This window comes from Barbus barbus, assembly GCF_936440315.1.
Source record: "Barbus barbus genome assembly, chromosome: 9".
Classification (NCBI taxonomy): domain Eukaryota; kingdom Metazoa; phylum Chordata; class Actinopteri; order Cypriniformes; family Cyprinidae; genus Barbus; species Barbus barbus.
The window spans coordinates 18,509,169-18,581,257 of NC_136737.1; the positions used below are offsets into that span (position 1 = coordinate 18,509,169).

At 41.0% G+C, this 72,089-nt stretch overlaps 1 protein-coding gene across 1 annotated transcript; it reads right to left on the bottom strand.

The window, feature by feature from the left end:
• Positions 1–3,127: 3,127 nt before the first annotated feature.
• sh3bp4a (SH3-domain binding protein 4a) lies at positions 3,128–51,802 on the bottom strand. The gene is made up of 5 exons (XM_079425144.1): positions 51,701–51,802; positions 26,641–26,838; positions 24,177–26,539; positions 4,626–4,814; positions 3,128–4,526 (listed from the first exon to the last, which is right to left on the bottom strand). The coding sequence occupies exons 2-5, from the start codon at positions 26,759–26,761 to the stop codon at positions 4,302–4,304; spliced, it is 2,898 nt and encodes a 965-aa protein (XP_079281270.1). The 5' UTR covers positions 26,762–26,838; positions 51,701–51,802; the 3' UTR covers positions 3,128–4,301.
• Positions 51,803–72,089: the final 20,287 nt, after the last annotated feature.

Sequence of the window (72,089 nt, forward strand, 5' to 3'; positions counted from 1 at the left end):
TTGAAGTCATATGACCAATCAATTTTGACTAGCGGGGGTTGCTACAAAACTGATCTCTGCATTGTATTTTACACCATTTAAACCACAAATCTAATCAAGTCCACATTATTTTGAGACCTTCATTGTGTATTAGTTTTTTTGTTCAGCTTCTTTAGAAAGCCATGGCCTCTTTAGCCAATCAGCCTCAAGCATCCACCTGTGTCCTGGCAACCATGTGGAATGTTTCCCTGCATCCCGCTGTGTGGCCTTGCTACATCGCCGTGGATACGCACAAGCTCTCAGTGTCAGCTGCCCATTGTGATGCATAATGCATTGCCGGAACGCTTAATTAACCTAATTTTTCAATGGATGCCTGTGACAGAAAATTATGTCATCAGAATGATGTATGCGTTTGATCATTAGCGGGAATGTGAGCTTATTAAAAGGAAGAGAGTTGCATGACAGGAATATATTTCAGAGAGAGCAAATTAAAACATCATGATGGGTTCTTTTGTGTGAAAGAAAACAAGAATTTGGGGTGTTTATTTGGATGGTTGGTTGATCCATTCCCACTGAACCAACAGTTTATAATTTCTGCAACTTGTTTTGCATCTGCGCTTGAATTTCAGCCACGATCTGAGGTCTATGAGAAGCGAAGGGTGTGAAATAAACAGAAAAGTGAAGAAGAGCTTTGGAAACTCATCCTCGAGAAGTTTTACTCCTCAGAGAGTCCTCGCGCTTTGAAGCCACCAACATGAAAAGACTCCATTAGATGATGAAGACAACGGATCAAACGCATTTTGCTAAACTTAAACCCTAATATTTCAATAGAAGACACCTTTAAATCACTCCTCAGTTCATTTATTCATTAAAGAAGAGCCATTTCATTCCTTCTCATAGAAGTTTGGCTTTGAGTTAAAGGAACACTCCACTTTTTTTTTGGAAATAGGCTAATTTTACAACTCCCCAAGAGTTAAACAGTGGAGTTTTACCGTTTTTGAATCCATTCATCCGATCTCCGGATCTGGCAGTAGCACTTTTAGCTTAGCTTAGCATAGTTCATTGAATTGGAAATGTTACCAGCTCTCAGGGGAATATTTGTCAATTTGATCTGTTTCTAGCCATAACAAATCTAGTCACTGACACTTGACATGATAACTGTAGACATCGCAAACAATGAAATCAAGCACATCAGAGCCCTCGACACCTGTGAAAGACCTAAATATTTACTACAGGGACTCCAGCTGTTCAGGCTGCGGTTGTTCCCTTAATTTGTTTTCATTTTAGTCATTTAAAACACTTCACTATCGTATACTGCATTCAACAGTCTTCTAAATGATTTTTAAGTATGCAACACTAATTGCCTGTGAGTACTTATTATTTATATCCTAACTAAAACTATCCTAAAAAAGGTATTAAGGGCACAAATGTTCATTAAAATATTAAGTATACTAAGTGTCAGCGACAAAATATTGCACCTGACATTTAAATAAAGCTTAAAGCTATTCCCCCCCCCCCCCCCCCCCCCCCCCCCAAAAAAAAATAAAATAAATTACTCACATATTTGACATTCCAGTTCTTCCATGGAACACAATGGATGCTTTTTTCTACTTTTATAAAATGTACACTGAGTACTTCAAGCTTCAAAAGTGCACAAAAGCACCATAAAAGTATCATACAATTACTCCATGTGACCCGTACATTATTTATAAATATCTTCTGAAGCCATAATGATAGCTTTGTGTGAGGAAGACTGAAATTTGCCTCATTGCACTTATAGACATTATTGTGAACAGGTATTTTGCATGGCATGCATCATAGCTGTTATTATATTGTGCAATTTAGCACAGCTGGAACGCTGTATCGACCAATCAGCATCCAGGAGACTGGACCTACCATTTATTCATAAAGGATACAGCATTTGCTGCTGTGGTTTGATGTGTTTGCTCTGCGTTTATGTCTTCATTGACTCTAGTCATCAAGCTTTTCTTCTTTAATTATCATTGTAATAAAACGGTCTTGATTTTATAGTGCCCATTCGACTTTCTGCAAGCTTGTAATTAATTTAGCAATTTAAATATAGTGTCAATTGATTTTCACAGTCAGCGCTATTGAAGTGCTTGGGGATGCAGAAAGCTGCTCGCAGTCTTGGCGGAGGTCAGAAACAAAGACTGCAACACTCACACTGAAGGTCAGACTCTTTAAATGCATAAAACTCAAACAATACGAGTTACACACTAAGGTGGTCATAATATCGTAGGGGTGGGTGATATAAGCAAATATTTATGTCATGATTTACAAGTGCTATTATGAAAGCTTGCACAGTAACTAGAGGATTAGCAATTCTGCCTCAAGATTTAAAAAAAAACACAGTTGAGAAATGAGAAAAACTTTAAAATAAAAAAGTTACATTGTGATGTCACAATTGTGAGAAATTAAGTTGCATTTATGAACAATAGTTACAGTAACAAGAAATAAAGTCCCAATTGTGAGACAGTTGCAAGAACAAAAATCGATGTTGCAATTGTGAAATAGATGCTATAATATTACTCGCAATAAGTAGTCACAGTTGTGAGATTTAAATTCACAATTATGAGAAATATTCAAAATAACAGCAAATGAAGTAACAATTGTGAGAAATAGTTGCATTTTAGAACAGCTGCAGTAATGAGACATAAAGTCCTAATTGTGAGATAGCACAATAGCAAGAACACAAAATGATCTTGCTATTGTGAGAAATAGTTGAAAGAACAGGAAACGAAGCCACAACTTGAGAAATTGTTGGAATAACTGGAAAATAATGTCCCATTTGTGTGATAGTTGCAATAATGCAACTGACGCTGCAACTTCGAGATATACTGTCACAATTACGAGAAATAGTCGCAATGACAGCAAATGAAGTTGCAAGTGTGAGACATTTTTGCATTCATAAACAACAGTTGCAGTAATGACAAAGTGTGAATTGTGAGGCAGATGCAATAACACCAAAATGGCACTGCAATTGTGACATCGCAATCATAGTTTCAATAACAAGAAATAGTCACAATTGTCAGATATAAAGTTGCAATAATTAGAAATAATTCATAGTTGCAATAAGAATAGAGTGATAACTTACAAATAGTCGAAAATAGTCAAAATAAAGACAAATGACAAATTTACAGCTGCTTTATTGAATCCATGGGAACAACATGGGACAGCATGTTTAATTTGTTTTCTTGCTAAACATTTGGCTGCAACTAAGACAATGTGTGAATTATAACTTTTCAAACAGTTATACATCTTAAAGAGCTAACACAAAAACAATTTATGAATGTGACAGAGCTCTATATCACAGAATATATATTTTAAATACATACATTCACTTTTTCCCTACATGCTGTTCCAAAAAGCAGCACAAAATCTCCTTGACATGTACAGGACGTAAAACAAATGATTATTAGGAAAAACCAAAAAAAAAAAAAATAAAACTTTAAAAGAACAAAAGTCTAAAAGTGGAAAAACTGTAGGTACAAAAAACATCATAGACAAATAAAATCATGCTATGATCTGTTCTTTTATTCATCTGACTGCATTTGTTTTTACTTGACAAAAACACTGAATGAATGACTCACAATTGAAACTAAAGGACACTGCAATTTAATATCTAGTACAAGGTGCGATATCTGGTCACACAAATGCAAACTTCGCAAAATTTAGCAAAAGCTTGAAGGGATAAAACACATGGGCCACAGTCTGAACTTACCATCTCATTAACAAACCATATGCTCCTTCCTCTCATGTAACCAGTTTGTAGTGTTTCGTGTTTCTAGTAATCCGTCTTCTTGTGCAACGCAACTGAAGCAGATCAGTGGAATAAAATCACAAATGTGGAAGGCTTGAGTGTTTGGCAACGAAATACAGAACATCCAGACCAAGACGAACGTAGGTAAATGTGACGTCACAAAATGGACCTTCGTTTTCAGTAACGAACAAAGATGTAATCTGCTTTTTTCTGAAAAAAACTGTTCTTGAAAAACGCCAAAGTGATCGTAAAAATTTCCTTTGTGCCATCCGGTATAAAAAATATAGATATCGCAATGAAGAAAACTGATAAAAATGCCTTCGGAAATCTCGAAAAATAGCTACACTTAAAACACTCTGTGTTTTGGCTTTATTGGCTTTCCGCATGCCCTTATATGGACGTGGGTGGGTACAGGAAGTCCTCACGGCTATTGGATTGAGGTAAACTCACAGCTGATGGTGATGTAGAAAAGTGTACATCCATTAAAAGTTCAGTACAGTCTTCTGAGGTGATGTTGAAACTGAATTGTGAGGAGGTGGGGCTAAATGGCGAAGTCATCCTGAGAGGTGGGGCTAAAGGCGGAGCTTCGAAGCAAGTCGAGGCAATTGACAAGGATAAGCGTGCCGGTGAGGTGTTTCCAGCGTTTGGTGATTGGATTCTTCATCCGGTCCAGGCCCATGTGCAGTTCGTGGATGACGTCGCGGTAACTGTCGCCGATCTGAGCGGCCCACGTCAACAGGAAGTCGTAGGCTGGTTTCCACATGGCCTAAAATGGAGATCAGATAAATGGACATTATATCATCTCGTCGAATTCACTAATATGAGCTGTACTCTTCTATACTGAAAGGAGGTTTTGCGTCCTCACCTCACTGTCCACCATCCCGGTTTTGTCTTTGTGTGGAGCCTCATAGGCCTCCATTTGTTGCTTGGATACGTGGGCGAGTTTTTCGGCGAGTTCCCTCCAGCGAGGCGCCACTTCCACTGCCGTCGTCAGCAAAACAAAATCCATTATGAGTCGGGCCACCAATCCCTGACAATCGATCTTCAAAAGAGCCTGAGTAAGAGACAGAAAGAGGAACATTTTTAAAGCATATATTGAGGTCTTCAAAACATGACTGGAGAACTTTCTAGCACCATAATACACAATAACGTATTAACACAAATAGGCTTGATGGGTTATTTAACATGTAACTGAATTTCTATATAACGTGAAGCTGTTTTTACAAAAATGCCAGACTTGCCATTCATAGTATTTTTTTCATATGATAAACGCATACAATACTTTTCTAAAGATTAAGATCAGTGAGATTTCTCTTATGTTCACAAGGGCTGCATTTATTTGATCAAACATTCAATAAAATCAGTAATACTGTAAAATAGTATTACAGATTAAAATAACTGTTTTCTATTTTATTATATTTTAAAGTGTAATTTATTCCTGTGATGGTAAAGCTGAATTTTCAGCATCATTACTCAAGTCTGCAGCGTCACATGATCCTTTAGAAATCATTCTAATCTGCTGATTTGCTGCTCAAGAAACATTCTGATTATTATCAATTTTGAAAACAGTTACGCTGTTTAAAATATTTGTGAAAAAAAAATTTCCCCCCAGGATTTTGAGATAAAAAGTTCAAAATAAATATTTTCTAACATTCATTTATTTTGATCTGTCGCTTTTGATCAATTGAATGTATCCTTGCAAAAAAAAAAGCATTCATTTCTTTATACTTTTATTTTTTTTTTTTGTAAGTGACTGAACCCTTCAAAGGACTAGACCAACCCGGTTTCATGCCACACACACAAACACAGCCATGTTTGGAATGAGAAGGGACCCCTGGGGTCCAGCAGAATGGAGCGGTAATCCCCGTTCTCCTTCATGCTTGATGCTGAAGAAAGGAAGTGAGGAAAGAAAAGCACAACTAGAGCCGCGGGAGAACTTCAGCGAGATGATAAGATGTATACAATCACGAGAACAGCCTCCCTGTTGGGTAAATAAAGTTGTTGACTTCCTTTTCATTGGATTGTGAGATACTGTACACATATAAGTGAGATGAGGGAGGTGGAAACTTTTGGAAGAAGGGAGTATGGCTTCAAAAGCACAATAAAACTGTGAGGCGACTTCAGATTAATTCCCCTGCAGCACTGAGGAATCTTTTGTTTAAGGAATGCATAAATATCTTTACCGCAACTTCAGAAAGATTCTGTAAATCTAAACGTAAAAGACAGGTACTTTAGTCTGAGGAAAAAAAGCCAAGAAAATGCCCACAGAAGTAAAAAACAGGTTTTTCGTAATATTAACTACCGCCTGTTCTTTGACTTTGATTCTGGATTATCCCTGTTTTTACCCTGTTCGCTTACTATTGTAAATAATTGTATATAATAATATTTTGGCGAAATAGGGAGACCATCGCCATTTTTGTTAGAACCTTTTATTGATTGTTTTTGGACAGGGAGTTTGGGAAGTAGGGAATTTAGAGGTTCGAAAATTAGTTGCTGTTTGTTTATTTTGGCCTTGTTGGTTCCCGAAGATAAAATACCCGCAATTGTACTGTGTAAACCATTGTTTTCATTAAAACACTATTTGTTCACTTTTTCAAAACAAACTCTTTAAAACTCAAACTCATTAAAACTCTCTTTTATGTTGTGCATTCACCCTAGGAGCGGCGTAACATGAAACTGGGGGCTGGTCTGGGATTTGAACCCGGGAGCTCTTGAGCTAGATGGGGTGTAACAATATGAAATGAAAACAATTAATTAAAATGTAATACATTTACACACATTAATATCTATTTGAATTTTAATTAAAAAAATAAATAAAATCATTATTTAAATAAAATTTAAATTCATGTAATTATTTATTATTAAAATAAATGTGTGTGTGTGTGTGTGTATATGTGGGTATATAGTATTTATAGAGTTGTAACTTTTAGTTTTAGTTACTTTTTCTTATTTGTAAGTCGCTTTGGACAAAAGCGTCTGCTAAATTACAAAAGTAAGTAAGTAAGTATGTATACACAAACACACACACACACACACACACACATTTACAAACAACAATATATATTTTTTTATTGTAATAAAAAAAATTTGAATAAAAATGTCTTTGATTTTATAAAGGTATAGGCACCCATATAAAATATAGATGCCTATATAAATAATTAAAATAACTAATTAAAATGCAATACACACGTATACATATGTAATTACATATATTTATTCTCTTGCGATGGCAACCGCATATCTGCTGTGACAGTATCTGACACCACAGGATGCAAATAGTCGTTTGTGTGAATGCCGTAATGCTTTTCTGGAAAAGCAATTTCCATCTATTCCTTATTTCTCTGAGCTTTTCTCAATCTTTTTTTCTCTATCTTTCTTTCAGCACGCTTTAATTTGATTGTGGGCCAATCCACGCCTGATCTTCCAGGAAAATGCCCTCGCTGCGTTCTCGGCCAAGTTGAAAGCGCCCAAGAGGTCTGCTGAATCCTGACATTTGGGATGAGATAGCAAAATGTCACAGTCATTAGAGGAAAAAATACGCTCAGTCGAACAGCCTCGGGTAATTTTCTTTCTTGCCAAATGGCTTTGTAATTTATTGCTGGAAGCCTCATCTCGCATAAATGTTTGCAAGAAATGTACAGCATTGCATTACTTCTCCTAACAACATCCCAGCTAACCTTTAATCAATGACAGATGAGTCTTTCAGATAATTACGATTCAAATATGCAATTGTATTTATGTAACCACTGCACCATATTGTAAACCTTTCTAAAAAGATTCCTTCGAATTTACAGACTACATTTTTTTGATTTTGCATGAAGAACAGCATCATTAACTGGGAATCAGAGTACATAGGCGACACAGTACTTTGTTTTGATTCACTAAAAATAACCGGCTCATGAGAGTCTTTTATTCAGGAATCCGACTAGACCAGTCGTTTTGTATATTTTTGATTTTCTCAAATAAGGCCTGGTTCATAAGAGTAATTTGGTAGGGAATTTAACTACACTGGTCACAATTTATGTTTTATATTCACTAAAAAGAATCGCCTCAAAAGAGACATTCCTTGAGGAATTGCAGTAGACCAGTTGCGCGTATGAGGACAACATCGTTTACGCTAGACTGTATGTTTTGGTTCAAGATCTGGTTCAAAAGAATCATTAGTTTGGGAATAGATGTGGTGTTTCCGATTCATTTAAAATAAAACAATCGGCTCATAGGACTAAATTGTATGTTTTTGATTTGATAAAAGAACTGGGCCCGTATTCATGAAAAAATCTTAGTGCTAAGAGTTGCTCCAAGTAACAAAATTCTAAGAAAATTCTTAGAAATGTGGGTGTTTCCACTTAAAACTAAAGAAAAGATCCTAGTAAAGAAAAAAGTAATTCAGAAAGCATCTTAACCCTTAAAAGAGGTCTTAAGGTCCAAAATTGTTAGGAGTATGGACGAGGACTTTTAAGAGATTCTTAAGAGGACTTAAGAGTTTCTTTAGCAGCGGAGAAAATGGACGAAACATGAAGAGGGAGAAGAAATGTGTTGCATACAATGCATGACAGTGAGTTAATAAGACGCTACACATTAGATCGTGCAGGGATCATGTTTGTGACCGATATTATTAGAGACACGCTAACATCTCCGACAACGCGCTGAAATGCCATAGCGCCAGAAATGGACGCAATCACTACATTAACATATTTGGCAGCTGGAAACTATGCAGCAGTGAAGATTTGGGTCTGTTACAGCACTTATTAGGCGATGTCTCTGTTCATTTCCTATAAAACACGGTATGACAGCATGGTAAATAAAAAATAAAGAATATATATACATATATAATGTGTGTGTGTGTGTGTGTGTGTGTGATTGTGTGTGTGAGAATGAGAGAGAGAGCGAGTACGGTAAAACAGGAACAATTACGCCTGTAATTTCAAAGTGAAGGCTTAAAATAAACCCTACTCTTAAAAGCGCTCTTTTATTTCCTTCTTGGACAACCAACCAATCATAGTCTTCAAAAGACTGTGTCATAGCTAGCAACGGGGTCAGTCTCGCCTCCTCACTAAGATAAAAGTTTTTGTCTTTTCCTCGCTCAGAGTTGCTCTCAGATTGGTCCTGAATCACCATTAAGCTAAGACTCCTAGTAAGAAATTTTAAGCTAAATTAGGAGCTCTCTAAAAGGATTCTTAGAATCTTTAGGAATACGGGCCCTGGTTCGTAAGAATCATTTATTTAGGAATCAGACTACACAGGTCATGCTTTATGTTTTTGATTCACTAAAAAAACAACAACTGGTTCATAAGAGTCACTCCTTAAGGAATTTATTTTCATTGGTCACTTTATGTCTTTGATTCTATAAAAATTATCACCTCTTTAAAATCATTCCTTCCAGAATCAGACTATATCAGTTGTGCTTTTTGTTTTGAATCACTAAAATCAACCGGTTCAAAAGAGTCATTAGTTCGGGAAGTAAACCACAGTGGTGAACTTTATGTTTAGTTTGATTGGCCAAAAATAATTGGTTCATAAGAATCATTTGTTCAAAAATCAAACTACACTGGTTACGGTGGTTATGATTTTGATTCACTGCTTGGAAATCTGACTACATTGTTTGTTACATGCTTTAACTCACTAAAAAGATCTGGATCAAAAGAGGTGGATCCTGGTACAACAGTTGAAAAATAAGAACTTTTACTACATCATTTGCAATGTACTGTATATATTTGATTTGCTAAAAAGACTCATTTCATAAGTAATTTCTTCAGACTACGCCGGTTGTGTGGTTTGTTTTTAGTCAAAAATAACAACCAGTTATAAGGCGTCGTTCGCTACATTGTATGCTTTGATTAACTAAAAAGATCCGGATCAAAAGAGTCATTAGTTTGGGATTCAAACTACAGTACATGGCATGTTTTCGATTCGCTAAAAAAAGACAATTTTCTCAAGAATCAGAACACATCAGTCACACTGTATTTCTTTGATTCGCTAAAAAGAATCGCCTCAAGAGTCATTCCTTCAAGAATTGTACAGCAATGGTTGCACTGCTTGTTTTAATTCACAAACTGGTTCGTAGTAATCATTTGGGTTACACTTTATTTCGATAGTCCACTTTAGACATTCTACTAACTGTAAGTAACTTTGTAACTACATGTCAACTAATTCTCATTAATTTGCAACTACATGTCTACTAACTCTAATTAGGGTAGGTTTAGGGTTAGTAGAATAAGTTGACATACTTGCAAAGTTTCTCATACACATATGTTGTGAACCCATCAAAAAAAAAGTGTTAGAAGATATTAAGCAGACAGTCTACTAATACTCTAATGACTGCTAGTTGACATGTAATTGCAAAGTTACTTACTGTTAGTAGAATGTCTAAAGTGGTCTATCAAAATAAAGTGTTACCATCATTTGTTCAGTAATACTACCACAACCATTCTATAAAGAGCTGGACCACACAGGACAGGATTTGAACAGTAATGTGAAGAACTGTAGGCACTATTTATTACTTTCCCCTTCTCAAAGAACAATTGATAGCAATTCCCTCTACAAATGAGTTCCCAATGGTATTTTACTCCAAGTTAGAAAGAACTGGCTCTTAAATGGATGGTTTATTTACTGTTTGAATGCGTCTAGTCAGCCCAGGGTCATGAGGGTCTATTTCCAGAGATGGTTTGGTGAAATGGTGCTCTCGGAATAGACTTATATTTATGTATTCACTTCCTGAGTTTTTTTTTCATCTTTCAGCCTTTTCAAAAACTCTAAAACAATGGGAACAACGTTTCCCTGTCTGTCGGTCACTACGAGTTATGTCGTGACGACATTAGGGGATTTACTTGAGAGCCCCGACTGCCTCTGATAAGAGAAAACGCCAATGAAATTTGGCTAGTGGATTTTGCATACCTGAGCCACTCCCCGTGCATACGGGTATAAAAGGGCGACAGGTGCATCCACTCATCAGATTTTTGCTTCGGAGCCGAGTGGATGAGAAATCTTCAAAACAGATCAGATCTCCACAAAGCCGTCTGCCTCGAAGTTTGTTCCTGGGTGGCGTTACGGTGCAGACAGCGGTGTCCCTGCAGCAGCGATTCCCCTGGGCACTTCACCTGAAAGAGCAAATTTCTAAAACACTGGGCGGTTCGCGTCTTTTTAAAGATGCCGTTCCGTCCGTGTTCTCTTGGTTGCGGTCGCTTCCTGTCCTCGGATGACGGTCACGAGCGTTGTCTTCAGTGTCTGGGCATCCAGCACGCTGAAGATGCGTTTGTGGATGAGTCATGCGCCTGTTGTGGGCGTATGAACATGGCAACGCTGCGTTCTCGCCTTTCCTTTCTGAAAGGATTGGCACCCTCTGCCGCCACCCGTCCCGGTCTCTCTGGCTCGAGCAGAGGACCGCCGGCTGGCGCTCTGGGAGATCTGAGGGTGACGGTAAGAGCTTCTCCGCCGGGCACGTCCCCGCGGACCTCTTACTCCTCCCGCAGCGCTTGTTCCGTCCGGTTCCCGAGTGATTTCGCTGGTTCGCCTCACGGGGCCGCCAGCATTTCATTCGGTGCGCCGCCCGAGGATCAGATGTCGATCGCGGCATCGGGGGATGGGCTTTCGTCCTCTGAGGATGAACGATCGGCGGGGCTGCCCCCCTCGGGTGTTGTCGCCACTGCCGATCCGGACCCAGAGCTGACGGCCATGCTTGCCCGGGCAGCCGTGAGTATCGGGCTGGAGGTCAACAGACCGCCCAGTCCCGAGCCCTCGCGGCTGGATGATTGGTTCATCGGCGCAAAACGCGACCAGCGGCCGCACTTTGCCCCGGTGCCTTTCTTCCCGGAGGTGCATGAGGAGCTGACGAAGTCGTGGACGGCCCCTTTCTCGGCCAGAAGCCGCTCGTCTCCCTCCTCCGTCCTCACTACCCTCGATGGCGGGGCGGCCAGGGGGTACGTGGATATTCCCCAGGTGGAGAGAGCGGTTGCGGTGCACCTGTGCCCGCAAAACGCCGCCACCTGGAGGAATCGTCCGCGTCTCCCGTCCAAAGCCTGTAAGCTGACGGCCGCACTCGCCGCCAAGGCCTACAGCGCTGCGGGCCAGGCCGCCTCTGCCCTGCATGCCATGGCCATCCTGCAAGTTCACCAGGCCAAGGCACTAAAACAAATGCACGAGGGTAGTCCCGACCCGGGGTTGATGCAGGAGCTGCGCACGGCGACTGACTTCGCTCTCCGGGCGACGAAAGTCACGGCGCGGTCCCTCGGGAAGGCGATGTCCACGTTAGTGGTCCAAGAGCGCCATCTCTGGCTCAATCTGGCCGAGATGAAGGACGTCGACAAAGTACGCTTTCTCGACGCCTCCATCTCCCAGACGGGGCTATTTGGCGACACTGTCGAGGGTTTTGCCCAGCAATTCTTGGCAGTACAAAAGCAGACGGAGGCAATTCAGCACATCCTCCCTAAACGGCGGGATGCTCCAGCTGCCACCGCTGGCCCAAGGGCCAGGCCCCAGTCTGCTGGTCGCCGTGGGCGCCCTCCTGCGTCCTCCAGAGCTGCTCCGCCCCGTGCTGAGTCGTCACCTAGGCCGGAGCGTCGAGCCTCTCGCAGGAGTGCGGCGCCCCCTGCGCCTCAGCCGGCCGCCAAGTCCTCCAGGAAGACGACAAAGCGGCCCTGACGCGCACAACCCGGAGATGGAGGAATTTGCTCTTTCCCAGGAGACGACGAGGCTAGCGTCGCTCCTTCCCCCGGAGGAGGGCCGGGTGGAGAATCCTGTGTTTTCTTTTCTTTCTGTTCCGCCACTGGCTGAAGGGCCAGTGGTACCCACATTGTCAAAGAAAGAGCAATTTCCCTTGCCTCCGGGTTCCCAGGTCTGCGGGCTGACAGTGTGCGACGCAATGCCTCCTCACTCTCACCCGAGACCCATATTGCCAGTGGCCAAGAGAGTGCGGTCTGGGGACGCGATGCCTCCCCGCGCACCTCTAGCCAGTCCCCCCGGGGACTTAGGGAGTTTTGTGGGGATGAGTCAGAACGCACTGCCTTCTGTTCCATCCAACCTTACTCCCCCTCGCTGCACCACTGCGGGCACGTCGATTGGGCCTTTGGTGCCGCTTGCACGGTATCTGGGGGCGTGGCTTGCGCTACCCAGCCCGTCTCGCTGGCTCATTCGCACAGTTCGACTCGGCTATGCGATTCAGTTCGCCAGGCGGCCGCCCAGGTTCAGCGGCATCCTCGAGACTTCGGTGGCAGTCCGAGATGCACCTGTCCTGCGCGAGGAGATTGCTGTCCTTCTGGCAAAGGGTGCAATCGAGCCGGTCCCTCCAGCCGAGATGAGGCAGGGGTTTTACAGCCCCTACTTCATCGTGCCCAAGAAAGGCGGTGGCCTTCGGCCAATCCTGGACCTGCGAGTCTTGAATCGGGCCCTACACAAGCTCCCGTTCAAGATGTTGACGCAGATGAGTTCACTCCGTGGATTGGTTTGCAGCGATCGACCTGAAGGACGCTTACTCTCATGTCTCGATTCGCCCTCGACACAGGCCGTTCCTACGGTTTGCGTTCGAGGGGCGGGCATGGCAGTACAGGGTCCTCCCCTTCGGGCTCTCCCTGTCTCCCCGTGCCTTCACGAAGGTGGCGGAGGGCGCCCTTGCCCCGTTACGGGAAGTGGGCGTCAGGATCCTCAACTATCTCGATGATTGGCTCATCCTGGCCCGATCGCGAGAACAGTTGGGTGGTCACAGGGACCTGGTGCTCCGGCACCTCAGCCAGTTGGGGCTTCGGGTCAACTGGGAAAAGAGCAAGCTCTCCCCCGTGCAGAGAATCTCTTTTCTCGGTGTGGAGTTAGACTCTGTGAGTATGATGGCACGTCTCTCGGACGAGCGTGCCCAATCAGTGCGGAACTGCCTGAGTTCCTTCAGAGGCAGGACAGTGGTTCCGCTGAAACAGTTTCAGCAGCTCCTGGGGCATATGGCATCCGTAGCCGCAGTCACGCCGCTCGGGTTGCTTCATATGAGACCACTTCAGCACTGGTTACACTCACGGGTCCCGAGATGGGCATGGCGCCGCGGGACACGTCGTGTCACCATCACGCTATCGTGTCGCCGCTCTTTCAGCCCCTGGTCGGACCTTGCCTTCCTACGGGCCGGGGTGCCCTTAGGACAAGTGTCCCGGCATGTTGTTGTCACAACAGATGCCTCCAGCATGGGCTGGGGCGCTATATGCAACGGGCAGGCAGCCTCGGGGCTCTGGATGGGGCCTCGACTGCTTTGGCACTTCAACTGCCTAGAGCTGTTGGCAGTGCATCTGGCCTTAAAGCAGTTCCGGCCACTGCTCCTAGGCCAGCACGTGTTGGTCCGCACGGACAACACTGCGGCTGTTTCGTACATCAACCGGCAGGGAGGTCTACGATCACGCCGCATGTCACAGCTCGCCCGCCATCTCCTCCTCTGGAGTCAGTCACAGCTCAAATCGCTGCGCGCCGTCCACATTCCGGGGGAGCTCAATCGTGCAGCCGACGCGCTCTCACGACAGCTCACTTCCCCGGAGAATGGCGACTCCATCCCGAGACGATCCGGCTGATTTGGAGTCGATTCGGGGAAGCTCAGGTAGACCTGTTTGCTTCCCGCAAGTCCTCCCACTGCCAGCTGTATTCCCCCTGGCCGAGGCCCCCCCCCGGCACGGACGCACTGGCACACAGCTGGCCTCGGGCTCTGCGCAAGTATGCGTTTCCCCCAGTGAGCCTGATCGCACAGACACTGTGCAAGGTCAGGGAGGACGAGGAGCAGGTCTTGTTGGTTGCGCCATATTGGCCCACCCGGACCTGATTTCCGGAACTCACCCTCCTCGCGACAGCCCCTCCCTGGCGCATCCCTCTGAGGAAGGACCTTCTTTCTCAGGGGCTCGGCACCATACGGCACCCGCGTCCGGCTCTGTGGAACCGCCATGTGCGGCTCCTGGATGGGACGCGGCAGACTTGAGTGGCCTGCCACAGGCTGAAGTGGAGTCTGTTCGCGGACTGGTGTTCTTCTCGGCGGGAGGACCCCCGAAGATGCACGATTGGAGTGGTGCTTTCTTTCCTGCAAGAGAGGTTGGAGCGCGGGCTGTCGCCCTCCACCTTGAAAGTGTACGTGGCTGCTATTGCGGCCCATCACGATGCAGTGGACGGCCGGTCCCTGGGGAAGCACGATCTCATCGTGAGGTTCCTGAGGGGTGCCAGAAGGTTAAATCCTCCTAGGCCACCCCTGATGCCCTCCCGGGATCTCTCTATTGTCCTGGCTGGACTTCAGAGAGGTCCCTTTGAGCCGCTGGACTCAGTCGAGCTGAAATTCCTGTCGGCCAAGACAGCGCTCCTGACCGCGCTCACTTCCATCAAGAGGGTCGGGGACCTTCAAGCATTTTCGGTAAGCGAAGAGTGCCTTGTGTTTGGGCCGGCCTACTCTCACGTTGTCCTGAGACCCCGGCCTGGATACGTGCCTAAGGTTCCCACCACGCCTTTCCGCGATCAGGTGGTGAACCTGCAAGCACTGCCCTCGGAGGAGGCAGACCCAGCCTTGGCGTTGCTGTGTCCCGTAAGAGCGCTGCGCATATACGTGGACCGCACCCGGAGCTTCAGAAGCTCTGAGCAGCTCTTTGTCTGCCACGGAGGTCAGCAGAAAGGGAAGGCTGTCTCCAAGCAGAGGTTGGCCCACTGGATAGTGGATGCCATCGCCTTGGCGTACCAATCCCAAGGCGAGCCGTGCCCCCTCGGGGTGAGGGCTCACTCCACACGGAGTGTTGCCTCCTCCTATGCGCTGGCGCACGGCGCCTCTTTGGCAGACATCTGTAGAGCTGCGGGCTGGGCGACACCGAACACCTTCGCGAGATTTTACAGTCTCCGCGTTGAGCCAGTCTCTTCCCGTGTGTTGGGTAACAGGTAAGTGGCGGGAAGAGTTGGCCGGTGTCACGCTTGCTGCGCCATTCCCCCTTACCCGGGGATACGAGCGCCTATTCTCTCCTCCAGTTAGTTCCCCGAACGGCGAACCCTGGCGGAGTTCCTCCAGCACCCCCGGCAGTCAGGCTGGGCGGAGCAGTCTGACGCCAGGCCCAGTACCGGTGTTAGCTTGCCCGGGTCTCCGGTCAGCCCCTGTACTCGGCTAGGTGCCCGTGCGGCCTGATTCCCTTCGGGTGATCCCACACGTGTATTCATCCACGGTACGGTTTCCCTCATGGTAAACCCGTGTCTTCCCTTTGACAGAGCTCTGTCAGGCCCTGCTGGCAGCCTTCCTCCCTTCTCCTAGGTAGGATCTGCCCCAGGGTCCAGGCGTATGTAGCACTGCCCCAGGCTTGGGCCAGTCCATACCAGTGTCTCCACACGTTACCTCCCTTCGGGCAGGGTGTGGCCTCCGTAGCGCCCTTCTCCGGAAGGCTCGCTTCCCCGTCGTTACTGCCGGGCTGTAACAACAAACAGGAAAGACTTGAAGCAATCTTTCATAGAAGGTCGAAATCCCTTCCGATTTCTGGGGAAAGGAACAGCGGCTTGGCTATCTCCAGCAGCAATGTACTCAGTGGTCCCTGCGGGCACCAAGGTTAGCGAATTTGCGCTGGGGCGACGGGAAGGTTGCGACCTTCGCATCGCATTTGTCTGTCACGCGCTAGCTTGTCAACATCTGCATGCCACAAGGTCGTGACGGGGTTCAGGTTGTGGCGCTTTCCATAGACCCCTAATGTCGTCACGACATAACTCGTAGTGACCGACAGACAGGGAACGTCTCGGTTACGTACGTAACCCTCGTTCCCTGATGGAGGGAACGGAGACGTTATGTCCCCATGCCACAATCTTGAACCATCGCTGGTTGCCAGGGACACGTTCTCGGCTCCTCAGCGGAAAACCTGATGAGTGGATGCACCTGTCGCCCTTTTATACCCGTATGCACGGGGAGTGGCTCAGGTATGCAAAATCCACTAGCCAAATTTCATTGGCGTTTTCTCTTATCAGAGGCAGTCGGGGCTCTCAAGTAAATCCCCTAATGTCGTCACGACATAACGTCTCCGTTCCCTCCATCAGGGAACGAGGGTTACGTACGTAACCGAGACGTTCAGTCTACAATGTTTGTTTAACTGGCAAGACCATGAAGAGTATCCACTAATAGAGTAGTCAGAGCCAAAAGTCGTCACATGAAAGCATAATTGATTGGAAGTTTTGGTATGAAGACTTGGGAAAAATTAACATGAAAATTTAATTAGACGTCTGATAAAGCATGAACGGCTTCCTATCCATCTTTTTGATTAAAATCTGACTTGAAAAATGCAGAACATCGCCTCACCAGAATACCTATCCAGATTCCAGACTCACAGGAATGTAAAATCCCAACCAGAGCACGACTGGAATGTAACAAGAGCGTTTCGGCTGTATCCAATCGGACCAGAATACCTCCTGAATTACCTGGTTAATAAAAAAAAATGATGAATCGTGAAGGAATGGAACCTCAGGCATGATCAGAATTATTGTGCCCATCCATCACAAAAGAATGTTCCGGAATTAGAATACGGAACATTCCGGAGGCCAGGGGGCCACCTGTTCGGAATGCAACTGCTTTAATTAGGCTAGAACGAACGATACTGTTTGGAATAGAGCAAATCTCGGAGCTCTATGTAAACTTAGCCATCTGTGCAGGGCAACATCTGAATAAACTGCAAAGCAGCCACTACCAGAGTGTTATCAAAGGCAAACAGTTCTCATAACAACAGACTTCAGATGCCAACTCATCAAGATGCTTCAATATACAAACGGGAAGATGATTGGATTTGGGATGGTGTCGTTATGTAGGTAAATATCTGAGGTGAAATTCAAAGGTTCATAAATATAAAGAAATGAGAGCAAGAAAAAAAGAAAATCTGTATATACTTACAAAATAAATGATAACATTATATTATACAAAATAAACTAGTATATGTATAATTTACATATTTTAAAATTCATACATAATAGTATGGGTATTGTATACACACAGAAAACTCAAATACTGTGAACAAAGGGTGGGCGATATACTGGTAGAGATTTTCGACTATCGTCTCTATTGTGTTTACAAGCTTACGTGATGAAAACGTATCATTTGCACATGTTTTTAAGCATTGCGGTTTATAAACAAGTGATTTTAAGCTGATGAAATGCAATCAGCAGAGAAAGAAAACTCATTTTGCGATATGCATGTGCTGTCAGAGAGGTGTGCACACGTGAAGAATATTGAACCGTTATTTTTGCCGCTTTAAAGGACTTGAATGGTAAAATGCACACACTTGTACGATTCAAATGCACATATTTGCAATTGTCCTTGTAAACACAGTAATTTAGGTCAGTAATTTAAGTGAAAGGAAACAGCTGAGAAAGAAAACACATATGTAATAGTATATTTGATCCAGGCAGCTCTTAAAGTGACAGCAGTCTATTCCTATATTGTATTATAGGAATATCTATATTCCTGCTGTCTGTTATTTATGTTAATCAAACAACAAAAGAGAGAAAATCTATCACTGCGACTGACTAAATCACTTTTGTAACTTTAATAAGAATGAATATATATTTAATTTACACAGTGAAGAATATGCAGAAGGACCTGCATTTGATTTTTGACATTTATACAATGTATGTAGCATTTCTCATTTATTTGTTCTATTGTAGTTTTTTCCTATTGCTTGTAATTAAGTTTAAAAAGTTTCTTGTTCTTATTTAATCACTGACTCATTATTTAGTGAGTTTTTTTTAATAGTACAAGTTTGTTGTGATATTTAAACTTGTGACAAGAATTATGAAATTTCTATGGTACCAACATTTTTTATTTGATAAAGACCTTATTAAAACCAAAAGTAACTAGGCATATATATTGTGATGCATGTTGTAAATATGGAATAAATTACTCATATCATTATCAATTCATATAATTATCAATTACTCATATCAAGATTTTGGTCATATCAGCCACCCCTGCTATGCACTTACTACACAAACAAACGATTAACCATAATGCACTGATATGCTAAAATCAATGTATATCACTGGATATGGAATAGCATACAACTATTATTTATTTCATATAAAAATCTGTATGCACTGACATTCTGCACACACTGGAATGCTAAAATGCTCTACACTGCATGCAAAGTATGCTAGCATGCTAATCCAAACATATTTAGCCATGTTTGCTAACTCTAACTCGCTTTAAAAGCCTCAAGGACTTGGCTGGACTTCTCACAGACTTGTTCTGTCAGATTTAATCAAAAACTACAACTGATAAGAACCTCCAGTTTAGTTTCATGAATGAAAACACCACGGCAAAGACTGAAGTAGCCTTTAAGTTCTGTGTGAAACTTACTATAACGCAACAAACTGGTCCTTAGGGTTTCAGACCTGAAAGTGGCATTGAAACCAATTTCAGGTTTTACAGGAAAGTTCCAATCACTAAGAAAAACCCATTAAGGGTGTCGGAATAGCGGAATAGCGGCTGAATGGTTGAGTATAAGAGACATGCTCTCAAATGGGATTGTCGCGCCGCTTGCCCTCGGTACAATATCGTCCACTTTCCCCAGAGACAACCTGACGGGAATGATGGACAGGTGAAATTGACCTGTGAGCTTAGGAACGGTGGCATCTTGTTTTCTACAGTTAAGATGCCTGCTGTGGCTTCCTGCGTTTCGGAAGTTTAGCGAGAGATGGGAAGCAAAAAAGATAAACAGTAGGGGGGAAGGCAAACTGATGAGTGGGAGGAAGACGAAAACATTTCTTTCTTAGATGTAAAACTGCATAAAATGAACCCACCAAGGATTTTCTATCTCTCTAGTGACAAGAATAATGAGCTGAGTTTTTATTTTCTAGTTGAAAGGCTTTTTTCTTGTGTGGGAGAATGTGTAATATCAGATTTGTTCTGCATTCTGGCCAACATATTACAGGAATAGTTCATCCAAAAAACTTACTCACCCTTAATGTATTTCTGTATGACTTACTTTCTTTTGTGGAGTACAAAAGGAGATATTTTTTCTGCATAATAAAAGTAAATGGTGACCACAGCAAGATTTTTAAGGCAAGAACAGAAAAGGTATGAGATCATGTTTTAAATCTGTTTCAAAATCTAATTCAAATAAGAAAAAGGTTTGGGATTTTTGGGGGGAATTTTGCGCATTTTTAACAATGATCCCTGACTTTTGGATTGTATTTTCTAGAGAAAGTGAGTAACAGTTTACAATAAGGTAACATACAGCAATTAACAATAATTAAGCATTTATTAATCTTAGTTAATGTTGATTTCATCATTTACTAATACATTTATAAAAAGTTGTATCTGTTAAACATTAGTTAACAGACCAACATTACCTAACAATTAAAAGTTATAATTTTATTAACTAACATTAACAAAGATTAATAAATAATGTAACAAAACAAGTTGCATTCACTAAAATGTATTACCAATGAGCATTAACTAACTAAATAATGGCATAATTAAATAATGGACCTTATTGTAAATAGTTGTTGAAATCTTTATTACTTTAACATTTTTAATAACTTTTCATGTCTGGAAAAACAATTTAAAAGTCCCTGATATTTTCATGATAACACAAAAATATTTATACTGCAACTCAATCATTTCAAAATGTAATCTACCCATATTTGCAACCGACTCCCTCCCATTAACTTTCATTTCAGGGAGTGATGGGATGATATCTCAAATGCTCAATTACCAAGTGATCCATCACATAATCTATCATGCCGTGGAAAACGAATAATAGCTGCTGGATTTATACTGGCTTCCCTTTGCATCCTCCCATCACCTGGTTTCCCCCATCATCAGATAGATTAGACCTGCCAAGATCCACCGCTGGCACCGCAAGACACCAGACCAGACAGCCCTGATTGAGAGCTGTGAGGTAAACGTAGCTTGTTGTCTGGAGGGTTAAGGAAATAAATTGATGGCAAATGTATGCTGTCAGAGCTCACTGTGCAGAGGGAGAAAGTAACTATAGGAAATGAATGACCTCTGTCAACAAAACCGGCTTGATCTCAGCTGCGAGATGTTATTTATTACAGAAGGTCTTCATAACACTCTGATGAATTTTAGCAATAATTCCAATTTAATTCGATTCATTCATGCTGTGGTGCGGTTAGCATAAGCCAAAGTCTTGAAATACGATTCTGAAAAGGTTACTGTGATGAATGCTAATTGGCCATGCTAACACATGCAACACATTTGAGCTATGAGACTTACAAAGTGCATACGTATTTGATGTAACTCAAGCTAGTATGCTAGTATTTTGACATACATTTCAATTTTCTACATGCTAACACTCAGAACAGATCTGAACATTAGTACCTAGCTAAAAAAAAGCCAATGGCCTTCAAAATATAATTTAGACAAGTACACATTTCTAGCATGCATCTAGCTAAAATCTAACAAAACTTCTAACATAACTAAATTCCATAACTACATTTTCATTATTTCTTAAAAGTTTCTTAAAAGAAATACATATAATTAGATGCTAATCAAATCCTGCTAGAGATGTGTGTATACATGTATGAAATCTAACACAGCTTCAGTGTTAATATTTAAACATTCTATCATATAGCTTTAATTGAATCTATCTTTAATATTCAATATTTCTTAACTTTGAAGTTCATACATTAGTCACAAGCTCTTTCTTCTTTTAGAAAAAAAAAGCATCCAAAGATGTATGGGCTCACACGGGCTCCTTGCTGATATAATTTTAACATACTATCGTTTAGAATCCACAAATTCTAAACCTGCATACTATTTAGAACAGATAGTATGTAAATTAGAATGCAAGCCTAGGTGAGAGAGAGAGAGGGAGAAGTCTCAGATTTTCCCTTTGAAACTCAATAGAGCTTAACGATACTACTGGTAGCAGTCACATAAAGTGTCAATATACTACTTCCACTTACAATAATGACTGTAAAATGAGTCAAAAGTGTTGCGGTTATGATCGAAGAGTCACAGAAAAATAATCTAATTTTAGCTATGCTACCAGAGGGCAGGGAGAGGTGAAGGTCATGTTTCACATTGATTTTTAAAGAAGCATGTAAAATGTGTCCCACCACACCATGGCTATTTGAGAAAAATGTCAGGGCTCAGACAGTCCTAAGGCAAAATCTGTTGGAAATCTCTTATAAATTAATTATTTAACCCTTAAGGGCAGAGACGGCCAGTTTAAACCAGACGGAGAGACAAAACTGCCAGCTTTCTGTCAGCGAATTGAGCTAAAATACCTAATCGATTTTAGAAATATCTACAGATTACAGAGCTCCTCTGTAATTTTAGTACAAACAAATATAAATAAGTTATCTTACAATAAAACGCATTGGCTATGCGACTATAGTGACATTTACACAAAAGAAGCTGCACCAAACCCCAAAAAGGTGTCTCACTGTTAGCTGGAGATAACCCCAGTTCTGCCCACTGCAAATATTTAAACCAAGCACATTAAAATAGCTCAGTTTAGCTTGTTTTCTTTACTAGCCCAATGGCCTTGGAGTGCCCCCATGCTGTTTGGTTTTATTTTAGAAGTGTTTAGATATGGCTGAGGCAGTTGCCAAGCTCTTCAGTCTTTGGAAGCTTCCAGAATGCCTAGTCAACCACCTAGCTTTGAAAATGCACCACTTGCTGAGTAAAGGTGGCAAGCTGCCATTTATGACTTGATAAAACTTGGCTTAATAGGAAAAGTCATATATTTATGGATTTAGGCTAAGCACATTTGCGTGTGTGGAATGCTAACTGTAAATGAGGATACTGAGGCAGCATACAGAATTGTTAAATCACAATACAGACGGGTATTAGCTTTAAAGACCTATAAATTGCTATGCTAAGCTTAATAGCTGGCCTGTCAGACTTAATGCTGAGCAAAATTTCTTCCATCTCATTGTCTGCACAACTCAAAATGTCACCAGGCTCAGAAGCATGGGGCGTAATTACCAAACTCAAAAAGACAAATTGCTAAATAATAGCAAGAGTGAGGCAAGGAAAGGCTGTGTCCATCAGGGACTACAGGCTGCAATTTCAAAATCGATTCACTCCCACAAAAAAGTCAAGCGGCTATCCTATGACATCAGGCCTTGGGAATAATAACCACATCTCTACTTGATGAATGTGTCAGCACTTGAAGCACGGCGGGGAAACAATGATGAAGCTCCCTCTCAGCTAGGAGAAATATACAGAAACACTGTGAAAGAGATGAGAACGATTGCTAAGGTGTTACGCCCTGTAACAGACGCTTACCACCCACTCAAGTCTTGAATAATTTAAATTGAAAAAAAACTCTACCTGTTGTGAAAGGAAAGATAAAACGACTATTCCAGTCAGGGATATATCACTTTAACACTGAGGTCAGGGAATGGTCAGAATCCCCATTTGGACCTTTAAAAATACCCAGCAATGTAGCAAAAATGGCATTTGTATTGTTTATCCAAGATAAGATGCTAAAGCTAACGTTTTGCTAAAGATAAGACTGGAATTACTACATCTTTCCTCTCTCTCACCATCCAGCCTGAACAAGTGATAACACATATCTTTCTAAATGCACCGTCTCCTCAGATCTGCAAGCCCTGAGCTGACAGATGTGGGGCGCTAACCTGTTTACTTATAAATGGGATATCGGTCAATACTAGTAGAAAGAGTATGTAAGGTAGAAATAGCTACACTCTCAATATTCTCTGCTCTGCTTTTCCTCCGTTCCATGTTCTTTCCCAATACTGTGCTTCTGTCAACAAAAGTGTGGCAAAGGAGTAGTTAACCCAAAAATCACCCATTCATGTCGTTCCAATCAAGTGTAACTTATTTTATTTTCAATATAATAAAAGTGAAGGGCTGAGGTCTTTCATGTGATAAAAGATTTCCATATGCAGTCTTCTAAAACCATACAATACCTTTGTGTGAGGGCCAGAGTAAAATTTAAGTTCACATTTAAGAAAGCCATGAAGTTTGGAACAACATAAACAAAAGGGGTGAGTAAAAGATGACAGAATTTTCATTTTTAGATCAGCTAATCCTTTAAGGATTCCAAAGAGTTTATATTGCTGAACATTGTGAAGATTAAACAGAGGCAGCTTGTACATTACCAGCCCTGGACATCCTGTGCCCAGTGATAAAAAACTAATACAAGCAAAATCTTTCTTTCGGTCAGAATTTGAGCGACCCAAGCAGGGTTCTGGCTGTTGTACTTGCAGGTTTCCACAGCTGTACCGATAAGAAAGGCAGCAGAGAGCAGCTAAGTGCACTCTCATCAGAATTACCCCCAAGGATTAATAAGAGAAAACGCAGATAAGCAGGACTGCATAAAAACGGGTTTAAATCAAATACTTTGTGGACAAATTTCTAATAGTTATCCATTTAGGACAGGGGCATCTACTGCATTCAAAAGCAAACACAACCACAATAGTTTTCAAACTGTGCAGTTCAGACAAACCAACACACACAGAAGCTTACCATCATAAGTTCCTTCTGAAAAGATTTTTTCTCCTTAGTCTCCATGTTGAGGCAATCTTCCTTTAGTTTCTCCAGCACTGAGGCAACCATCTCTGGCTCACTATCCAGCTCTGCTCTGCAAAAATACGTCAAAGGAAGATTCACATAGCCCAGAGCATCAGCAAATGCTCGCCAGTTTCCCAGATTTTCCATAAGTATTGTCCTCACAGAGGCATAAATGTAAGTGAGAAACTTGCAGGGCTTCAGGATTTGTTCCATCAGCATTGTGGTTGTAAGATCTGGCCCACAAAAGTAAATAGGCTTGACCTTTCCCAATACAAGCACATTTTTTACATGTGCAAGCCCAATCTTTCCCTGATAGTATCCAATGTACCACTCTTTGGTCCATAGTTGTCCTTTGAGTTTGATCTTCTCCTCACTGAGTAGGGCAATGATATCCCCTTTTTTGTATTCCAGCAAGTACTGATTCTTAGTCTGTCTGATAACTGTTTTGATCAGTTTGCCAAATTTCAAGTTGGTAATGCAGCGCTCTTGAAACTGTGGGTATTTGGTGGTGATGGCCAGAGGAGACAAAATTATTTTATCAACTTCCTTTTTCTTTAGGAATCGCCTCTGGCCGTTGTTCCGTATCCCGGTTTTAGGTGGCGGCTGTGGTGTCTGAACACAAAATTGTGCAAGGATGCAATCCTGATCATCTTTTACCTGGACGCGTAACGTGAAGTCAGAAATCTCATCTGCATTCCGAGATGTAATCATGTAGATGAGCCGACTCACCTTGCCTAGTTTGATCTGAAATCCACGAACAACCCTAGCCTGATCATTTGCCTTGACCTCATAATTTGACATGTTGGAGTACATCCCTATCTGCAAGTCCTGTGGTCTGCCAAGGATAAATTGGTGCTTCCCCCACAGTTGTAGGGCAACAGGAGGGGCAGACTTCGCTTGTTTCCCAACTTCACTAACTAGAAGAGTCTTGGGGGCACAGTCATGGCCAAAAATTGCCACCACAGTCTTAAAAGATGGATGAATGTGTTTGGGCCCATAGAGACCCAGGGTAACTTTCTTCATCATATGATCCCAAACAGTTGAATTGAAGGAAATATGTTGGGTCTGGACAATAACTGCTACATACATGCAGGGCTCCAAGTTGTCCAACTGAACCTGAATTGTATCTCCATAAATGTAAGCTTGTGGAACAGGAGAGTAAGGACCCTCTTTGCAATCACTTCTAACACACAAAACCTCCGCCATTTGACTTTCTGTTCTAATTGCAACGGACACCTTCATCTCTAAGGTAATGAATGACTTTATCTCCATGTTGCTCAGTTTGATTTCAACCACTGGACTGACAGTCGAGCATCTGTCATTGTTTAGCTCCAAGGGAGGATCTAGTAGAGCCTTCATAGAGATTTGCTGAGTGTCTCCCACTGCAACATGGCCTTCAGGAACATGAATACTGATATTCGTATCTGGTAGCTGGACTGCCCCTCCACAGCTGTCCAATTTGCAAACAATGTTGGTCTCTACTGGTTGTGTTTGACCCCAGCCTGGGTTCTGCCCAAGGGACTCAAGGTCATGGCAAGATCGTGCCAACTTTCGGTGGTTTAGCCATGCTGTCCTAAAGTCCTCTCTGTTCTGAAATTGCTCCGGTGAGGGAGCTTTAAGCCCTGTAAAAAACCCTGATGAAGGCAATGGAGGATTTGATTGCGATTGTAAAATAGATAACTCTGATAAACTGTAAGATCTCTTGCTTCGAAAAAAGGGATTGTCCTTGCGAAGCATCTGGAAGGCTTCAAAATCAGCGCTGGTGGATGTTCCATCAAATACACTATTGCTGTAGCCTTTTGTGTTGCTGGTGGTGGAGATGGGGGCTGAAGGCAAGTCAAAGAAAAGTAAATCCATGCTGTTACATTGGTTCACCTTCTCATTGCTGTTCTGATCAAGAACATCATCCATTGACCCATTAAGGAATGGGTTGGTTGAGGAGAGCATGGAGAAGGGGTTGTTGTTGTCATAAGGCAGGGAGGGCTTCAGAGACACTCCAGTCCACTCCCCCAGCAGGTCCAGTTCTTTTGCTCCCTCCTCCGAGCAGTCACCAAGATTGTCAATCATCCCACTGTCACTTAGAGATGAGTTCCTGTAGTTGATTGGCTGGACATACGTCGAAGGGATGTATCCCATTTCTCGGTTGTTGTGGGCATACCACCATTCCCCACCAGATGTGTCCAGCACATAGAGATGATCCCCTTTGGAGAACTTTAGAGTGGTAAAACTGGATGGAGAGTAATCCTTTATGGCGACCACTTCCCGTGCAGTTCCAAATGATGTTGAGGGGGCCAAACGCAAGGCACTGGGAGAAGGCACTGTAGAGACAAACATATTAATAAGAATTGCTGATTTGTAATGAATATGGCACAACAAAAATCAAATGTTCTGCAGTTTGTTCGCAGTACAATAAACTGACCTTTGACATCTATGAGACTCGCCTCAGTCACTCCTTCATCAAGGTCAATAAGCGTGCCCTCTGATTTACATCTAGGGAGCACATTGTTGTTGTTGGTTACTCTGATCCTGTGGGCGGCCATCTTGCATTGGTTATGCTATTTCACCATTGCTCCAAACCTGACAATCAAACACTGGCAGTTTTCCATTTTTTTTCCTGCTGGGAAAACAAAAGGACAGGGACAGTCTTGATTAGCTTTGTGTGGCAGGACAAATGCTTGATGCACTGAGAATAATGAGACACGCTGCAATCAGATTATTGGATCATTAAGGCAAAACTCTTCAGAGAGCTTGTAGCTAGATATTAGTGTGGTATAGCTAAAGGGACAAGATGTAACTCAAATGTACTGCATGAGATTAATAGATCTTTAAATTTGATTACTTTTAATCTGTCTTGGAAGTGGTTTACGCATTGTTGTCCATTTAGAAGTTAAGTAAGAAACTGTTGGCTTAGAAGTCAAGAAAATCTATTTCCAGATGCTGGTGAATTCTGAACGTCTCAAGTATGACTAATGCTCTTTGTTCATTTTATAACATTCACTCTTGTCACAACTAAGTTTAACTGAAGGAATATATGACCAAGGGATGACAATTTGGGAAAATCCAGCAGAGGTTACTACAATCAATAAGGCATTGTCAGCCATATCAAGGTGCTGTCATCCTCTGAAATTACCACGTGTTCCATCTATGACCTTCACTTCAACTTTTACTTTACTTAATCTAGAAAAAAAAATCTTAGCGACATCTCACTGCTAACAGAACATAAAGCTAGCATGAAATCAAAATGCACCCAATTTACTTAATGCACATTCCTGGTCTCCTTGTGCATGCTGCTCCAAACAACAAAAACACCATCAAAGTCTTTTATCAAAATGTAATGCCTTGCTGCATTTCTGAGACAACATTTCTTTGCCACTGTCACTATCCCTCATTTCTCACAATTATTTTCATGTTGAATATTGTTTTAGTAAAATACACTACAATTTACTTTAGCACAAAACAGTATTTACTGTAGCTTTAAAGCTGCACAAGGCTTTATGGATCAGTGTTATTACACAGTGTGCACATTTATTTTAGACTGAAAGTCACTACCACAAACAAAGTAATAAAATTGTCATTTACAAAATGAATAAATCTAAGGTATCTCTCCCTGCTGGAAACAACAACAATGTAAAACGTGTTTCTAATTTATAGACCTGATATCTGGATGAAACTGTCTTTTATCATGGTTAGAGCGTTTGATTTGTCGGGTCCTAAAAGAAAGATATCAAAGCATATCAAAGGACACCTTGAACTAAAAATCACATGCATATGGTGCAGCAGGGGCTCCATCAATTAAACAAACTAAAACACCCGCTGGGCGATGAACATGAATAAATACCATCCTAAAAGTGAATATATTACTTTTTGTGTCAGCATGGTTCCATTTAGAAAATAAAATGCACCAACTTTTTGCAAACTCCAGTAGCGTTTTATAAAATGATCAATTTTTGCACCTTGTTGTAGATTAGAGGTGATATTTTTTATCTGTTATGAATTATGCTCTCTAAAGGTGAGCAACAGTTTGGCTTTGGGAGGAGGAAACAGACTCAATTTCCATGCATGATTGCCTCAATTTCTGTCTGAGACGATGAGCGCTATTAATCTGTGCTTGACGTGACATACATGCAAAACAACACAGATGTAAAACAAGCTATAATTAGTTGGACTAAATAATCACAGAAGCATGAAACGAATATCAAATGAGACCAAAGGGCCAAGTAACTCAGAGTAACTGATAATAATTTAATTTCTACACAACAATTTACCATAGGATGCCATAAATGAGGTTTGAAATGACATGAGGGAGTCTCTGTATAGAAAAGCTGTACTTGAATGCAATGCAACATTTTGTTGTGGAACATTTTTTTAGAAGACGCTGTGGAAGTTGAAAGATGAAGGCCTCGGAAGGAACTTTTATGTCTGCTACTTAAAGGCTTAATGAACACTTCAAAAGGAGGTAAGCATTTTTGGCATGCCTATGTTTTAAAAGCCTTTCACACAAAAGACTCATGGAAGAATTTATTCCCTTTTAAATGTCAATTTCTTTTTACCTACATTTAATAGCTGCTGAAGTAGGTCAGCAATACCACTTGGCTCTGTTCCATTTAGTCCAACCCTCAAAAAAAATCCTTCCTCATGCTTTTATTTTATTCATAATTCAGGCTATCAGAAGTTGGAGAAGTGCATTTCTGGAAAAAAAATGAAATTGTAAAATTACAGCACTGACCTCCCTCGGCTCTATCTGCTCTCTCTCTCTGGAGAAGTGCTTCAAGGTCTATGGTTCTTCTAACGCTATGAGCACCTATAAAATAAGGTCTCATTTCAAACTCCCATCACTGGCACAGTTGGATGTGTCAATGGTGGTATTAGGAGGCAGAGAAAGAGCAATTGATGGATTGGAAACCTAGAGGTCTGACAAGGATGTAATCATGGTTTCTGATAACAGCACCTGGGGCACTCCAAAGACTGAAGACTAGTGTCTCCTTCCCATAATCCCTCTGTATCCCCCATCCTCTTTTTTTAGTGTCTATTTTCACAGACTGATAAAGCTATTTAGTCATTGATCTGTCAACCTCAGCTTCAAATCGTAAGTGTGCGATATCATAGGACATGCTGAACGAATGCCTTTGCATTTTTTATAATTTTTTTTGGTGGTAACAGGCCTCCGTCCTCAACAATACATAATGTTGTTCAAGTTGCTAGCTATAAATATGCCTAGTTTAGCTTAGCAAAAAAAAAAAAATTTATAGATGAATGGTTTATACAAATTGCTGATACTGTTACTGCTGTTACTACCTTATTTGAAAGGGTCATGAATAATAATATTGAGCTCAGCTCTGATTGGCTGTTTCACAGTGCGGCTCATTTCAGTAGCTCGCACAGCAGGAAGGAAACACAGGGAAAATATATGTGACCCTGGACCACAAAACCAGTCATAAGGGCCAATTTTTTTCGAAATTGAGATTTAAACATCATCTGAAAGCTGAATAAATAAGCTTTCCATTGATGTATGGTTTGTTAGGATCGGACAATATTTGGCCGAGATACAACTATTTGAAAATCTGCGTTCTGAGGGTGCAAAAAATCTAAATATTGAGAAAATCGCCTTTAAAATTGTCCAAATGTAGTTCCTAGCAATGCATAGTACTAATCAAAAATTAAGTTTTGATATATTTACAGTAGGAAATTTACAAAATATCTTCATGGAACATGATCTTTACTTAATATCCTAATGATTTTTGGCATAAAAGAAAAAGCAATAATTTTGACCCATACAGTGTATTTTTGGCTATTGCTACAAATATATCAAAGCGACTTAAGACTGGTTTTGTGCTCCAGGGTCACATATATTTCAATACTTTCTCACGCAGTTATATCGTTGGGTAATTATACTGTATATAAAATGCGGGCATCAGGGAGCCGCTATTAATATGTGGGGCATTGAAACTGCTTTCGAATGCACGATCGCTTTTTACTTTCACTTTCAAGATTTGTGATCACATGTGCTATGTGTAAACTACAGCGGCAGTACTTACCACACATTTTACAAGATCAGATGCTTGTCAGTGGTGTTCATCTGCTTGTCAGTGAGATCTGTAAATCATTTGCCATCATCCTCAGTCATCTCTCCTTACTCTGTTTATGTGGTAAGTGAAATATTGTGTACTGTAATGTAACAGGCTACCGCTAGCAGGAAGCTAACCATGTCCCTTTAGTGGCTCGCGTTATTTGCTTTCTGTGCCTTTCTGAATACAGACACGAACCCATCCCTGCACTTCACATCCCCTGCACAGCCTGGAACATAACATTTATTTCCATGATCTGCAATTTTTGCTATTATCCTCGCTTGTTTCTTCACAATACCTACAGAACTTCTGATGATATGGTTACGGCTGTGCAGCTGTGCAGGTTCGGCTGGAGGCTGGCACAGAACATGGACGGGTATATGCAAATGTTGGGGGCGTAACTATTAGTGATCCCGACTGTAACGACACAGTCGGTGTTATGTTCTGATTTGCCTATTTTTCAGTGGTCTTTTGCTTGCACGAGATTTACATAAGAAGGAGGAAACAATGGTGTTTGAGGCTCACGCTATGTCATTTCCATGTACAGAACTCTTATTATTCAACTATGCCAAGGTAAATACAGTTTTCCATTCTATGGCACCTTTAATGGAACTTGAATAAGAAAATGAACCTTGCAATTCCCATGTAGTCAACGTCCCTATAATACATAAATAGGCCTATTAGCAATTATGCAATAGTTTTTTTTTTTTGATTTTGGTTCCATTAGCAGTTCTAAAACACTTATTTTCCGCCAACATGGACAGAATGATTTAATGCAACTCAAAACAACACTCAATACTTCCCCCAATAAACTACAAGAACGGTTAATGGACCTGGAGTGGGAAACTAAACCCCGCTATTCCCATTTAGCAACATCCCTGTAATATTCAGCAAAAGAGATGTTTCAAACCATCGACAGCATGAAACACTGGTAATCAACGACTTTCGGGTGTCCCATAAGACATGAGAACTCTTATCTCAGATGTGGCACGTAACTCACAGAAGATGAGTGGAAAGCACTTCAAGCTGGAGGCCAGGGAATTTAGATGCTCTTAGATACATTGTTAGCTCTGCGGAAACCTCATGAGTTTAAATTCAAGCACTCCTCCTTAATCATCGTCCTTCAGACAGCTTCATACAGATAAAGCACAGTGTTTGGCTGAATTGATTCATTCAAACAGAGTGGCATTACCACATCCATATAAAACCGATCCTTCCATCCTGCATTAAAACACCTGTCATTTCAAAGGAATTATTATAATTACATTTCCAAAACATGGCAACGGGGTAATAACTGAGATAACGTGGCACATTATGGCCTGCAGTTATAAAATTTCATTATTAGTTCCAATGATGATATGAAAGAGTTTTATATTACTTTGACAAGCTAATTGGGTGAGAAAGGCGAGTGGGATTTCCGCCAACAGCTCATCACATGGTAAATATGACCACCTCGTATATAAATGACCCTTCTGCAGAGGACAAAGCAATTTCTCCCTCCATTGCCTTGCAGTCCATACTTCACCACTGACTCTAAAACAAAAGGTTTACTCAGGTAAAGTGCAGGGGGGTGTGGGTGGAAGATAATATTTCAAAGAGCCCATAAGAGGTTAATTTCAGGAGTCCATTAAATGACCGACTTCATTTATCGTCTCTGTGTGAATAGGTCATTTGACCTGACAAGATTCAGCTACTGCAAATGTGTCTGACATTGCAAGCCTCTTTAACAAACATTTCTCAGAGAGAGAAAAAAAATGTATTTTTGATTAAGGATGAGTCGAATGAATGAACAACAACCAATCAATCAATCAATACAATTAGTAAGGTTGACAATTTTTTTTATATTGACTGTTTTATATACATGCACACCTTAAAAATAAAAATAAAAGTGCCATATATTTATTTAGCCTGGAAGTCCTGTACAGAGCACATTCAGGGCTTATTAGATATACCAAATGTTTTGAAGTTTCACCATGACCACTCCCTCTCCTTTGTCTTTAAAGATGGCTAAAATTAATTTAGTGTAAAATTGTACATCCTTATGGAAATATGATTCTATTTTGTAATTGTCATTTAAATCTGAATAATTTTACAATTGTTTGTCATAGCAACAACATCTATGGAAAATGTTATGGGTTTTCAAATCCAAATATGACTTCCTGTTATGAAACAGGACATAATTTCATACATGTCCACTGTAGAGGACACCAGGACTAAAAGCATGTTTATTATGCATTTTGGGAGATATAACAATTGAATAGGAAAATAAATTATATATGAATATTCTTATGAAATATTCAACATTATTATGAAAATTTGGACAATTATTACTCCCATTATGACAATTCTTTTTTCAACATGCTGTCCACATATTAATATGCAAATTATATACAGTGTACAGATACACTGTGTTTAATGGAAAAACCAGTTTATGGAAATTTTTACACACATACTGCATAAAACAAAATGATATATCAGATCATTTGTTATACATTTTATAACATAGCTGAGAATCATCCTTAAACAAGGTTTGGTATAAAACAAATTCTGAAACCTATAAATTGATTGGTCCAAGTGTCCTTTACCGATATGTAGATATACATATATTATATATTTTATATATATGCTAAATAAATACAATTATATATGCAATTAGGAAAGGTTGCAAGCCAAATTCAACCCTGTGCCACATGTACAAATACCTTACAGCTGTCTCATTGTGTCTCATGTGCACTAATTTTATTTCTGTTGCACAGCAAGTCAAAGGAGAACACATCATATTGTTTTTACAATTACACTCAGAATTTCATTTGCATACATGAATACTCAAAAAGAAACAATTCAAGGCCAGTGAATTGTGCTCCCAAATGTACCTCTCCAAAAAGGCATAAGAAAATGATGCCAGATTTCATTTCTGTTGGGAGGCCTGGATTAGCCGAGGCTTAAGCAAAGTCCTCTGTAAATGAACTGTGTTGTTTTGCATCAGGTCGGGCCTTTCTCTCAAGAAACGCTCTACATAACAATGAAGACTTGCTCGCCCCTGTCCACCTTCACAAACCAAACCAAACACTCCGAAAGACATATAAAGCCCAGCACGTTCAACGTAAGCCAGTGAAGATTTACCTCACGAGTCACGCCGACTGACAACGAGACTTTCAGGGGTGTTTAGGGGGATTACAAGGACTGAATTTGTGCTGAGTCCCCATTAATTATGAAACACAATGCAACACTATTGTGCTTGTGGAAACTGATGACGATTGTGCTTTTTTAGGCTTGTTCCATTCCTCGGGGAGAAAGAACAGTCATAAGACGTGGACTACAACGCTGCAGAAGTCATGCTTTCGGCCGCTAAAAGTCAGATTCGGGAGATTTGCTAATGAAGTGTTGCTGTAAGTATATATGCCAACAGTCATTCGTTCAAACTTTTGCTTATATGCTAGGCCTAAAATATACTATGAATGCAAACTGCAAACTTTTCTAGCTACACAAGCTCAGTTTCATGCTTCAGACTGTAATTTATAATAGGGCTGCATAAAATCTAAATGTAATTATTATTACAATAATAAGGTGTTTATCATGTGTTGCGTTTCTGGAAACGCAACTTGTGATAAACACCTTATTATTATTGTAATGAGAAGTGATTATCAAGAAAAGAGAAAATTTCAGGTCTACCTGTAGTTTTCTGTAAAATGTTTAATTGTTAAATGTAAATGAAGCGATTAAGACAACCATAAATATGAATATTGTAAACCTTACTGATGTATAATCATAAAATGTTCGCAAAATTGTGCAAACTGTTTTTTCTGCGCAAATCACACAACATTTTTTTAATTAAACGTGGGATAAAATAAATCGCTATTTCATTAGTATAATTAATATAAAATAATTAATTAATTACTTGTTAATAACGACTAACATAATTTAGTAATAAGTATAATATAATAATATTAATTAGATTTATTTATTTTGCCAATTTAATAATGTATTAAATAAAAAATATTTATATTTCATATCATTAAGAAATAATTAAATAACAAAATACTTTTATTATTATTTAAAATAAATTATGTATATTTAGTTGTATATTTTACATGAATAAATTTTTGTTTTATATTAATATTTAATAATGTAAATGTTACTAAATTATTTTTATTTAACAACTATTTACCATATAAAATAATTCATATGGATTTTTTTTTCTTATAAATCATTCAGCCCTTAACAGGAGTATGCAAATTGCATTCTCAGTGTTCGAAAATAGTGAGCATTAGCGTATGTTGTCTTCTACAGTCAGTTTATCTTTTAGGCCAACTATTATCAGGGCAGAGAAAACGTTTGAAGACAATATAGCAAAGAAAATTAGCTAACGTTAAAACTGAAAGCAGGCTAATTCAACTCAGGCTCAATTTAGTCAACAAAGAAAAACAATCTAGCCGAACTGCAAGCAACGCACTGAATTGAAGTAGAAAAACTGAAATATTTTTTCTTGTAAAAAATTCCAATAATCTTTGGTTTATTTACAACTTTGAAAAATAATTTTTTACACTGTAGTCAACCATCACAATCCATCCAGAACACACTATATATATATATATATATATATATATATATACAGAGGTGGGTAGAGTAGCCAAAAACTGTACTCAAGTAAAAGTAAAAGTACTTCTAGAAATATTTACTCAAGTAAAAGTAAAAGTAATCGTCTGAATAGTTACTTGAGTAAGAGTAAAAAAGTATTGGATAAAAAAACTACTCAAGTAGTTAGTTACTAGTTACTTTGGATCATATAGGTACTGAATATAGTCTATTTTTATTTAGATATATAGATTACATTTATGTAATGTGTATGTGTATACACACACACACACACACCGCCATTCAAAATATATATATATATATATTTTAATGTAATTTATTTCAGTGATGCAGATCAGAATTTTCATCAGCTTTTACCCCAGTCTTCAGAGTCACATAATCCTTCAGAAATCATGTTGATTTATTATCAGTGCTGCTCTTTTTAGCTTTCTATTCATCAAAGAATACTGAACAAAATGTCACAGGTTCCAAAAAATATTAAGCAGCAAAACTGTTTCCAACACTGGTAATAAATCGATATATTATAATGCTTTCTGAAGGATCATATGACTCTGAAAACTGGAGTAACAGCTGATGAAAATTCTTATTTGCATCACTGAATTAAATTATATTTTAAAGTAAATTAATTATGTATTATCCTATAACCTCTGACACCGAAACCTCTGAAAACACCTCACATGACTGCTCTGAACAGAACGAAACAAATGCATATTGACGGATCTTCTGTTCTGCAAAATGTAAACAAATGTAGCCTATATTTTTGCAAGGGTAAATATTGTAAAAATATGAATATTAATTGTGTCTGGAACAGGCCGCGCGCCGCTGCGCAGAGCTAACGCGAGTTACGCGAGTGTTCATTTCATACTCTGTGACAGCATATTTAATGTATAAATTATACATTGTATTTAATGTAAGGTACATGTACAACAAACTGGTAATGTCATAGTGGTATCGTGGCCTATACCTGTGGAACAGTAGACAGCACACGCGGTGTTCATCTAATAAAAGATCTTCATATAGCTCTAGCAAACAAGCCTTTGCAGATTTGCTTTCAACTGACTGTAGATCCAAAGCCACGTCCTCAGCGCTCTTGATGTTCATAAACTCTCTGTTATCTGAGTGAGAACCGCTTCAGAGACTGAAGGGAACTGAACAAATCATTCAAACGGATTCACGAACCGATTCACTGGTTTGATAAAGCCTTTAAACAGAATCGACTCAAAAGAATGAATCATTCGCGAACGGGCATCGTTCATTGCCCAGAGAAAAGTAGACGGCGCGTTTGGAATAAACTGAAGCATTTTTAACTTGTATTGCATTAAGATACAGTAACGAGAGGAGAGTCGCCCACAGTAACGAAGTAAAAGTACCGTTTTTTCTCTAAAAATATACTTGAGTAAGAGTAAAAGTACCCATTTTAAAATATACTCTAAAAGTATTAGTTACCCAAAAAATGTACTCAAGTAAATGTAACGAAGTAAATGTAACTCGTTACTACCCACCTCTGTATATATATATATATATATATATATATATATATATATATATATATATATATATATACTCAATAAAACCAAACACTGGCAATGTTTATGTTTGCGCACTTGGTAGAGTATTCGTAGTTTCTGGCTATATTTCTTTTGGTAATTGGACATGAGACCCCCTACAGGATGAGATTTCAGCGCTTCAGCGAGCACATGATAATTTATTTTCTGAATTTTCACTAGTGTGTGCATGTGTTTGGGAGAGAGTGAAGACCTTGGTGGGAGGAGAAAGCCTGCAGAGACTAACCAGAGCAAAACCATGGAGTCAAACCTAATTATTACAGCACACACATACACACACACACTTCTCTGGAGACCAGTGCTCACAGGAATCCAGCATCCCATCCCAACACATTCATCATTTAACATGTTCATGGAGCAATGGAATCATATTTTACATTACACACCAAATGTGGCCTGAAATTAAATCAAATCTGAAGTGCAGGATGTCTGTGTGTATTTTCTGGCGCGTGTCTGTTTGGTTACTGGGGTGGTGCCGTTTCACTTCAGAGGTCTTGCATCACTCAACCATGCAGATATTTCTCACCATTTCATGATGCAACCACTATTTGTGATAGGAAAATATCAGGTGATATAATAAAACAAATATACTTTTATTAAAACAAAGTTCCTTTGTATTTTTTTAAGATATAGTTTTAGAGTGTCTTTTGGTATGTCTATGAAATATTATTAGGTTGAGAAAAATCTAAGTGTTATTTTAAATATATAATGACTTATATTAATGGAAAATATTACTAAATACTATATTTAATATAACTATTTTACGTAACTTTAATAATTTAGTAATAATGAATTGAAAATTATTATTATTTTTGTATTTAATATTTTTTAGTAACATATATTGATAAAATATACTGATACTGATATTTTAAAATTAGCAATTTTAATATAATTATTTAATATAAATAACTTGGAAAATAATTATATGAAATACAAACAATTTAGTAATAATTACAATAAATTATTTGTAATATTTAAAATATATACTGATATTATATTTGAATAATAAAATTGATACTAAATTATTTACATTTAGCATAATGTACATAAAATAACTATATTAAATAAGTATAATAATAAATTATTTACAATATTTTAAAATTCTATATTGACATTTTTTTCCATCTTCAAATGGTTTAACAATGAATCTATATTTTTTTATTTTATTATGTTTTATTAACAAAATTGTATTAAATATAAAAACTTCAGTTATAATTAATTAAATATTTTGTGTTAATATATTGTACACACACACTTCAGTTATTTTTTTATTTTATATTCATATTTTTATATTAATATTCAATAATTATTAAATTATATATACAATTATAATAAACTATAATAAAAATTAATTATTAATTACTAAATTTGTGATATAATTATTTACCACAAAATAATACTAATAATATTAAGAATAATTTAGTAGAAATTTAATTTTTACGATTATATATGTATATATTTATTTATTAAATATTAATTATGCAAATGCAGATTATCTGTGAAAGGAAATTATCTTAACTAATAGCCACAATGACACACAAAAAAGGATAAAATGATAAGATTCATCAAAATCGTGCAGCAACAGGAACACGAAGTGACAAAGGTAATGAATTGGCCATCTGCACTTCTAGATATCAGGCATTTCGAAATCCACAACAGTCAAGCACAAATTTGGACATTTAAACTCTGCAGGGTGTATCAGGGCGGCCCTGATGAGAAAGTCAAAAATAAGTTCAGTTTATCAGTCTAGCATTAATGAAACTCAAGTCGACACTTCAATCTCTCAGTCATTCGGATAGAACCAAATGCCCAATTGGCTAAATTCCAGAACACCGACAGCCAATCAGATCCCTCGTCTCCGATATCAGACAGCCTGCATCTCAAATGCATGTATTGCCTCTGCATTCAGTCAAAGTCTTTCTCAGATGCCAATACATCCCTTCTGGCTAGAAAACGGATGGAAGCGCAAAGGACAAGGACAAGATTTCTCGATTAAATGAAAATCATTTTGAAATCGACTAAGTTGAGCACTCAGAGGAATTTCTTCATCTCTGACATTCAGAGTTGGTTTGCTGTGGCTGTATGTATGAAACACTTCATTAAATGAGGCTTAAACGCATGCTTGTTCTGGTCAGACATTCATTCAACAGCAAAAGCTTTCATTAACTAAATGCAGTATTATCAAAGCCCAAAAAGAACATTAGATTGTTTTTCTCTTTACAAAAGTGTGAAAGAACTAATGTATTTGATTACGACAGTCTCCTAAATTAGGTTTAAGGGGAAATCTCTCAAAACCTAACCAGAAATTCATATTGACATTTTTTTAAATAATAAAAAAATATTTAATATAATTCAAATAAATTATTTGTGTATTCACATATATAATATAATTGCAATAAATAATAAAAATAAATATTTAGTTATAAATATTTAGATTGCTATTTGTTATTTATTTATATGTTTTACATTAATATTAAATAATACAAATATTACACAATTATTTTTAACAATAATAATATGTTAAATTGTTCCAAATAATAATAATAACAACAACAACATTTTAAATATACTTATTTTATTTATTAGATAATGCAGGTGAATATAATTAACATGTAAAATGTATAATATATATGTTAATATAATATATTAACTAATTAAACGTTTTAGCATTTTTTATTTATAGATTTAATATACTTAGTTTAGCGATAAAGACGCAGATTATTTGTGATATTAAATTAGAGTAACTATAATAGCCACAAAAATAGAAAAGCATAAATTATAAGATTCAAAAGCACATAAATAAGTGGGTAGTACTTAATGAAAATTTTTTTTTAAAACTGTCACGGTACGCCTCGGGAGGGGCGTGAAAAGATGGGATCAGGGTCCAAGTGCAGGTAAGGTGCTTTTAATAAGAAACAAAAAGGCCAACACGGCACAAAAAACAAAACATAAAAGGACTGGGACACAAAAACGGCAACGACGTGCGTGTATCCCAGCCCAAAGCAAACACTCGAAACAAAACACTGCAACACATCTACACACACCAAATATCAAATAATGCAACCAGACAGAGTGGTAGGAGAGGGGAGATTATATAGTCCGTGGCGATGGGGAACAGCTGCGGGTGTAATGAGCGTGACAGGTGTGTGTAATGTGACAGGTGTACGTGATGTGGCAGGTGTACGTGATTACGTGAGGTGAGTCCGGGAGGAAGGGAGATGGTGACCTCTGGTGGCGACAGGGAGAAGCGCAGGGCCCGGACTCGTGACATGACCCCTCCTTTAAGGAACGGCTTCCAGACGTTCCACCAAACCCCCCCAAAAGTCCAGAGGGAGGTGGAACAGGGGGAGGGATGGTGGGCCAGGCCCGTGTAATGGAAGGGAACCTGGGCTCTGAGGCAGCGCCGGCGGGATGGAGACCCAGGGCAGAACCGGCGGACACCACCGCGGTGAGTGTGGAGCTGCCACCCTGGAGCGGGCAATGGTGGGCTCCACCGCTTCGGGGGGCACATCAGGGTGAGGAACATCAGCGGACACCGCCGCCTCGAGGGAACTGGGAGCGGACGCAGCCACCTTGGGAGGCTCGTGAGCGGACACCGCCGCTTCGAGAAGGCATGAAGTGAGCTCCACGGCCTCGGGAGCCTCGTGAGCGAACACCGCTCTCTCGGGGGCTTCGTGAGCGAACACCGCTCTCTCGGGAGGAATGTGGGCGGGCACCGCTGTCTCGGAGGCTTCGTGAGCGAACACCGCTCTCTCGGGAGCCTCGTGAGCGAACACCGCTCTCTCGGGAGCCTCGTGAGCAAACACCGCTCTCTCGGGAGCCTCGTGAGCGAACACCGCTCTCTCGGAGGCTTCGTGAGCGAACACCGCTCTCTCGGGAGGAACGTGGGCAGGCACCGCTGTCTCGGGAGTCTCGTGAGCGAACACCGCTCTCTCGAGGGCTTCGTGAGCGAACACCGCTGTCTCGGGAGCCTCGTGAGCGAAAACTGCTGTCTCGGGAGCTTTGTGAGCGAGCACAGCTGTCTCGGGAGGAACGTGAGCGGTCACCATCGTCTCGGGAGCTTCGTGAGCGAACACCGCTCTCTCTTGGGCTTCGTGAGCGAACACCGCTCTCTCTTGGGCTTCGTGAGCGAGCACCGCTCTTTCAGGAGCCTCGTGAGCGGTCACCATCGCCTCGGGAGCTTCGTGAGCGAACACCGCTGTCTCGGGAGCCTCGTGAGCGAAAACTGCTGTCTCGGGAGCTTTGTGAGCGAGCACAGCTGTCTCGGGAGGAACGTGAGCGGTCACCATCGTCTCGGGGGCTTCGTGAGCGAACACCGCTCTCTCTTGGGCTTCGTGAGCTCTCTCTTGGGCTTCGTGAGCTTCGTGAGCGAACACCGCTCTCTCGGGAGCCTCGTGAGCGAACACCGCTCTCTCGGGAGCCTCGTGAGCGAACACCGCTCTCTCTTGGGCTTCGTGAGCGAGCACCGCTCTTTCAGGAGCCTCGTGAGCGGTCACCATCGCCTCGGGAGCTTCGTGAGCGAACACCGCTGTTTCGGGAGGAACGTGAGCGGTCAGCGCCGCTCGCACCGACTTCATCGGGTGTTCCCGCACGCTGCGCATCAGCCCAGGACGCTCCGGAAGCGGGCACGAGGCACTGGGCGCGGCCGTCGCCGCCCCCCGGATCGCCGCCTCGGAAGCACTGTCAATATCAAATAATGCAACCAGACAGAGTGGTAGGAGAGGGGAGATTATATAGTCCGTGGCGATGGGGAACAGCTGCGGGTGTAATGAGCGTGACAGGTGTGTGTAATGTGACAGGTGTACGTGATGTGGCAGGTGTACGTGATTACGTGAGGTGAGTCCGGGAGGAAGGGAGATGGTGACCTCTGGTGGCGACAGGGAGAAGCGCAGGGCCCGGACTCGTGACATGACCCCTCCTTTAAGGAACGGCTTCCAGACGTTCCACCAAACCCCCCCAAAAGTCCAGAGGGAGGTGGAACAGGGGGAGGGATGGTGGGCCAGGCCCGTGTAATGGAAGGGAACCTGGGCTCTGAGGCAGCGCCGGCGGGATGGAGACCCAGGGCAGAACCGGCGGACACCACCGCGGTGAGTGTGGAGCTGCCACCCTGGAGCGGGCAATGGTGGGCTCCACCGCTTCGGGGGGCACATCAGGGTGAGGAACATCAGCGGACACCGCCGCCTCGAGGGAACTGGGAGCGGACGCAGCCACCTTGGGAGGCTCGTGAGCGGACACCGCCGCTTCGAGAAGGCATGAAGTGAGCTCCACGGCCTCGGGAGCCTCGTGAGCGAACACCGCTCTCTCGGGGGCTTCGTGAGCGAACACCGCTCTCTCGGGAGGAATGTGGGCGGGCACCGCTGTCTCGGAGGCTTCGTGAGCGAACACCGCTCTCTCGGGAGCCTCGTGAGCGAACACTGCTCTCTCGGGGGCTTTGTGAGCGAACACCGCTCTCTCGGGGGCTTCGTGAGCGAACACCGCTCTCTCGGGGGCTTCGTGAGCAAACACCGCTCTCTCGGGAGCCTCGTGAGCAAACACCGCTCTCTCGGGAGCCTCGTGAGCAAACACCGCTCTCTCGGGAGCCTCGTGAGCGAACACCGCTCTCTCGGAGGCTTCGTGAGCGAACACCGCTCTCTCGGGAGGAACGTGGGCAGGCACCGCTGTCTCGGGAGTCTCGTGAGCGAACACCGCTCTCTCGAGGGCTTCGTGAGCGAACACCGCTGTCTCGGGAGGAACGTGAGCGGTCAGCGCCGCTCGCACCGACTTCATCGGGTGTTCCCGCACGCTGCGCATCAGCCCAGGACGCTCCGGAAGCGGGCACGAGGCACTGGGCGCGGCCGTCGCCGCCCCCCGGATCGCCGCCTCGGAAGCACTGTCAATATCAAATAATGCAACCAGACAGAGTGGTAGGAGAGGGGAGATTATATAGTCCGTGGCGATGGGGAACAGCTGCGGGTGTAATGAGCGTGACAGGTGTGTGTAATGTGACAGGTGTACGTGATGTGGCAGGTGTACGTGATTACGTGAGGTGAGTCCGGGAGGAAGGGAGATGGTGACCTCTGGTGGCGACAGGGAGAAGCGCAGGGCCCGGACTCGTGACATGACCCCTCCTTTAAGGAACGGCTTCCAGACGTTCCACCAAACCCCCCCAAAAGTCCAGAGGGAGGTGGAACAGGGGGAGGGATGGTGGGCCAGGCCCGTGTAATGGAAGGGAACCTGGGCTCTGAGGCAGCGCCGGCGGGATGGAGACCCAGGGCAGAACTGGCGGACACCACCGCGGTGAGTGTGGAGCTGCCACCCTGGAGCGGGCAATGGTGGGCTCCACCGCTTCGGGGGGCACATCAGGGTGAGGAACATCAGCGGACACCGCCGCCTCGAGGGAACTGGGAGCGGACGCAGCCACCTTGGGAGGCTCGTGAGCGGACACCGCCGCTTCGAGAAGGCATGAAGTGAGCTCCACGGCCTCGGGAGCCTCGTGAGCGAACACCGCTCTCTCGGGGGCTTCGTGAGCGAACACCGCTCTCTCGGGAGGAATGTGGGCGGGCACCGCTGTCTCGGAGGCTTCGTGAGCGAACACCGCTCTCTCGGGAGCCTCGTGAGCGAACACTGCTCTCTCGGGGGCTTCGTGAGCGAACACCGCTCTCTCGGGGGCTTCGTGAGCAAACACCGCTCTCTCGGGAGCCTCGTGAGCAAACACCGCTCTCTCGGGAGCCTCGTGAGCAAACACCCTCGTGAGCAAACACCGCTCTCTCGGGAGCCTCGTGAGCAAACACCGCTCTCTCGGGAGCCTCGTGAGCGAACACCGCTCTCTCGGAGGCTTCGTGAGCGAACACCGCTCTCTCGGGAGGAACGTGGGCAGGCACCGCTGTCTCGGGAGTCTCGTGAGCGAACACCGCTCTCTCGAGGGCTTCGTGAGCGAACACCGCTGTCTCGGGAGGAACGTGAGCGGTCAGCGCCGCTCGCACCGACTTCATCGGGTGTTCCCGCACGCTGCGCATCAGCCCAGGACGCTCCGGAAGCGGGCACGAGGCACTGGGCGCGGCCGTCGCCGCCCCCCGGATCGCCGCCTCGGAAGCACTGTCAATGGGCTCCGCAGCTAACTCCAACCTGAAGGCTGAGCCGCTCACCTGCAGAGCCAGGTTGATGTAGACTCCCCGGGGCCCCAGTATGGTACCAGGGACTTGAAGGGCTCAGGCATAATCCTCCATGCTCCGGTCTCCCTGGCGGATGTGGAGGAACCTCCCTGCTGGACCCATCTTTGCTGGTTGCATTCTGTCACGGTACGCCTCGGGAGGGGCGTGAAAAGATGGGATCAGGGTCCAAGTGCAGGTAAGGTGCTTTTAATAAGAAACAAAAAGGCCAACACTGCACAAAAAACAAAACATAAAAACACTGGGACACAAAAACGGCAATGAGGTGCGTGTATCCCAGCCCAGAGCAAACACTCGAAAACAAAACACTGCAACACATCTACACACACCAAATATCAAATAATGCAACCAGACAGAGTGGTAGGAGAGGGGAAATTATATAGTCCGTGGCGATGGGGAACAGCTGCGGGTGTAATGAGCACGACAGGTGTGTGTAATGTGACAGGTGTACGTGATGTGGCAGGTGTACGTGATTACGTGAGGTGAGTCCGGGAGGAAGGGAGATGGTGACCTATGGTGGCGACAGGGAGAAGCGCAGGGCCCGGACTCGTGACAAAAACAGGATTAAGCACAAATGTCTCAAAACTTGTCCAGAACATCTCAACTGACAGAACACAAAACTACAAGAAATTATATTTTACATACAAATTTTTTTTAAAAACAATCAAATGATTTGGGAAGGGTCATGCATTCGCCTGGACGGCTCTGTTTACAGCAACAGGAAGTGGTCAAACTATGAGGGGAAGTGCTGTGGAGAGACTGAGAGAGTAAAGGAGAAACAGTGAGAGAGGAAAAGAGAAAAAGAAAGAGAGGAAATGCTTTGCTGATGAGTAGCTCGCGTCCCTCCCGTCTCCTCCTCCTGCTGTTCGGTGGATCTCAAGCCCTCCAGCTGGAAATCGGCTGCTACAGACTGGAATTTAATATCATTCCTCAGCTGATAGAACATAAAAAGCACAAGAATCTCACTCATAACCCTGAGCTTCCTCTGGGCCAAATACAGGAAGCAGAAACATTAAAAAATGCAGACAAACTACAGATGGCAAGCACATGTCAGTGAATGAATGTTCATGACATGAATCTATGGCAGGGATAGGCAACTTCGGTCCTGGAGGGCCAGTGTCCTGCAGAGTTTAGCTCCAACCCTAATCAAACACACCTGCCTGTAACTTTCTAGTAATCTTGAAGACATTGATTAGCTTCTTCAGGTGTGTTTGATTAGGGTTGGAGCTAAACTCTGCAGGACACCGGCCCTCCAGGACCGAAGTTGCCTATCCTTGATCTATGGTGAAGATGCTCCTATTTTACATGTAACAAACACATAACCAAATCTGTCACATTTCATCCCAAACAATTTAAATGTATATCACTTTTAATATAATAACTTTTTTAAATTATATATATTAGTATTTAATAGTGCTGGACAATGATTAATCACATCCAAAATAAAAGTTTTTGTGTACATAATATGTGTGTGCACTGTGTATATTTATTATGTATATATAAATACACATATTTAAGAAAAATATATTATGTTTATATATTAAATATAGTTGTATAATATAAATTACATTAATATAAATTAATACAAGCAAATATTTTCAAAAAAATATACTGTATGTGTGTGTCTTTATATATACATAATAAATATACACAGCACACACACATACATTATATAAACAAAAACTTTTATTTTGGATGCGATTAATCGTTGCCCAGCACTAGTATGCAATATATAACCTTTTAACTTAAGAAAATTTAAATCTATTTCTTTGGATTATCTTTGCACTATTTTAATGACAGTTGTGCATGTTTTCCACAAATGCTTATAAAATAAAATAAAATTAAATTAAATTCTCTTCAAGTGCAGGTTGCCATGCGATTCTTATAATTTTATAGAATTAAATATTGTATGCATTATATAATTTTTTTACTTTCACACTGTATAAAGTTCACAGACCCAATGTTGAAAACCTAAGAAAATATCATTAATATATACCTATACATACATATATATATATATATATATATATATATATATTATATATATATATTCATATTCATGTTAGTTAATACATTAACTAGTGCTAACAAATGACACATTGTAAAGTGTTACCATATACAATTCAACTTAAATCAATATTCAAAAATGTCATTAAAAGTTCACAGACCCTTGGTTGAAGGCCTAAGAATTAAAATAATATCTATAAAATATCTATCATTTTTTTTACTTCTTTATTATACATTATTTGATAATCAGCACAAATTATACATATAAAACACAATACATATTTCACAATTTAAAATCGCAATTTAACCTGAAATAAATTAATATTAGCAAATATCATGAAAAAAATTCACAGTTGGTTGAAAACCTAGGATTTTAAATATTTTACCCAAAATTATAATGAGAATTTTAGCGGAAAGCATGTTCAGTTGTCTTGAAAATAAATAAATACATTTTTTTTTTTTTTCAGCTAAATATAATTTATTTAATTTGATATTATCAAAAAAAAAAACCTGTTCTCAACTCGTTTCATGCTTCAACTTAGGGGTGGGCGATATGGGAAGAAGTGAAGTGACATACTGCCAAGTATGGTGACCCATACTCGGAATTCGTGCTCTGCATTTAACCCATCCATAGTGCACACACACAGCAGTGAACACACACACACACACCGTGAACACACACCCGGAGCAGTGGGCAGCCATTTATGCTGCGGCGCCCGGGGAGCAGTTGGGGGTTCGGTGCCTTGCTCAAGGGCACCTCAGTCGTGGTATTGAGGGTGGAGAGAGCGCTGTACATTCACTCCCCCCACCTACAATTCCTGCCGGCCCGAGACTCGAACCCGCAACCTTTGGATTACGAGTCCGACTCTCTAACCGTTAGGCCACGACTTGGGAAAAATATCATATCACGATTTTTTTTAGAAATATCATGATTCACGATTTTATCACGATTCTTTGTCATGTTAGTTTTACTATTTTTGGTTTTACAAGTTGTCTGAGCATTACAGCCAAACTAGAAAGACACAGCCTTTCAAGGTAACAAAAAAAAAAAAAAAAAAGACATATTTAGGCCAAAGTGGGCGAAGATAAAAATCTTTGTCATTATTTTATCTTTCTTATTAAAAAATAAGAACAAAGATGCAAATTACAAATACACATAATATACAAATAAAACAAACAGTGCTTTATTTTCAGGTACAAAAGGTGTATTTAGCAGAGCATTCAATGAAATTGAATGAACAAATATAAAAATAAAACACTACATAGACTGATTCCTAAAGCAACTGTATTAAAGTTTTTCAGTCAAGAATAGTGAGTGATTTTTCTCTTTGCGTTTTGTTAACATTAAATGAATAGTTCCCCAAAAAATAAATATTCTGTCATCTGTCTGTCAGTTCTGTCATATAATGTTTTATTTTTATACCATTTACTCAAGTTGTTTTAAACCTGAATGAGTTTCTTTCTTCTGCTGAACATAAATGCTATTTTGAAGAAGGTGGAAAACCAAACAGTTGCTGGTCCACAGTGACTTCCACAGGATTTTTCTTTCCTGCTGTCAAAGTCAATGCAGACCAGCAACTGTTTGGTTACCCTCATTCTTCAAAATGTCTTATTTTGGGTTCAGCAAAGAACACAAGAAATTAATAGAAGTTTGGGACAACATGTGAGTGAGTAAATAATGACAGGAATTAAATTTTAGGGTGAACTATCCCTTTAATGACAGTCGACAGCATGTTTAGTGTCCTGTCCCTTTAAGAGTTGTACGCATCTAATATACAGGCACGCATCTGTTTCTCTCTTAACTATTTACTTTAATTTTAGAGATAACCAACTGAGTCTGTATGTAAAACCTTGTGTGTTTTGACAGTATTATCGCAAAATATAAGGTAGTCGAGTAATCAGGCGCTGTTAGACAGGCTTTTTAGTGCGCGTGCTTCAGGTGTATGCGCTCAGATAAAGCGCACATCAGACCAGCGCGCGAATTAAACATTTAACCAGCAAGGCTTGTGTGCAAATAATGTACTTTTGCGATCGCGAATAAGTGCAGTGTCCTGTCAGAGTAACTCTACTGCTGTATGTCGTGTTGTGCAGTATATAGAGACGGAGGAGCCAGAACTGTATTTGACATCATGTGTGCTGTAGCACGATACTACGATATTTCTTAAAAACCAGATCGTGGAGACATTTTTATCGTCCACGATCAAAAATCGTCATATCGCACACCCCTACTTCAACTTGAACTAAAATTTACCAAGATTTACCAAGGCTAGTTTATATATAAATAGGCTACATCTGCGGCCGATGAATCATCAGCAATCAGAGGGTTAGACAACAGGCTTAAATTCGAGCCCCAGACTGTTGAGCGAACAAACCGCCCAGGTCTTGGTCATGATCCCAGCTAAAGACACCCACTGATACCATCAACAATATACTCCCTCATCCCGACGCACAGAAAAGCAAAAGAGAGTATATAATTCTAGGTTCTTCAGAGTAGTACTTACTCTAAGTTAAACTGAAACCAGCGGCTTTCTTTAAATATAGTATCATAACGCAAACCGTCTATAACTGTCATTCATATTGGAAGAGCTACGGGAATGGAAAGGCCACTTGGATGCGAACTGAACTAGATCAGGCCTGCTTGCCTCAGGATAAATGCTGTAAAAGCCACAATTTACTTACAGTGTAATCTCTCCTGATGGCCAACTCTGAAATATTAAATCCTTGTAAAACGATCTGCCATTTTATGCCCTGGCTTTTTTTTTTTCCACAGTCGACTGCCATCTGACTGGAGGGGGATTTTAACACTGCTGTTCTAAGCTGGACTAACATGGCTTTATGTACAGTAGGCAAGACATGTATAATAGAAAGAGTGATTTTTATTTTTTGCTGATGGGCACTTCTGTGAAGAAAGTGTTTGGGCTTTGATACAAGTTCAGCTGTATGGACAACATGCTGTAGTTTATTCTATTCACTTTTGGAGTTTTACGGTTCGGACAATTTTGGACAAATGTGTCTCACAAGACAGCATTTAAGACATGTTGTCTTTTTAGTTATTTTATTGTGATTTTATAGTTGTGTATATGTTTTTTTCATTACTTTTAACATTTTTAGTGCCGATTCTTAAATTAGTGCCGATTCTTAAATTTATAATTTTTTCTTCGTCCAATTAAGATGGACGATTTTGGACAAAGCACATTGTTTTCTCTTTCTGAACAACACGAGCCAGAATGTGGGACATCATTTATTTTAGTTATGTTATTTATTTTTTTATTTATTTTTATTTTTGGTATTAACGTGCTATGCTAAAGGTTATGTTAAAGTACTTTGGTACTTTTTTTTTTTTACGATATGGACACTTTTAGACAATGTGTCTCATCTGAGATGTTGTCGTTTATTGTAGTTATTTTATTGTGGTTTTACGGTTTGTGTATATATTTTTTTATTTACTTCTAAATTTTTTAATGGCGATTCTTAAATTAGCATGACTTTAAAGGTTGTTATTTAATTTCTCACTTTTTTGCTGTCCAATTCAGATGGACGATTTTGCACTTTTTTTGTTTCTGAATAACATGAGACAGAATGTGTGACAATTTATTTTAGTTATGTTATATATTTTTTAGTTTTGGTATTAGCGTTCTGTGCTAAAGGTTATGTTAAAGATTATCATTCAATTTATTGCTTTTCAAAAAATGGAGACTACACCTGTATACATTTCAGACTGGTTATTATATATTATTTATTTATTTTTTGTGGTTTTACAAATTTTGATATATACTTTTTACTTCACTTTTGGTATTTTAAGTGGTAATTAAATTTGCGAAAGGTTGTGTTAAAGGTTTGCTTTTAGAACGAACACATTCAGTCGCACAATTTTGGACAATGCATCTTGCGGGGTTTTTTTCTGGACAACACAAAAAACAGTCGGTGAAATGTCATTAATTTTAGTTATTTTATATTATATGTATACTGTAGCCATACACATTTCAGACAGACAACTTTTGGATTTTGGAGTTGCATTTTTGTTTAGTTTTTTCCATAATGAAACAGAATTTTTGATGTTGTGTGTTTTACACTTTTTCTTTACTTTTTTTAGTTAAACTTGCATGCTGTGCTAAAAATTGAGCTAAGGATGAATCTTTACAACTATCACTTTTAAAGAATGAATACTACAGCTTTACACACTTTAGATGGATTATTTTGGATGTTACATGACATGACTTACTTTTTTATTTTTATTTATTTATTTTGTTAATGATGTGTCGAGTTAAAAACAATACAACTCCTTTTTGAAAGCAAGTCCTCTTCTCACGCAAACAATCTTTAAGACATATGTCTAATCGGGATCAGGTGACTCTGAACAATGCAAATATACACAGCTTCTTTAAGCTCGATTAGTATTTATTGGTCAATTTCGAGAGAAACTAATTTCGACTCAGTTTGTAAAAACATACATATTTAGATTACGTTTACAATGTTTTCTAAACATAACTAGATACACCTCTTGTTATGAGATACCAACATTATCAAACTCCATCATGTTATCCTTGTGTGTATCATACAAAAGCTATTACATTGTTGTAACAATGTTAGAAACTTACATTGTTATAAATTAGCACATACAAGGTTAGTAAGTTATTACAATCAGACTAGACTCATGTATAACTTTTAAATTCTCAAGGCTATTCTTGACATATTGTAGCAAAGCTTTGTAAGAAACTCCATTGTAAGATTGCTACTCTACAAGTATCTTTTGTTTGTTTTCACAAACCAAAGAGCAAGTCCATTTCAAATAAGACAATTTATTCTTTGGTTATCGACAGCAGATTGTCAACATAGTTAACTTGTATTGGATCTGGAACTGTTGTGACGTAACTTTTCAAGCTTTTGAGATGTTTCCTGACTCAACAAATACAGTTTCACTACAAACAAGCTTATGAAAAGAAGATACACACAAACGCACACACGCGCACACACACACCCACCCATACCAATCTAAAGTAGCAGCAGCCATTTGTTCTGCAAACCATGAATATTTAATACACCACGTAACTTGAAAATAAATAGTTAATATAAGAGGGGGAGCTGAGGTCTTGTAGAAAAACGATGCTAAGTTATGCCACAGGTCAGTCCTGTTCCATTCAAAGTCTGAAAGGAATGTGGGAAAGGGAGGGAGGAAAAGGAGAGGGGATAGACGGCTGGAAATGGGAGCCGAGAGGGAGGGGGAATGTATAGGATGTCCTCACCATTAGAAATGACCAACGGGGTGGTCATGACTGTCAAACACTGATAACCACGGTAACAAATAACCAACTGTCAAGCGAGAACAAGTTGTTCCTAGTGAAACTGTACCATGGTAATCATAATTTTAATAGATTAGTAACTAAAATGAACTATTGTAACCAAATTTACCACATAAAAATGAGTAGAAACAGTTTGCACTAAGAAACAGCTAAACAAATTACAAAGAAACAGCAAGTAACACTGAATTCAATGTACAGTTTTAGGAATAGTGAAATAGTATTTTCTTGTAAAAAAAAATTACTTGTTTTAATCACATCTTTGAGAAATCATATTTACAGTAGGCTACATATTAATAATTTTTCAGTAGTAGCAACTGCAGTTATTATGGGAGGCTATCTTGGCATAAACATATATATTTATAATGTTTTTTGGCAACTTAAAATACATGTTTGAAGAAACCAATGTAAATTTTCAAAAAATACATCTATTTTATGTAGTGTTTATAAGGGAAATTTTGGGAACGTCCAAATCAGATCTAAGTATTATGAGTTCATTCAATCATCAATCATCACATATTTTTTTAATTCTAAAAACATTTATACGATTTTTAATGTATATATAATTCATGTCGCTTTAAGAATCTGCTCATTAAAGTTTATGCATTTAAATTGAATAAACCTGAAATATATTCAACTTCAGGTTCGTAAGAGCAGCTGAAATGTTCCAAGAAACGCATGTTCAAAACACAGAGCCCTGAGACAGTAACACAAACATTTCTGATCTTTCAAAATATAATCAATTCAAAAGCAGCCAAGAGGATTAACAGGCACAAAAGCGCAACGATGGCATACACTCACCTCTGCGTTCCTGTTATGTTTATCCAAAGCAGCGCGCAGTTGTAGCGTTGAGTTGGTCACTTCACTTTGTGCTCCTTTGTGGCTCTTGGGCAAACGCTTCTCGCATCACATCTGGGCGGGGCCGGAGCGCCGGTGATGTCACGGAGAGGGGCGGGGATTCGGAGACGATTGGGCGGAGACTGAAATCCGGTGGTTCGCCATCTGTCACCGCGGGCCCTCAAGGAAAATCACTTTTCCCCTGGCGTCTAGAGTTTGCCTGATCAATTATTAATTTCACTGAGTGATGATGCGGATGATATTCATTCTGTCCCCTACATCAAGCTTTCCATGACTTTCATACTTTTACTCCCAAGAACAGACTGAAAATATGATACGCTACATCACTTCTAATATAATGTAACATTAAATAGAAAACATATTAATAACTAATTTTAGTGGGTTTGGATTTTTTTAATTATTATTATTATTATTTAAAAGTAAGAAATGGAATTAACAAATCGAATGATTTACATGTTTCAAAATTAAAATTATTTTGTGAGGCATACAGTCAAAATATCAAGGTGGTATAATGATACAGACATTTGTAAGAAATAAAAGTGCTTTAAAACATTTAAAATATTGACTAAATAAAGGCTGAAATCTTTGAAAAATGTTTAGTTTGGCATGTTTTTTAACAAAGAATTGGAAAAGGCAAAACAGGTTAAAGCATTATAAATATGTCCCTTTTTCTGTCTCTTATTTCTTATAGTAAGTGATAGTGGTCAAAGGTTTACCTGTTAGCATTGTGCACTTCTCCTAGTGATGTGCCAGCCAAGCAAGTGCCAATGATGAATAGAAATGCTAACAGATAACTCCTTGCAAGTGGTATAGACTGTATCCAAAATTACATACTTCCCCTATATAGTAGGCAAAAAACAGTATGTTAACATAGTAAGTCCGAATTTACAATATTCATAAATATTTGGCAAAATTTATTCAGATGACTGAGAAAATTCTTAAGTACACATCCAATGGACAATTTACTATCCCAAGAGGCCACCAGAGAGGATTGCAAAGCAGTGAAGTGACGCAATTGACGCTGGTACAGTAGATCACATCATGGCAATGTCAACATGTAGTAAGTCCGAATTACATTCGTATACAGACATTACAGAACATACAGTTTTAATGCTTTCTAAGTAATTGACTGTTCACAAAGAGCTTGATTGACAGACGATCTGACCAATCATAACGCTGAATCCACCATCTTGCCTACAAACAAATCAGAGAGGAGAATAGTTTAACTTCGGTGGACTTAAACTTGAACAATGTTGCATATTGATGTCTTTCCAAGGCTGAAATAAAATATGTTCTTATGTCCATTTATGTTTATTTCGTGCTTTGTTAATATGAAAAGATGAATGGTTTACGTGTAACTTGAACAGGCATTATAGGGATCTGTCACAGCACATTAAAAAGCCACAAAACTGTATTTATTGCTGGAATTTCTTAAAAAATGAAGTAACCTGCTCTGTCTTGTCTGTCGGCATGTCGTCAGTTTCCTCTTTGCTCCGCGATGTATTTTTTACTGCATGAGAAAATGATGTGTTGCGTGAGAGTGGCATGGCTTGTCAGACATAGCAACAGTAACTAAGAAGAGCGGGTTTTTGCAAAGAATCAATTACTTATCCAAAAGAAGTAACTACTCAGAGAGTATGTGATTTCAGATGCAGCCATCGAGTATTTTGTTGTCATGTGACTATGAACAGGGAGTTATCTAACACAATTCCTGCATCCTAATATGCATAGTAGGCAATAAACAGTAGCTATATAATGCTGCATTCATGCCATATTGTAATTACTGTCATTTCAAAATGACAGAAGCAGCAAATAAACTAAATAAAACTATTAGACATTGATGTTCTTTGTTCAGACGAGTTGAGTTGCACGTTGATTTGACAGACACCCGTCGTTATACATGAAGAGATACTACACAGTTCGTTAGTCTTCTTGACATCGTGTCAAAGTTTGAGGAAAGGAGTTCACCCTCAGAGGGCTGTGTTTGAAAGGAAATAAAACCAAAAACAAACACGCAAAAATACACTATCATTCAGGTTTAAAGGCTGTGTGGAATTAGCATACAGCCATGCAAGCAGAAAGCTCATTATTTGGGAAGTTCTCCTGTGCAAATCCTTTTGTTGACATTTGTACGGGATCCGCAAAGGCCTGTTTACACTTACTCTGTATTTTAGCCTGAGGTGAAAATGGATGAAATGAAAAATATGACATGCCAAATAGATTTGTATAATACCTTCCACATAAGCTTTATGTCAACTCCATAATGTAGATGCAGAATAAATATAGCTATAACAGTATAAACGGTTGCGTCTTATACAATATTTAGAGAAGTACTCGCACGTAAATTACTAAAACTGGTCATTTACGTGTGAGTACCTCAAGTTCCTTAATGATTTAATAGAGCATCTTTTAGAGGATTTTTACCATAGTACATGTCTAAAACGACACAGTTTATGTCCAAAAAAAAAATAAATGTTAGTGTTATTTAGCTCACAAACTCACAAGACAATCAACTTCCATCTACTTCTTAAAAGGACAGTTCACCCCAAAATAAAAATTGTCATAATTTAATAATCTACTTAAACAGTGTTTCTTTCAATTGTTTGTGTCCCTATAGTGCAAGTCAGTGGCGCCCAAAACTAGATCCCAAGTTTGGGCAAACTGTCCCTTTAAATGAATATTTTCAGGGTTCAGTACAAGCTAATCATATTATATATTACAGTAATGAGCTGTATTGTTAGTAATGCACGACTTTAATAATTTTACATGGGAGAACCATATAAGCGCTTAAACAAAAATGCTAGCAGCACATTTCTGAATTTAGTTGTAACCAAATTAATGTAAACACAATAATTTGTTTTTCAAACTGAGGGTGAAGTTTAAATGGTTTTCTGTGGTTACTGACAGCATGTCAAATCTTGTGTTTAACATAGTACGTTCCCTTAAAAGTATGTGCTGTATCTCTAAACCAGCGAGAATGGTTCAAGCTGTTTTTGTTGATATTATCTGCATGTATCGTCACACAGAGGGCATTTGTGCAGACTGCAGTAGTTTTCAATGCCCGCTCTGCATTCTCAGGCATTGACTCAGAGGTTTTTCAGTCTGGGAACTGAACTATGGGAAACACACAGGGGTATTCAAGCGGCCACATCCTTATCTGGACTTCTGTTTGAGCTCTGAGGTCACACAGTGAAGCAACGTAGCATGTTGTCACACCTGGCTGAAAAATAAACACAAAAAATGTGAGAATTTTGACAGCAAGTGAAGGCATTTCAGAATAAAATTAATATAATTTGACTCCCAGACCATCACATGATCATATTCAGGCCAGATAAACACTGTTTCTGCGCAAGTGTCAGGCTGGAAATTTTTCCACAGCCAGCGTAATCTGTAAAACATGTCACAGTGGGCAGCTCTTGTCAGAGGTTTGGGCCATTTCCAAAGCTCTGTTAACATTAAAACCCTAGAGTGATGGCAAATGTATAAAATGGACTGACACACACACAATGATGCAAGGCTTTGTAATTAACAATTTAAACAGAACCAGAGCTGCTTAGCAAGGGTGTGTGCTTCAGAAAAGATGTGTGTGGCACGGCACACATGGAGAACAGAGTGTTATGTCTGGCCTCTATTAAAAAGAAGAAAGAGAAGGGGAGAAAGATGGCTTTAGAGTGTGTGCATATATAAATGAGGGGGAATGTAATATAGTCATGTTCTAAATTGGCCACTTATAAGCTGTCATGTTTTCATGATCCAATTGAAAAAATCAGGTGCTTCCCTACCCTTTTTTCTCATCAAATATCCAGCAATCAGAAATACATCACATTACAGAAGTAAAATAAGTTTAGATACCATATCTAATGTCAAATGCTTTCTATTCCGAATGACTCATCCCTTCAAGGGATCAAGGGTGCAGGAGACCAAAAAACTGTTCCTTTGAAAACACTTCTGCATCATCTTGCCGAGTTGCTGTCGTCACACACATAAAATCATGGGAATGAAAAGTCCATCAGTTTTACCCTTCGAAATCCTTTGTTCCGAAGGGCACTTTGAAGTGCCTAGTTTTGAGCACTTTGGTTTGTATGACTCTTCAATATGGCAGCCATGATTGTTCTCTGCACTCCGAAGTGCCCTTTGGAGGCGGATTTATCCCATTTGGAATGTAATAATGAGAAGATAGATATTCCCAGAATGCATTCTCAGTGAAAGTGTTGACTATTAATATTTAAATCCTGACAAGTACAGAAAACAAGTTCAATCTAAGGCGATATATTATGCATATTTATATCATTAAGCTGGTCTCACGAGAAAATGTAACTATTTTATGAGGTGGCAATTTTGTATCAGATCGTACAATGCAATTTGTATGAAAATGTATGATTTTCAGCAAAAACATAAGAATGAACATTCACCCCTAACTGTCAAAGGGGCTTAAGAAGATCTTATGTGAATGTATGAATGAAATTGCATGCTCATATGAATTCATATGATTTAGCTGTCAATTTGCCAAAAAGTAAAAAAGTAACAAATTGTCATGAGAATGTCTCGTATCACTCCATTAGTTTACCAACATGTTAAAGGGATAGTTGATCCAAAAATGAAAACGCTATGATTTACTCATCCTCAAGCCATCCTAGATGTATATGAATTTCTTCTTTCAGATGAATGCAATCAAAGTTATATTTATAAATGTCCTGGCTCGTTTAAGCTTCATAATGGCAGTAAATGGCTGTTAAAATTTTGAAGCCCAAAAAAGTGCATCAATCCATCATAAAAAGTGCCCCACATGGCTCTAGGGGTTAATAAAGACCTTCTGAAGCGATGAGTTTGTGTATGAAAAATATCCATATTTAACTGTAACCTCTAGCTTCCGCTTACATTCGTATGCGCTTTCATGAGAGAGCGGGTTTCCAGCGGATTACGGAGAACATAGGTGTATAACGTAATCTCCAATGAGAATTGACGAACATGGAAGGGCAGAGGAGAAAGCAAAACAAAACACCATTTGCCTAAGCGTAAAATAGTTACGAATTGCCATGAGAGATTTTGGTATCACCGTATTAGCTTAGCAACATTCTAACATCAAGCATTATCCCAGGTAAGAAAAATATGATCTAATAATATTTCGCAAATGCTTCCATTAAGTTATGAAAATTTTTAAATGTTATTTCTAAATGTTCACTGGACATTCAAAATGTCCAGGTTTTTCTAAATATTTTAAAAACGCTTTTCTGGGCGAACTGCACATTCTGTTCTCTCATTTTGCAAAAAATTATGTGAACGCTACTTTTGAATGTTCCCTAAATGCTTTGAAACAAGAAGTAACTATTACAAAATGTTAGACGAATGTCTGACTTAAAAAGTTAAAAAAACAAGAACAATGACATTTTTGTGCTAATGTTTTCAGAACATTATTAAAGACTTAATTTTTAATGAACGTTCTGCAGTGATGTTACTGAGCAAGAACCTTTAGCCACACCTCTGAGAAAGATATCTGTTAACTGGTATTGTAAATTGGAGTAGTGCATGTGTGAGTGCATGTAAGTGTTCCAATTCTGTCACTTATAGGTTTCCATTTCAGTTAAGACGTTGTTAGGAAGTAGCAAGGTAGCTTATTAAGGTTTGAAAAAGCGCTCAAGTCTCACACCAGACTCTGATTTCTTAGAGTAAAAAGTGCCTATTTAGTATAAAAAATGCTGCAGGGTTGAAATGCATTGTGGGAGCTGGGGAATGAACATGCTGATTTATTCAATTGCCCTCAGTGCCATTTCATTTCCCTTTGTCAGAGAGGCACACACACTTCTGACTTCTGTCCATGACTTCAGAAATAACGCCTGGAAAATGGCCCAATCCTGTCAAAGTGTTTTTTTCTCTGCTCTTTTTATTTAGTTGCTTCTTTAGAGCAACAAATTAATCAGAATACAATCGTTTCCATGAAAAGTGATGTTAGGAAAAAATCTCTATCTCTGTTTATCAGATTTTGTACTTTAGATTCATAACCCTCAAGCTGTGAATCTGCGTGAAGATATTGATGGCTTTGTGTCGTCCTTTTGCATTTGTGATGTGCGCTGACATTTTGAAAGCTTCCTGGGAGCCGTGAACTCTCAGCGGAAGCAAGGTTATAGTGAAGCAAAATGAATTGCCTTTCCGCATTGTTCGTTCTCCTTCAGGGCGTACACAAACACATAAGAATAACTGTCAATGTTATTGTTGTAGAAAGATTGTCTGGCCGGCATGTTGGAAATGCCCTTGGAGCAAAAACACAATTCAAGAAAGTCAAGTGATTCTGAAGTACTTAATTTTAAGGTACTTGCTTTACTTAATCCATTCAAATCCAATCGTTGAGACTAACTAGCCTAGCCTAGAAGTGATTTAAGAAGTTGACACAACCACCCACAGTTTTTTAACATGTAAAAGACCACTTCATCAACCTAAAACAGTGTCCATAAAGCTGTTCTAAACATGTGGAGCCTGAGCCTCTTGTTCAATCTGTTGGCTAATTAGCGCTTGAGTCGCTATTTGTCCAGGGACATTCAAAAGACCATTGACTGCCATGGCAACGCGAACATGTCACGTTACGGAGCCTTTGTCTCTTTGCTAAAGCATCAGTGGGACTGTCTCAATCTTAATTAGACTCAGGGACGACTCAGATGCAACTTTGGATTCAGAGTTGAATGGGAGTTTAAGACCTACGCGCACATAAAACTGGCTAAAAATAGCTAAACATTTGACAGTTATTTCACAACATGCTCCAAGCTAATTTTCATAATGCTAGCTGATAAGCCTGATATATTAACCACCACTGCTACACGGGAGATTCTATAGAAACTATCAATGTGAAATGTTTTTGTACTTTCAAACTAATCTAGGGTCATTTCTTTTTATGTTTCTCAGACCCAACGTTTTAACGAGACAGTAAAGCTGGTCTCAAATCAGTGACCAGAATGACTCTGTCACAGATTAGAGACTGAAGATGGCAACAATTACTGGATGACAAAAGCTCTTCCGATCAGCACATTGATTTCCAGATGCTGCCAAGATGATTTCCACATGCTGAGTCCATCTGCTGGTCGTTAGATAGTGAAGTACATACAGTTCACTGCTGCACAAAAGTAAACGGAGAGTTAAATGAGTTTTTTTTTTTAAGTAAAATATATGAAGTTAAAAGACAGAAGTCAATGAAAGAAGTTCAAAACGTTACCAGTAGGTGGTCAAATTTCCGTTGGTTAGTGTCGGTTGTTGGTAGATGCCATTATTACACTTTTCTGAGGACAAAACATTAATGGCCATTTGTAATTAACATTTGGTATTCAGAGGTAATGAAATTCTTTACAAAAAATAAACAAAAAACAAAACAACAACACACACACACACACACACACACACACACATACTTATATAATATATATTTTGATTGATTATATTGTATTGTTGTTGTGCCTCTCTTGCTGCCACAAAGGATTATGGGAAATGTAGCAACTATATGTGTTTCCTGCAAATACATTCAGTATTGAAATGCAATTAAATACATTTAAAATATACAAACAAAGGCCAAAAATGTACAAGACAAATATAAAATATATATATAATTTTAAATATATTTCCATTTTTACAATTCCTAGAAAAATGAATAATTATTAAATTAATAATAAATTATTAGAAAAAATCAATTAATAAATTGTTATTTAAATATATATTTATTTTTAGTTACATGTTTAATGTTACATTGTTAAAGTGTTTAATATGCAAATACAATACTTAATATATTTTGTAAAAAAAAAAAAGAAAGACATGGCACATATAATATTATATTTCATATGTTTAGTTGACCATCATATAATTATTCTAGCTAATTAGCCTGCTTGGAGTTATTTTAGTATTACTGATATGCTTTTATAGGTTTTATTCATATTTTGAATGATATTTTATCTGTATACTTCATTTGAATTTTAGATAAAATTGTAGTAGTTTTGTTGTGTTTGTAATTTTTGTTTGTTCTTTTTATTATATATTTTGTATAGGTTTTTTTTTTGTATTTAGTTTTAGTTATTTTAGTATTTCAGCTTAAATCAGTCTAAACAAAACACAAATAAGAAATGTAATAAAATAAGTTCAAGGTTTTTATATGATTTCAGTTAATATTTATTTCAAGTAATGACGGTTTGTTATGGTTTGGTTTTAGTTAACAATAATAACCCTGCTAGCTTAGCTAGCACTGCTATTAAAAATAACGTGAAATGTTTTCGAACAGGCATCTTTTGGGATCGATCCAAGTCGCATACTTCCAGTTTGTATGTTCTCATTGAGATGAATGGGAATGCTAACGGTTGGCTCTTCCAAACATATATGAAATCATTAGCAGCACCCATTAGGACTCTTCAAATCTTATTAAATTGCCCCAGGTGGCCGTTTCTCTGTATTAGCAAATAGTGAGCTATTCAGCATAGTTGACAAACTTTGTTTACTGAAGCATCATTAGACGTTGTTTATTAATGGTTTCTCGCAACAGACCATTTATACTCAGACGGCATGAAGAGAAGAAAATAAAACATATTCACTTGCAAATCCCGCATATTACAATCAAAAAATCGCTCAAGCATTCAGTAGCTTGTTTAATGTAGTCTTTTAATATTAAAGAACAACATTTATTTGTGGTGAGATATATTCACACTTACTGGGGCTTATCTGGTCAATTTCACAAGCCCCGGTATCCACATTAGGCAAAGCACTATCTCTATCTCTCTCTCTCTCTCTCCGGACCATTTTATCAGCTGTTTGATGGATTGAAGCGGCCTGAAAGCACGGCTCCGAGCTAGAAGGACCCTTCAGAAATCACTGCTCAGTTCTCACATGCAGGAAAAGAGAGAGAGAGAGGAAGACAGAGAGACATTGAGACAAAGCTTCCCATCCTGTCAGGTTGCCACAGTAACATCTATAATCCATGGCAATGTGACCTGATAAAACAGCCTTACTGACAGGTCTGGCAGACACACGGCGAGACGCTAGCATCTCTTTTTCCACAGAGAGAGGAACTGCCTATTCTCTGCATGGCAGTTTTAGTTTATTTAAGGCTCTGTCTGCAACTGAGGACATATGTGTGTGTGTGTGTGTGTGTGTGTGTGTGTATATATATGTATATATATATATATATATTAGTGCTGTCAAACGATTAATCACATCCAAAATAAAAGTTTTTGTTTGTGTGTATACTGTGTATATTTATTATGTCTATATAAATACACACAAATACATGTATACATTTAAGAAAAATGTTATGATTATATACTAAATATATTTGTCTGTAATTTAAATATATACATGTAAATATTTTCAATATATATACCGTACGTGTGTGTGTTTATATATACATAATAAATATACACAGTACACACACATATATTATGTAAACAAAACCTTTATTTTGGATACAATTAATCGCGATATATGAGTGTTTAAGCAGGTGAAGACCTGATAACCTTTCAGATAAAACTAATATTTCACTTACAATATATATTTTTTTAAATCGTTCTGTTTACAATATGTTTTGGTCAGACAAAACTCATATTTTTGCTCTATGGGCAAGTGAGCTTCCAAACAAAGATAATCCAGCCATCTGGAGCTGTTACATCACACTCATTGTGATTAAAATAGAAAGATGTGATGTGTGTGTGTGTGTGTGTGTGTGTGTGTGTGTGTGTGTGCGTCTTTGAGCAGGGCTGAATCAAAGATTAAAGGCTAATCATATGAAGTTATGGTGCATTTTCCCGCCGCTTCAACAGACGGGAAGTGACACGGCCTCACAGTGCCACAGTACATCTTCCTCTCAGACATAACAGCCTTTAGAACTTGTATACTCATGCATCACTGTATTATGTGGATGGATATATGGCCAATATTAAAGCTCTGTACTGTAATTATGATGAAGTCAGCTACATTCTGTCTAGCAAGGCAAATCTCCTTCATTGGAGCTTTGGAAACTCAGAGCATTTGGACAGATTCCACAAAGAAAGGAAAAAGGTGTACGCCCGGCCATTTCTTTCTCTTTACGACTGGCTATTAAACAAACATAATGGCCAAATTAAAATCCTGTCATCCACCACTTACGAAGCTAAGCTAAAAGAAGATGAAGCCAAATGAGAATGAGCAGGTTACAGGTTAAATATTCGGCTTAAACCATGACACTATACCCAATTTACTATTTGATCTAATATCACTGCTTTGTCATATTAATATAATTTATATTATATTCATATTTATTATATTACTATTAACTATTTATAATAATTAATAATACATAATATTGTATTAATGAGCAATAAAATAAAAAAAATATTGTAACATATATATACTATATATATATATATATAGATGTAATATTGTAAATAAATCATATAATATGGTTATTATTATTAATATTATAATTGTTATTAATATTTTATGTTAATGTTACAATTAATTTATAACATTTATAATTTATTAGTAGTAGTAGTAGTAGTAGTAGTAGTAGTAGCAATAACACATTTTATAATAACACATTGTATTAGAATTACTTTATATTAATTTTATAATTATAATTATATTCATTTTATATATTTATACTATGTCTAATTTACTTATAATGTAGCTATGATATTGTAATTAATATTATAATTATTTTAAATCGGTAACAAATTGTAATAAGTATAATAATAAAAATATGTATTATAACAATGTAATGAGGACTGGAGCGTGACAACAGGGATAAGATCCAAATGCAAGCTTTATTATACAGATCGTGGTCAAGGCAGGCAGGGTCGATCACCAGCAAACAATAATATCCAGGGCAAGGCAAGAGAGTAAACAGAAACACAGGCAATGGTCAAGGCAGGCGGCAAACAATCAATAACCAAGAGAACAGTCCAGAGTCCAAAACACAGGCAAGGCAAAAACAAGGTAATGAGAACGCTCAGAAATGTCCAAATACAGCGGAACAAGACTTCGCAAAGGCCTGTTTGGCATGGCCCTCTTTATATGGCCGCCAAACAGGAAGTAACCATAGAAGCAGAGGGAGCAGTAACAGTCTGTACTAGGGCAAGAGCTCCCTCTGCTGGTGTGGCGTTACAGAATCCCCCCCTCAAGGAGCGACTCCTGGCGCTCAAAAATAAACAGTCCAGGAGGGTGGTGGGAATGAAGTAGACCAGGGGGTGGGACTGAGGGCCAGGTCCATGCAGAGGGAGTGGACCTGGATCATGGAGCAATGGAGGACCTGGATCATGGAGCAAATGCAAACTGTGGTACAGTGGAGCATTTGTCCATGGTGGAGTCGACAGGTTAAGCCATAGCAGAGCTGGTAGGAAGCCATGGTGGAGACGATGGGACTGGAGCCCACCAGGGCGAAGCAGACGGGACCAAATCCCACCAGGGCAGATCAGACGGGGTCAAAGTCCACCAGGACGGAGCAGACTGGGTCAGAGCCCACCAGGGCTGAGCAGAAGACCACCAAGGCGGAGCAGATGACCAGACCGGAGCAGAGGACCGCCACGGCGGAGCAGATGACCACCAGACCCGAGCATAAGACCACCACGGCGGGGCAGACAACCACCAGACTCGAGCAGGAACCCATGACAGAGACCGGGATCTGGGGAGAACAAGGACAGACAACACAGAGAGAGCAGAGACAGACAACACTGGGAGAGTCCTTGTTGCAGGGCAGGATGGGACCAGAGCCCACCTGGGCGGAGCGGGAGACCCCCAGAGCCAGACAGCTGACCACCACGGCGGAGTAGACGGAGCCGGAGCCCACCAGTGTGGTGTAGACTGGGTAGAGTATCTCCACGGTAGAGCGGACTGGTCAGGAAGCCATGGCAGGATCAGGGATCTAGGGAGAACAGAGACAGACACCACAGGGAGAGCAGAGACAGACAACACAGAGAGAGTCCCCCTGGTCCCAGGGGCCGTGACCGGGCAGGTCGAGAGTTCGTAAACGGTCTCTATGGCTGTGGTAGGACAGGAGGAGGATATGCAGACGGCCTCCATTGCCGTGACTGGGCAGGACAAGGATTCGCAGACGGCCTCCATAGCTGTGACAGGGCAGGGCAAGGATTCGCAGACGGCCTCTTTAGCCGTGACAGGGCAGGGCAAGGATTCACAGACGGCCTCTTTAGCCGTGACAGGACAGGGCGTGAGTTCACAGACGGCCTCTTTGGGGCGCTCAGGAGGAGCGGGCACTAGGGAGTGCTCTGGAGGAGCGGGCACTTGAGGGCGCTCTGGAGGAGCAGGCACTTGTGGGCGCTCTTGCAGCGCGGACACTTGAGGGCGCTCTTGCAGCGCGGACACTTGAGGATCAGGAACGGCACTCCTGGCCGTGACTGGAAAACAGGATTCTCGGGGATCTGAATCGGCACTCCTGGCCGTGACTGGAGAATTGGATTCTCGGGGATCTGGATTGGCACTCCTGGCTGTGATTTGAGAACTTGATTTTCGGGATACGGGATCGGCACACCGGGCCGTAGTTTGAGAACTGGATTCTCGGGATTCGGGATCAGCACTCCTGGCCGTGACTTGAGAACTGGATTCTCGGGATACGGGTGTAGGTACCACCACTTCGGAAGGTTCTGCAGCCGAAGCCGCCACCTCTGGTGGCACTGGAACAGGCTCGTGGACCGGAGGGGCCTCAGAAGCACAGTGTGCAGCCCACACACTCAGAATGGCGACCGCCATAACGGGAAACACTGAGGTCAGGGGAACAGTCTCGGTAACAGCCAGAGTTGAGACCTCGGGAATGCCTGCTTCTCGCACCGACATCAGTGGTGGGTCCATCACACTGGATATCAGAACTCGAAGGACTGACCTAGAATCTGTGGTAACAGCCTTTGTCAGTTCGGCGGAGGCGTGAAGAGACTCTGGCTGAGGAGCTGAGGCGTGAAGTGACTCTGGCTGAGGAGCTGAGGCGTGAAAAGACTCTGGCTGAGGAGCTGAGGCGTGAAAAGACTCTGGCTGAGGAGCTGAGGCGTGAAAAGACTCTCGCTGGGCAGGCATGACGCGAGCAGGCTCTGGCTGGGCAGGCATGACGCGAGCAGGCTCTGGCTGGGCAGGCATGGCGTGAGCAGACTCTAAAACTGCGGCCATTTTCCCAAGAGACTCTTGTGTAGCAGCTATCTTACGATGGAGCTCTTGAATAGCGGCCATGTTATGGAGAATCTCCTGAGTAGCCAGCATAACGTGAGCAGGCCCTGGGGTAGCAGACATGACGTTATCAGACTCTGGGTTGGTAGATATGTAATCAGACAGTGACGTGTTAAACATGACAGGAGTAAACTGTGACTTAACTGGCATGACGGGAGTAGGTCCTGGTGTAGCAGACATGACATTAGCAAGCTGGGGCGTGGCAGGCGTGATGTTGGGAGGTTTCGGGTTAGTAGGCATGATGTTAGCTGGATTTGCCTTGACAGAGGTGACGTGAGTAAGTCCTGGCTTGACAGACGCAACATTTGCAGGCTGTGGCTTAGCAGACGTGAAGAAAGCAGACTGTGGCTTGGTAGGCATGACATCAACAGAGTGTGACTTGGCAGGCCTGACGTGAGCAGACTGTGGCTTGGAAAGCGTGACATGAGTATACTTAGGCTTGACGTGAGTTCGCCTTGGCTTGGCAGGAATGGCATGAGCAGGCTGTGTAGACTCTGACATGACGTGAATAATTCCAGACATGACGTTCGAATACTCTGGTGTGGAGGATGCCGGAGGGTAGCCGGGTTCCTCATCAGCAGTCCCCACAGTAAGTGCAGAGCCACTCAAACACAAAGCAAAATCAATATAACGAGTAAGAGTCCAGTGATGGGTATTTCGTGGCATTAAGTTTGATATGTCTTTACTTAGTCCAAACCGAAAAATGTCTTTCAAGAAGCTTTCCTTAAAGTCTGTCTGGTAGGAAAGTTCACAAAATTTAGCCACATAATCTTCAATGGGCAGCTCACCTTGACGGAGGCGCACGAGACAATCCTCAGGATTCATGGTTGATTGTAAAGCTGCTGGATCTGAGGTAGGCGAAGTCTTCTGTAATGAGGACTGGAGCGTGACAACAGGGATAAGATCCAAACGCAAGCTTTATTATACAGATCGTGGTCAAGGCAGGCAGGGTCGATCACCAGCAAACAATAATATCCAGGGCAAGGCAAGAGAGTAAACAGAAACACAGGCAATGGTCAAGGCAGGCGGCAAACAATCAATAACCAAGAGAACAGTCCAGAGTCCAAAACACAGGCAAGGCAAAAACAAGATAATGAGAACGCTCAGAAATGTCCAAATACAGCGGAACAAGACTTCGCAAAGGCCTGTTTGGCATGGCCCTCTTTATATGGCCGCCAAACAGGAAGTAACCATAGAAGCAGAGGGAGCAGTAACAGTCTGTAATAGGGCAAGAGCTCCCTTTGCTGGTGTGGCGTTACAAACAACTATTCATTTATTATTATTATTGTTATAGTCTGGGGCAAAGGATGGAAATTGACAATAGTAGCAGAACTAATAACAATAATATAAAATTTTACATTATGGTTTATTGTTATTTTATATTAATATTATAATTGTGTAATATTAAAAGTACTTATAGATACGATATTGTAATTATATTAGAATTATTTTAAATGAGTATATTTTTTACGTAATAATAAATGTTATATTAATACTGTTGTTGTAATATTATTTTTATTAAAACAGCAATACATAGAATAATACAAAAATTATAATATCATAATAAAGATTAATTTGTTATTATTGTTATCATTATTATTATTATTATTATATCTATAGCAAAGGATGAATATTGCCATTAGTAGTAGTAGTAATACATTTTACATTACATTTTATTGTTATTTTATATCAATATTCATAATTTACATACACTATAGTTACAGTATTGTAATTAATATTATAATTATTTGAAATTAGTATACTTTTTACACAATGTAACGTAACGTCTCTTCAGAAGACAACAGAGGCAGTATTTCAAGTAAATAGATTTAATCTCAAAGAGTCACGAGCAAACAGGGTTTCAAACAATAATACATTACTATACGTTAAGACCGGACAAAGACTACCACGAAACTGAAAGCTTATAAAGACATACAAATTAAGGAGCAAACAAGATAATAAGAGAGCACATGTGATCTAAGTGATAATTAGACAAACTAACTAATGAGAACAGGAAAAGAACCAAAAAAGGGCAAACAGGAAACTAGAAGGGCAAACACGTAACATATCACCCCCCCCCCCCTCCCTGAAGGCGCGTCTCGCACCTCAGAAGTTCTACCGGGGGGGCTCTGGAGGCCAGTGCAGGACCGGGACAAGGGAGTCATCCAGGGTGGGTCAGAGGACTCGGGTGGCCATCGCGGCTCCGGGGACTCTGTGGCCTTGGTCGGTGCTCTGGAGGCGCGGACTCTTGGGGGCGCTCTGGAAGCGCAGACTCTGGAGGAACAGGCCCTGGAAATGCGGGCCCTGGAGAGGCGGGCGCTGGAGGAACAGGCCCTGGATAGACGGACGCTGGAGGGATTGGTCCTGGAGAGACGGGCACTGGAGTCATCCCCTCATATTCTACCAGCACTCCCAGGGGCACAAGTGTGGTGGCTTGTGGTGGCCGTGAATGGCGGCGGGCTGGCTTGCAGTGGCCACGAACGGTGGGCGGCTTGGGGAAGCCGCGGACGACGGTTCTGATTTCACCGCGGACGGAGGGCTTAGGAGAGCCGTGCACGGCGGTGTGAATTTCCCCGCGGACGGCGGCTGGCTTGGGAGAGCTGCGTACGGCGGGCTCGGGAGGGCTGCAAACGGCGGCGGGTTCTGGTTCTGGCTTGGGCCCGGACGCTTCCCAGACACCGGAAAATCCCTTCTCTCCCACTCAGTCCGGTGGCGTCTGGGAGGTCCACGGGACGATGGTAATTTGCCCTGAGCCAGAACAGATGGTTAAGTGTGGCGTCATCCCACGCGTCGCCACGGCGATCTTGCAGAACTCCCCAGCGTACACATAAAAGGGGAGATCCTGACGGGCTAGGGTGGCGAAGTGGGAGGCGGCGTCCATGCCGCGGGAGGGAAAAAAAACACAAACAAAAAAACGCTTTAAACACTAAAACAAAACGGGAACGTGGGACACCGCTTAATCTTGTTTGGTCCGGTCTTCTGTAACGTAACGTCTCTTCAAAAGACAACAGAGGCAGTATTTCAAGTAAATAGATTTCAAATCTCAAAGAGACACGAGCAAACAGGGTTTCAAACAATAATACATTACTATACGTTAAGACCGGACGAAGACTACCAACGAAACTGAAAGCTTATAAATACATACAAATTAAGGAGCAAACAAGATAATTGTTACATGTCTGGTTTTCTGTTTTCCCCTGTGACCTAGTTTTCCCCATTCAGTTTAATTAGTCATTCAGTTCACCTGTGTTTGTAATTATCTCATTAGTCTCCTATGTTTGGCCCATCCTTTATAAGTCTTCAGTTCTCCCTGTGTGCTCGTCCGTACTCGTCAATGTAAGCTTGATTTATTGTCTACCTTTTGATATTCTAATTAAAATACCCTTTGTTTGTATCTCCGTCGTCTGCCTGCAGTTGTGCCTCATCAACCTGTGACAGAAGGACGGACCAATACAGTTTTTTTGCGGCATTTTTTGTTCCCCTATTTTTTCCTCTCCCTTTCCCATGGATAATCCCAACATTGCCCTGCTATGCCTGGCGCAGAGGGACCGCTCCCTAGAAGATTACACCAGAGATTTTGTGGAATTGGCGTGCCTAACGCACTATCCTGACCGCTCGCTTTGTGTATTTTACATCGCCAGCCTTAGCGAGCGGTCTAAGGCACGCCTCCCCGGGAGTGGTCCTCGGAAAAACTTTGCCGCATGTGTGGAGTGGGTGCTGGAGAACAATGGACTATTCTTCTCCGTCTGCCCCGCTGATGAGGACTTCTCCAGCCCCGCTCCCAAACCAGTGACCAGCCAGCCTTTCTCCTACTGCACGGAGATTTCGCCGGAGCCCACTCCAGACGGAGAGCCTGTGCCTGCTGTGACATGTGAGCCAGATCCGAGACCCGTGATTGAGCCTATCGTCACCCCGGAGCCTGAGCCCCAGGAGTGGTCTGACCAAGTGCGTGAGCCGGCAACATCGTCTGGGAATCCTAGTGGAGATCGAGGGCTTGGAGGGAAGCCCCGCCCACGCTGAGGGTGAGCTGCAACTGGCCACTGGCAATTATTCCGAAGAACTTAAGGACATCTTCATGTGGGATCTTATTGACTGGTTTGGGGAGGCATTACCCAGCCCTGTATCTCCTGTGTCTCCGCTGGTTCCGTCCAGCCCTGAATCTCCTGTGTCTCCGCTGGTTTCCGTCCAGCTCAAATCCTCTTGCGTTCCCTCCCAGCCTCCCTCTCCCGCCTCCTCTCAAGCCAGTCAGTTCCTCTACCCTAGTCCCGCTGGTGCCTGTCAGCCCCTCAGCTCACCCTCAGTCTGCGCCAGCTGGGCGCCCTGAGCCAGCGCCTCGGGACTTCCACCTGCCAGCTCTGCCAAGGTGTGAGGATCCCCTGTCTCCACCTCCAGCCTCCGAACCCTGGACTCCATCTCGGCCCTCCGAACCATCGGCTCCACCTTGGCTCATAGCTCCATTACCTCCACCGTGGCCCGTCCTCCCACCTGCTCCACCAGGCTCCCTCGTCCCTCCGGCTCCGCCTTGGTCAGTCGTCGACCATCCGCCGCCTTGGGGCTCCATTCCTGCGGCTACACCTAGTCACTCCTCCCCTTCGGCGCGGTCAGGCTCCTCCTTCCCGTCAGCGTCACCTTCGCCCTCCGTCACTCCGGCTCCGCCGCGGCATTTCGGATCCCCGCCTCCGCCTCAGTCGCCTGAGCCTCGGACTCCGCCTTGGCCCTCCGGATCCTTAATGTCACCCTGGCTCTCCATCTGCTCGGTTCCATCATGGGCTCCCCTTCCATCGGCTCCATCTCCGTCAGTCGTCCCCAGGGTGTCGTCAAGGCCTTCTCCACCCTGGCTCCTCCCTCCCTCGACTCCGCCCTGGGGCCTCTTCCTGGCTGGTCTCTGGATTTTCATCGGACTCCTCCTGCTCCTGGCTTCCCCTTGGCTCCTCCCACCCTCCACTCCCCCATGGACTTCTTTTTTGGACTCCCTCTTGTTTTTTTTTCTGCCACCCTCCTGCTCCACATCCTCCTCCAGAGCCCCCACCCTCCCTCCCTCCTCAGTTGTTATATTACGGCGTGGGGTCACGCCTTGCCGGGAGGGGGCGAACTGTTACATGTCTGGTTTTCTGTTTTCCCCTGTGACCTAGTTTTCCCCATTCAGTTTAATTAGTCATTCAGTTCACCTGTGTTTGTAATTATCTCATTAGTCTCCTATGTTTGGCCCATCCTTTATAAGTCTTCAGTTCTCCCTGTGTGTTCGTCCGTACTCGTCAATGTAAGCTTGATTTATTGTCTACCTTTTGATATTCTAATTAAAATACCCTTTGTTTGTATCTCCGTCGTCTGCCTGCAGTTGTGCCTCATCAGCCTGTGACAATAATAAGAGAGCACAGGGGATCTAAATGATAATTAGACAAATTAACTAATGAGAACAGGAAAAGAACCAAAAAAGGGCAAACAGGAAACTAGAAGGGCAAACATGTAACACACAATAATAAATGTTATATATGTTATATGTTAATTTTTAATAATATTTAAAAAAAACTTTATCTTATTATTACTTGTTATTTTTAGTTAAATAGTAATAAATATAATTATAAAAATATATGATATGATTATAACATTACATATTATAACAAATATGTATTATTATTATATAGTCTATAGCAAAGGATAAATATTGCATATAATTTTAATTTCTCTGAAAATGAGAGCATTTTCTTATAACTTTGCAATTCCTTAATTATGCAAACCTTATTTATTTATTTTTGTCTTTCTCTTTCTTTGTCTGAAACTGGCCGTGGTAATTGAAAGCCATGAGATGAATAACAATAAACAAAAAAAAATCCCTTATCTGCCCTCCGAACAATTCTTTAATGAATCTTTTTCCCTTCAGAGCCAATTCCAAACAAATTAGTTGTTTTTCTGTGATTCACAGCAGCCTCCCTTTGGGTGCAGTTTTCAATGTTAATGCCTCTGAGGTAATGAAAGGCCTTTCAGCTAGGTTGTGCTTATGTTTGAACATGTTCTGTGGTTAAATAATAAATTATGGTTATGTTTTGATATAGTTTCCGAGATTTAAATTATGTATTGGCTCATTAAAACGTTAAACATTCTTGAACCGTTTCCACATTTGCTATTAGAACAAGAACTTGAATTCATCCTGAGAGGAAACATGCCTCAACATGTCCAGTTTGCTGTGGAAACTGAGTACACAGTATTAAAAAATGAAAATGAATCATCATGTATTCACCCTCATGTCATTAACTCATGTCAAAATTTGTGTCTTTCTTTTTCTGTAGAATACAAAATAAGATAGTTTGAAAAATGTCTCAAAAACAATCAATAGGGTCCACTGTTTTAACTAGCATAAATTCAGATTAGCATACTAGTGTCACAGAATGGCCCGTCTCCAGCGTCATCGCAATCACTTTCACCTGCACCTTGTAATTGATCACACGCACCTGCACCTCATCACCGTCATCAAGGAACACATAAAGGCACACACCTCAGCCACTAGTGTTGTCCGATCTCGTTGATGCAACGTGGACCTCCGATCGTCTTCCAGACCTGTTGAGTATAACCTCTGAAATTCCGTACCTGTTTGTGCTTACCTCCTGTGCTCCTCTCCGTTGTCCTCCCGTCTCTAGATCATCCAACACTGTGGCTGATTCCTCCAGTCCTCCCGTGCATCTCGTTGTCTCTGCTCCTCGCTCCTGCGAACAAACAAAGCCACAGTCAGCCTCACGCCTAAGATCTCGCCGAACTCTCAAGACCTGCACTCACCTCCTATCACCAGCTCCTCTAATCTTCTGCACGATTCCTGTCAATAACGTCACTGTGTTAACACTCATCTCTGTGTCCGGCAGCATATGTAACAGAAGATCGGACCGAAACAGAAGAGATGGAAGAGTTAGCACTCTTCATAAATCTGCCTGAAACCACCCAGGGACCCCTCGACTACGCACAGGCTTTCGTGCCGCTTGCCATCGCCAGCTCCTTAGATGGTGACACGCTCAAGACGCTGTTCCGGCTTGGGATCAGGCGCCATCAACCTCTGGAGCTCCCAGACACCACCGATCTCGTTTGGCAGGAGGCTGTAATCTGGTGTCTGGAGAGTCTCCGATCCCAGGTCGGAACCCAGTCCGCGGCGATGAAGCTTCCGCCGCCCGAGACGTCGAAA

Excerpts from the sequence above, each read along its gene's own strand:
- sh3bp4a (XM_079425144.1), bottom strand. The coding sequence starts at position 26,761 with ATGGCCGCCCACAGGATCAGAGTAACCAACAACAACAATGTGCTCCCT. Across the intron at positions 26,540-26,640 it reads GAGTCTCATAGATGTCAAAG|TGCCTTCTCCCAGTGCCTTG; the intron begins GTCAGTTTATTG and ends TTGTCTCTACAG. Across the intron at positions 4,527-4,625 it reads CCGGGATGGTGGACAGTGAG|GCCATGTGGAAACCAGCCTA; the intron begins GTGAGGACGCAA and ends TCTCCATTTTAG.